Source organism: Pristiophorus japonicus, chromosome 6 (genome assembly GCF_044704955.1).
Source record: "Pristiophorus japonicus isolate sPriJap1 chromosome 6, sPriJap1.hap1, whole genome shotgun sequence".
Lineage (NCBI taxonomy): Eukaryota > Metazoa > Chordata > Chondrichthyes > Pristiophoridae > Pristiophorus > Pristiophorus japonicus.
The window spans coordinates 17,485,040-17,557,128 of record NC_091982.1 but is presented as its reverse complement, the minus strand read 5'-3'; the positions used below and the strand labels follow the sequence as shown (position 1 = coordinate 17,557,128).

The following is a 72,089-nucleotide window of genomic DNA, read 5'->3' as shown; positions in this document are numbered from 1 at the left end:
TGCATCTTGAAGCCTGTCCAAGGCAGAAAAAGCCTACGGCATGGTAGAGAAAGAGGCTTTAGCATGTGTTTATGGGGTAAAAAAAATGTACCAGTACCTGTTTGGGCTTCGCTTCGAGCTGGAAACCGATCACAAGCCGCTTATATCGTTGTTCTCGGAACATAAAGATACCAATACCAACGAGTCGTCCCGCATCCAGAGGTGGGCGCTGACATTACCTGCCTAGGATTATGTCATTCGCCATAGACCAGACATCAACAACTGCGCTGATGCATTGAGCCGGTTACCGTTGCCCACACCGGAGGTGGAAACGCCAATGCCCGCAGAGATTACTCATGGTCATGGATGCCTTTGAGAATGAAGGGTCACCTGTCACTGCTCATCACAAAGATGAGCTTTCCATCCAGTCCGACTGTTTACTGTGGGGTAATCGTGTTATAATGCCCAAGAAAAGCAGGGCGAGGTTTGTACGGGAGTTACATAGTTCGCATCCCGGTATTGTCATGATGAAGGCCATCGCCAGGTCCCACATTTGATGGCTCGGCATTGACTCGGACTTAGAGTCATGCGTACATCAGTGCAGCACTTGTATGCAGTTAAGCAATGCCCCAAAGGAAGCTCCGCTCAGTCTGTGGTCATGGCCATCCAAACCGTGGTCTAGAATCCACATCGACTTTGTGGGCCCCTTCCTCGGTAAAATATTTTTTGTGGTGGTGGATGCATACTCCAAATGGATAGAATGTGTGATCATATCATCCAGCACTTCCACTGCCACCATTGAGAACCTGAGAGCCATGTTTGCCACACATGGTCTGCCAGACATCGTTGTCAGTGACAACGGACCGTGTTTCATGAGCCTGGAGTTTCAAGAGTTCATGAAACGCAACAGCATAAAACACATGAGGTCTGCCCCGTTCAAACCCGCGTCTAATGGTCAAGCGGAGCGGGCAGTTCAAACCATCCAGCAGAGCCTGAAATGCGTAACTCACGGTTCCTTGCAGACACGCCTGTCACGTATACTGCTCAGTTACAGGACAAGGCCACACACGCTCACCGGGGCCCCGCCTGTGGAACTATTGATGAAAAGAGGCCTCAAAACCAGGCTCTCTATAGTCCATCCTGACCTTAACGATCATGTTGAAACCCGACGTCAACGCCAGCAATGGTATCACGGCTGTGCCGCTGTGTCAAGCGACATATCTGTAAATGACCCAGTGTATGTACTTAACCATGGTCAAAGGCCCAAGTGGCTCCCGGGCAATGTTACGGATAAGGAGGGTAACTGGGTGTATATGGTTAAGCTCAAGATTATGCAGATGTGCAGGAAACACATTGATCAAATCAAATTAAGACACACTGACGAACCGGAACAGTTGGAAGAAGACACCTCGAGCTTAGACGACCAACCAACTCACGTCCAGCCATCAGAAGAACCCACTGTGGTCAACGCCCAGCCCAAGTCGTGAGAGACTTGGAAAGCACTGGGATTGTACTGAGACGGTCAACCAGGGAGCGAAGGGCTCCGGACCGTCTGAACTTGTAATATGGACTTGTGCCAAGAACTGCGGGGGGAATCATGTAATGTCTGTCTGCCCACCACCAGGGGGCACTACCGTTGGAGCTCCTAGGGTCATAGGTACACTCGTGCTGGGCCCGGTATATAACCTGAACTTCACCTTTGTAGCTTCACTTCTGGAAGCCATTAAAGACTGACCAGGTTACACCTTGTCACTGGCTCACAATACAGAGTTCATTGTATCATTTCATACACCACAGAGGGACTACCTATGATGATGGAGACCCATTCAGGCGAGTACTGTAATGCGCCACCAGAGCAGTCCAGGCAACGGAACCTTTGTTTCAGCATGCCAATGCAGTGCTCAATGATGCACCTGGTCCCAGAGTGAGCGTTGTTATAGGCATGCTCGACCGCAGTCCTGGGGTTGCAAAATGGAGTGAGCAGCCAAGTGGACAGGGGATATCCCTTATCCCTAAGCAGCCACCCACAATCCTGGTTGGGGCTGGTGAAAAGGGCGGGCACACTGTTCTGGCGCAGGATGGAGGCATCATGTCTGCTGCCTGGATATCTGGCATTGATTGCCAGGATCCCTCGCTGGTGATTGCACACCGACTGAACACTCAGGGAGTGGTATCCCTTTCTGTTGATAAAAATTTCAGGATGGTGTTATGGCGCCCTCAGGCCAATGTATGTGTAGTCGATGGCCCTCTGCACCCTGGGGAATCTGCAATCCGGACAAATCCGGCTTGCTTCTCCCTGGTCACGGGGAAGGAGATATATTGGAGTCTTCTCTTGTAAAGCGCATTGGTGACCTGCCGGATGGAGCGATGTACGGAGAATTAGGAGATGTTAGAGATGTCTACACTTGCAGAGTGGAAGGAACCCGTGGCATAAAAGTTCAGAGCTATCGTCACTTTGGTCTCCACGCTGAGCACTGTTCCCAGCCTTGTGTGAGGCTCTAAATCTGGCCACAGGACATTGCAGAGCTCGGTCAGGATGTCCTTCGGAAATCACAGCCCCTGTAATGTCTGTAAGCTTGTAATGTTTGTAGCTCCACACTGTGGATGTGGACGTATTGTGTACTGCAATTGCAAAGTTAATCATTAAACAGAACTAGGCAGTTTCTGGAGACTTCCGAGAGAGCTGCCTGCCATGTTAGGAAGCTGTATGTGCTGTGCTCTGTGAATATATCACATTTGGCGGCGAGATGGGCTTTTTAAAAATGGGTTTGGGGTGGAGCTGCAGCTGTGCGCACTTTGATCGCGTTATCACTGCCGCAAGCCCCATACCGCCAAGAAAGTCAGCCAATCGTGGCAGAAGTTGACACCGCTGCAAAACCTCCCGCGCTAAATTTCCAGCGCGATGGCCAGTTGATGGTAAAGTGGTGGCCATTAGATTCCACCGTATGACCACCGTAAACGGGCGGTAATGGGCCTTATCGACACCCTGAATTTCGGCCCCTATGTCTTGAGAGGAGGAAAGGGGAAAATATTAGAATAAAAAAACATTACCATGTGGAAAAGATGTGATCTATGCCTGCTGCCCAGGGCATTTTAACCAGGTGGTCTGATCCATTTATCTAAATATATAAATTATCAGCCATTTTAAAATTTTTCCTCAATTTTCTTTTCATTTCTTATTTGAACAACACCAAATGCAGCAACATCTAAAGTAGCCTATCTCAGAGAATATCCAGACAGATGTTTGATTGGTGGTACATAGGCAGGCTAATGATGACCATGTTAACTATTCACTGAAGATTCACATGCGTGAAACCCATCAGCAGTTCCACAATCAGGAAATCCATTTGAGCAATTTCACGATAAATAAGACGTAAAACAGTTTAATTTCCTCATGTTGAACATTGGTTATCATGTTCATGCAAAATCTTTTTGTGTGTGATTTAAAATATGCTAAATGAGTTATCAGCTGTGGTAAAAAAGTGCAGAAAATAATTTTGCTTGAACACATTTACCAGTGTGTGACCAGAGGAAAACCGCATAGTCTGAATGATCTAAACTCATACACTGATAATAGGGAACTCTCTCCCAGTGGTAAATTTATAGGGGGAAATTTTAACTCCAAGGTTGGGTAGATTGGAGGCGAGCGGGTGAGAAAAAAATGTGTAAACTCTCAAACCCTACCTCGACCTGCCTCGAGCCCAGCCACCCACTTCCAGTTTTAACCGAGGCGGGTCGGGGGCGGGTGACCAATCTGCTCAGAAGGTGGGTCGGTCAGTAAAATCTTTTTAAGGAGGCTGAATGCCTCCATTTTAATTGCATTTTTATTTTTAACCCATGGAGGCCAGGTTTCCCAGGGCTCAGGAATCTCGACAAGTAAAAGGAGGCGAGAGGGGCCTGGATCCACGAGTCAAGTGCATTTACAGCACTTTGTGGGCCAGGAGGAGCAGGAGTGTTCCCCCGGCCCCCAAAGCAAACTTCTTTACAGAGCCCACGATTGGACCCCGTGATGTCCGACTCCCCACTGCAATCTCCGGCTCCCACCACACCACATCTACTTACCTAGCAGTTGCTCCCCGCAGGCTTTCCCGTCCAACAGGCAGCCAGCCTATGAAATTCTACCCCCCGCTCTCTTCATTGACCAGAGTAAATATCGGGGCCATAGGCACAGCTTTTTATGGATCTATGACTCTGTCGTTGAGATAAGTGAATTAGATTTAGCAGTGTAAATACCAGAATCTGAACTAAAACAGCGAGAACAAAATTGACTGTAATGAGAAGTGCATTGGTGTCACCCAGTGGCTAAAATTTGTAATAAATTGATATACAAAAAAACAGCCCTCCAATTCAGCTTTACCTCTTATGTTAACCTGCTAGCATGAACTGAAAGAAAGTGGAGAACATTTTGATCATGAACTGAGGAAGGGTGTTGAAAGGTGCCAACATGAACTGAGGGAGAGAAGAATGTCAACATTTACTGAGGGGGAGAGAAGCGCGTGCTGCTGTGAATTTGAGGGAGGAAGTTAGATGGATTTAGCTCTCCTGGTGGCCTACTCGGTAAATAATATGGTAGTGAGCCTTCCAGAATTGGAGGGGGCTAAATTCGATAATGCCTGAAAATGAGTGCGGGGATCACGATGCGCGATCTACTCGTGCCCATTGAAAGTAATGCAGGCAGCATGCGAAATTCCTGCTGCCTGCTAATTAACATGATTGAAGCGCTGAGCCCAGCGCTGAACATGCTACTAGTTGTCTCAGCGCTCAGCAGGGGGTCCAATTTTGTGGGAAGTGTGATCTCTATTTAACGGTTGCCTACAGAGTGAGACACTGCCTGCACTTCTTAAAGGGGGGTGCTTTCTGAAAGAAGCACCTCAGTGTTAGTGGAGCTAAAGAAAGGGGAAGGTACCAATGGCGCAACAGGGCAGTCAAATGACACCTTGGTTCTCGGACGCCGTATAAAAGGCCTTAGCGCAGGGGGTCGAAAGGCGGAGACAGGTCCTCTACCCATAGAAGGCCAGGAGGCCCCCCAGACACACTGTTTGAAGACAGTGGGAGCAGACTGCAGAAGCGGTCAGTGCCACCAGTCTCTCCCCCCAGACCATGGATCCAGTGCCAAAAGAAGTTAATGACCTCACATGAGTGGTCAAGGTCAGTGAATGCATCTTCAAATACCATATCTCACCAACTGCACCACTAGCCTCACACACTGCTCAATGCACCATACCCCCATCGCTCACCTACCAACAATCTCTAGCAATTACCATTCATACCTCACAATCATAGGTTCACCTTACCCTCACACACTTAACACAGTTGCAAGCCTCACACCCACATCGAGGTCACAGTTCTTGACAGCTGTGGCTCAGTGGGTAGCACACTCGCCTCTGAGTCAGAAGATTGTGGGCTCAAGTCCCACTCCAGGGACCTGAACACAGAAATGTAGGCTGACACTCCGGTGCAGTGCTGAGGGAGTGCTGCGCTGTCAGAGGTGCCATCTTTCGGATGAGACGTTAAATCAAGGGCCCGTCTGCTCTCTCAGGTGGACGTAAAAGATCCCATGGCACTATTTCGAAGAAGAGCAGGGGAGTTATCCCTGTGTCCTGGCCAATATTTATCCCTCAATCAACATAAGGAAAACAGATTATCTGGTCATTATCACATTGCTGTTTGTGGGAGTTGCTGACACAAATTCGCTGCTGCATTTCCTACATTACAACAGTGACTACACTCCAAAAGTAATTCAATCTCTATAAAGCACTTTGAGACATCCAGTGGTCGTCACCCAAACACATTGCACCAGACTCACTTACGCACTTCCCTTTCTCTTGCAGGCCAAGGTGACGCATAACTGACGCCGGCATCAGCTAACAGACCGGGAGGCAGGCAGAACCTGACTCAGCTGGAGGAGACAGTTCTGGATATCATTGGAAACATAGAAACATAGAAAATAGGTGCAGGAGTAGGCCATTCGGCCCTTCTAGCCTGCACCGCCATTCAATGAGTTCATGGCTGAACATGCAACTTCAGTACCCCATTCCTGCTTTCTCGCCATACCCCTTGATCCCTCTAGTAGTAAGGACTACATCTAACTCCTTTTTGAATATATTTAGTGAATTGGCCTCAACAACTTTCTGTGGTAGAGAATTCCACAGGTTCACCACTCTCTGGGTGAAGAAGTTTCTCCTCATCTCGGTCCTAAATGGCTTACCCCTTATCCTAAGACTGTGACCCCTGGTTCTGGACTTTCCCAACATTGGGAACATTTTTCCTGCATCTAACCTGTCGAAACCCGTCAGAATTTTAAACGTTTCTATGAGATCACCTCTCATTCTTCTGAACTCCAGTGAATACAAGCCCAGTTGACCCAATCTTTCTTGATATGTCAGTCCTGCCATCCCGGGAATTAGTCTGGTGAACCTTCGCTGCACTTCCTCAATAGCAAGAATGTCCTTCCTCAAGTTAGGAGACCAAAACTGTACACAATACTCCAGGTGTGGCCTCACCAAGGCCCTGTACAACTGTAGTAACACCTCCCTGCCCCTGTACTCAAATCCCCTCGCTATGAAGACCAACATGCCATTTGCTTTCTTAAGCGCCTGCTGTACCTGCATGCCAACCTTCAATGACTGATGTACCATGACACCCAGGTCTCGTTGCACCTCCCCTTTTCCTAATCTGTCACCATTCAGATAATAGTCTGTCTCTCTGTTTTTACCACCAAAGTGGATAACCTCACATTTATCCACATTATACTTCATCTGCCATGCATTTTCCCACTCACCTAACCTATCCAAGTCACTCTGCAGCTTCATAGCATCCTCCTCGCAACTCACACTGCCACCCAACTTAGTGTCATCCGCAAATTTGGAGATACTACATTTAATCCCCTCATCTAAATCATTAATGTACAATGTAAACAGCTGGGGCCCCAGCACAGAACCTTGCGGTACCCCATTGCCTGCCATTCTGAAAAGTACCCATTTACTCCTACTCTTTGTTTCCTGTCTGCTAACCAGTTCTCAATCCACGTCAGCACACTACCCCCAATCCCATGTGCTTTAACTTTGCACATTAATCTCTTGTGTGGGACCTTGTCGAAAGCCTTCTGAAAGTCCAAATACACCACATCAACTGGTTCTCCCTTGTCCACTCTACTCGAAACATCCTCAAAAAATTCCAGAAGATTTGTCAAGCATGATTTCCCTTTCTCAAATCCATGTTGACTTGGACCTATCATGTCACCTCTTTCCAAATGCGCTGCTATGACATTCTTAATAATTGGTTCCATCATTTTACCCACTACCGATGTCGGGCTGACCAGTCTATAATTCCCTGTTCTCTCTCTCCCTCCTTTTTTAAAAAGTGGGGTTACATTGGCTACCCTCCACTCCATAGGAACTGATCCAGAGTCAATGGAATGTTGGAAAATGACTGTCAATGCATCCGCTATTTCCAAGGCCACCTCCTTAAGTACTCTGGGATGCAGTCCATCAGGCCCTGGGGATTTATCGGTCTTCAATCCCGTCAATTTCCCCAACACAATTTCCCCACTAATAAGGATTTCCCTCAGTTCCTCCTTCTTACTAGACCCACTGACTCCTTTTATATCCGGAAGGTTGTTTGTGTCCTCCTTAGTGAATACCAAAGTACTTGTTCAATTGGTCTGCCATTTCTTTGTTCCCTGTTATGACTTCCCCTGATTCTGACTGCAAGTAAGCTATGTTTGTCTTTACTAACCTTTTTCTCTTTACATATCTATAGAAGCTTTTGCAATCCGTCTTAATTTTCCCTGCAAGCTTCCTCTCGTACTCTATTTTCCCTGCCCTAATGAAACCCTTTGTCCTCCTCTGCTGAGCTCTAAATTTCTCCCAGTCCCCGGGTTCGCTGCTATTTCTGGCCAATTTGTATGCCACTTCCTTGGCTTTAATACTATCCCTGATTTCCCTTGATAGCCACGGTTGAGCCACCTTCCCTTTTTTATTTTTACGCCAGACAGGGATGTACAATTGTTGTAGTTCATCCATGCGGTCTCTAAATGTTTGCCATTGCCCATCCACTGTCAATCCCTTAAGTATCATTCGCCAATCTAACCTAGCCAATTCACGCATCATACCTTCAAAGTTACCCTTCTTTAAGTTCTGGACCATGGTCTCTGAATTAACTGTTTCATTCTCCATCCTAATGTAGAATTCCACCATATTATGGTCACTCTTCCCCAAGGGGCCTCGCATAATGAGATTGCTAATTAATCCTCTCTCATTACACAACACTCAGTCTAAGATGGCCTCCCCCCTAGTTGGTTCCTCGACATATTGGTCGAGAAAACTAACCCTTATGCACTCCAGAAAATCCTCCTCCACCGTGTTGCTTCCAGTTTGGTTAGCCCAATCTATATGCATATTAAAGTCACCCATGATAACTGCTGCACCTTTATTGCATGCACCCCTAATTTCCTGTTTGATGCCTTCCCCAACATCACTACTACTGTTTGGAGGTCTGTACACAACTCCCACTAACGTTTTTTGCCCTTTGGTGTTCTGCAGCTCTACCCATATAGATTCCACATCATCCAAGCTAATGTCCTTTCTAACTATTGCATTAATCTCTTTAGCCAGCAATGCTACCCCACCTCCTTTTCCTTTTATTCCATCCTTCCTGAATGTTGAATACCCTTGGATGTTGAGTTCCCAGCCCTGATCATCCTGGAGCCACGTCTCTGTAATCCCAATCACATCATATTTGTTAACATCTATTTGCACAGTTAATTCATCCACCTTATTACGGATACTCCTTGCATTAAGACACAAAGCCTTCAAGCTTGTTTTTTTTAACACCCTTTGTCCTTTTAGAATTATGATGTAGTGTGGCCCTTTTTGTTTCTTGCCTTTGTTTACTCGGCCTTCCACTATTGCTTTTGACCTTTCTACCATCTGTTTCTGACTCCATATTACTTCGCCCTGTCTTGCTGCATAGGTTCCCATCCCCCTGCCATATTAGTTTAAACACTCCCGAACTGCATTAGCAAATGTTACCCCCAGGACATCAGTTCCAGTCCTGCCCAAGTGCAAACCGTCCCTTTTGTACAGGCCCCACTTCCCCCAGAACTGGTTCCAATGTTCCAGGAATTTGAATCCCTCCCTCTTGCACCACTGCTCAAGCCACGTATTTATTCTAACTATCCTGCTTCCTCTACTCTGATTAGCACATGGCACTGGTAGCAATCCAGAGATTACTACCTTTGAGGTCCTACTTTTTAATTTAACTCCTAGCTCCCTAAATTCAGCTTGTAGGACCTCTTCCTGCTTCTTACCTATATCGTTGGTACCTACATGTACCACAACAACTGGCTGTTGACCCTCCCTCTCCAGAATGCTCTGCAGCCGCTCCGAGACATCCTTGACCCTTGCACCAGGGAGGCAACAAACCATCCTGGAGTCTCGGTTGCGGCCACAGAAACTCCTAACTATTCCCCTTACAATAGAGTCCCCTATCACTATAGCTCTCCCACACTTTTTCCTGCCCTTCTGTGCAACAGAATCACCCATGGTGCCATGAACCTGGCTGCTGGTGCCTTCCCCTGGTACGTCATCTCTCCCAACAATGTCCAAAACCCGTATATCTGTTTTGAAGGGAGATGACCGCAGGGGACTCCTGTACTACCTTCCTGCTCTTGTCTTGTCTCTTGGTCACCCTTTCACTATCTGTCCTAACCCTTACCTGCGGTGTGACCAACTCACTAAATGTGCTATCCACAATATTCTCAGCATCGCGCATGCTCCAGAGTAAATCCATCCGCAGCTCCAGTGCCATCATGCGGTCTGTCAGGAGCTGCAGCTGGACACACTTCCCGCACACATAGTAGTCAGGGACACTGGAAGTGTCCCTGATTTCCCACATAGCACAGGAGGAGCATGACACGGGTCCGAGCTCTCCTGCCATGACTTAACCCTTAAATTAATTTACTTACTAAAATTTACTTAAACACCAAACAGCTACTTAGTAGTTCGCTGCCAATTAAACCCATCTAAAAGTCAGTCTAAAAGAGAGTTATACTTACCAGTCGAACAGCCAACCACTTACCAGCTTGGCTGTGACGTCACCTCTCGATTTCGCACCCCTCTATCTTTGTCTGCAGCTAGTTGGGCTGGTCTCTGGGCCTCCATTTCCTACTCTCGCACTCCTTATCAGCTGCTCTAGTGTCAGCACTGGTCAGAAAAACAAGACAAAACAGCACCTGCCACCCCCTCTTGCCCGAACTCACACACTTACCAAACTCACGAATGCCACTCTATGCTGCTGCACTCCGTAACTATACGAGCTGCCTCTTTTTAAACTGTATCTGAGTCAGATGACTCACTACTGGTCAGTCGTTTACAGAACTGGTTTTAACTAGCTGCTAATTGCCTCCTACTGGAGAGTTACCTTGTTTTTCTCTGCCTAAACCTGAAAGAATCCCAACTATTTAACTTTCCCCTTTAAATTAAACTGCTACTTACTTAGAAGCTACTGGCAATTGCCACTAACAATTTACTCCAGCCTCCAAATCATTTAAAGAGAATAACCCTTAAAACTCACCCACTTATCAAACTCATGAATGCCACTCTATGCTACTGCATTGGAGGGGCAGCTTTGCGTGTTTAGGAGAGGGGCTGATTGGAGTGGCAACATCCAAAATAGCAGGGCTTGCGTAAAATTAGCGTTATATGCTGATTGACATCACGATCTCCCTACTCTGCATACTGCCGGCGTAGACACATCCCGCCAGCGCTATCTCCCTCACAAAGATGGTGACCAGCGCGGGCCACGTTGGAAGTGGGTAGAAGCAGGCCTTAACTACCGGCGCTAAGGTGTCAAATTTTGCGGCCGGAGAGACAAGCTTTAGTATCTGCTCTGTGCATAGTTAACTCCTTTCAGCCATGCTAGAGGTAGATGTGCTGCATTTGGCATCAGCTAAGGGTGCTCCTCCTGATCACTAACCAGTGACTCCCCCACTATAAAGTGTAACAAATATGGGTTAATCAATGAAAGCGAACATTTGTTTTGAAAATTGTGTTTGACTAGCTTGGTTGAGTTCTTTGATGAAGTAACGGAAAGGGTGGAAAAGGATATTGCTGTCGATGTTGTGTATCTAGACATTCAAAAAATGTTTGATAAAGTACAAGTTCGACCTCCCGAATCTGGCAACCTCGGGCCTGAGGCCGAGCCAGTTTTCGTATTTTTCCGGACTTCAGAACGTCTTTCTGATGTCACGAATCCGGAAACACCCGAGCCCAGGTTTGGGTATTTCCGGATTTCAGAACGTCAGAAACCGGGGGGGGGGGGGGGGGCGGGGGGAGCTGTCCGGCCCCGTCAATGAGGCAATGAGGTTGTCGGGCGGGGCCCTGCTGCCGAAGACCTGATCGGGTGGACCCTGCCACCGAGGAAGTGTTCGGGTGGGCCCTGCTACTGAGAAAATGTTCGGGCGGGGCCCCGCCGCCGTGGAGGAGTTCCTTATCTGGCCCGAGGTAAGTGGGGTCGGGCAGCCGAGGTTAAGGGGAGAGAGGGGGACCAGAGCAAAGTCAGGCCGGGATGAGGTCAGGCCACGCGAAGTCGGGGCGGGCGAGGTCGTTTCGCCGAGACGGGGGGAGTCTGGATATTGGAACTTTTTCCGGTTTCCGCATGACCCCGCCACGGATCGACCTGGTGTCCGGATTCCGGAACATTCTGGATTCCGGAACTCCGGATTTTGGAGGTCGAACCTGTACCACATAACAGACTTGTTAGTAAAATTGAAGCCCATGGGATTAAAGGTGCAGCTTTGGTGGAGGGGTCTATCACGAGGGGGCATAGTTTTAAGATGGTTGGTGGAAGGTTTAGAGGGGATTTGGGGGAGGGGGGCTTCTTTACGTAGAGAGTTGTCTGGATCTGGAATCTGCTGCCTGGAAGAGTGGTGGATGCAGAAACCTTCACCACTTTTAAGAGATGTTTGGATGGGCACTTAAAGTGCAGTAACCTGCAGGGTTACGGACCTAGAGTTGGTAATTGGGATTAGACTGGATGACCTTTTTGTTGGTCGGTGCAGATATAATGGTAAGTACTGCAGGGAATAGAATACAGCCAGGGTGATCTCCTGGACTAATTTCGATCGCCTGGATGGGTCGGAGAAGAATTTTCCCAGATTTTTTCTCCCTAAATTGGCCTGGGTTTTTATCTGGTTTTTGCCTCTCTCAGGAGATCACATGGCTCCGGTTGGGGTGGAGTTTAGAATGTTTCAGTATAAGGAGTATCGCAGTTGTGTGAGGCGGACTGGTTGGGCTGGGTGCTCTTTGCCTTTCCGTCATTGTTCATAGGTTTATATGTAACCTTTAGGGCTGCTGACCGAGGGCCGTGTGGCTCTTTGTTGGCCGGTGCGGACATGATGTGCTGAAATGGCCTCCTTCTGCGCTGTAAATTTCTATGTTTCTATCTGCGTGGATATGAAATTGACTCTGGGACAGAAAGCAGAGCGTAGTGGTGAACGGTTATTTTTCAGACTGGAGCAAAATGTACAGAGATGTCCTCTAGGGGTCGGTGTTGGGACCACTGATCTTTTTGCTGCATATTCATGACCTGGACTTGGGAATACAGGGCATAATTTGGAAGTTTGTAGATAACACAAAACTCAGCAGTGTAACAAACAGTGAGAAGGATAATAACAGACTTCTTAAGGACATAGACAGACTGCTGAAATGGGCATACAGAAGGCACATGAAGGCAAAGTAATGTGAAGTGATGCATTTTGGTAGGAAGAATGAGGGAAGGCAATATAAACTAAATGGTCTAATTTTAAAGGGGATGCAGGAACAGAGAGACCTGGGGGGCGTACACAAGTCTGAAGGTGACAGGACAAGTTGAGAAGGCTGGTAAAAAGGCAGACAGCATCCTTGGCTTTATAAATAGAGGAATAGAGTACAAAAGCAAGTAAGTCATGCTAATCCTTTATAAAACACTGTTTAGGCCCCAGCTGAAGTATTGTGGCCAATTTTGGATGTCAAGACATTGGAGAGAGTCCAGAGGAAATTTACTAAAATGGTACGAGGCCTGAAAGACTTCAGTTATGTGGAGAGGCTAGAGAAATTGGGGTTGTGCTCCTTCGAGCAGAGACAGTTAATTGGAGATTTGATAGAGAGGTTCAAAATAATGAAGGGTTTTGATAGAGTAAATAAGAAGAAACTGTTTCCAGTGGCAGAAGGGTTGGTAACCAGAGAACACAGATTTAAGGTAATTAGCAAAAGAACCAGTGGCGAATGAGGAAAAAATGCTTTATGCAGCGAGTTGTTATGATCTGGGATGCACTGCCTGAAAGGGTGGTGGAAGCAGATTTAATAATAACTTTCAAAGGGAATTGGATAAATACTTGAAGGGGAAAAATCTGAAGGGCTACGGAGAAAGAGCAGAGAAGTGGGACTAATTGGATTGTTCTTTCAAAGAGCCGGCACAGGAACGATGGGCCAATTGGCCTCCTTATGGACTGGAATTTCGTCATGTTTCCACCCATTTACCACCGAATTCATCACTGATTACCACCGAAATACCACTGACTAATAATTTACCACCAAAATACCGCTGGCGCTAAATTCATCAGTGATTATCTACCGGCGGTAAAAAATGCTGCAGGTCTTATTTTATAACCGTTTTTATGACGTCAATTGGTGTGCAACTCCGAAATACCGCCGAAAATTACGACCATCGAGAAATTCATCATCAATATCTGTACGACCGTTCTTTGCACCGGGCTAAAATACCACCGTGAAAACTGTAGTCTTACCTGCTCAATCCCAGTGGTAATTACGCCAATTTAAAAAACGGAGCTGCAGTTCATTCCATATGTGAGAAGGCTGAGTTTTACACAGTGAGTTTATGACAACTTTATGTGAGTTCAGAGTTCAATTGTAAGGTTATTTGAGGCCTTTTGAGGCTAATTGAGAACATTGGAGGATATTTGAGGATATTTTAGAAAATTTGAGGACATTGCAGGACATTTAAAGGACTGGGGCCTATAATTCTCCCAATATTGCTCACTACTTTTCTTATGCAGAATAGAGCTGGAAGAAAGTTTATTCGAGCATTATGAGCCTAATCAAAGAGCTCACAGACTTATGAAGAGGAGGAGGAGGTCTTACCCCCAATGACTTTTCAGGGAGAAGCACTCATATCTGCACCTATCTGAGCCACAGTCCATTAGAAGGTGGCGCTTTCGAAAAGAGGTGACCACAGAGATATGCTAGCTCATACAGGCAGACCTGCAGCCCACCAGCACCAACAGGACTGCACTGACGGTCGAGGTCAAGGTGACTGCGGCACTTGCCTTTTATGCCTCCGGCTCCTTTCAGGCATCAGCTAGGTGTAGTATATACAAGCACTCTAATAACGACTCCACGAGGTAAGGGTATAGTACTTGAACTGTAGTGACCTTAGTCCTTTATTGCAGTTCCTAGAGTGAGGACACCAAGAGATGAGCTCCCTTTTATACTTCGTTACCTGCAGTGTACAGGTGACCCTTAGGTCTCCAGCAGCAGCACCCTCTGGTGGTACAGGTATAATGTATACAGGGTGAAGGTACATTCAGTGTTACAGTACATACATTAACATGCATACATAACAACACTCCCCCCTAAGCCTTTCCCAAGTCCTTATTGCCATAACATGGGGAGGTGATCAGTAGTGGATGGTGGGAGGTTGTGGTGAGGGTTGTGTGAGTGCCAGGTGTGATCCATGTATTCGTGGCTGCACACATTAATTTCCCCCCCCCCCCCCTTACCTAGACCATGTGGGTGTCACTGTTGGAGGATTCCGCAGTGGTGGAGCAGTACATGTTGTTATGGGTAAGGTACATACATTGTTGAATGGGTAGGTGGTCACATTTAGTGGTGGGCAGGGCCACAGGGTGGTGTGACCTTCTTGTCCTCCATTGGTGGTGGAAGTCTGGTCATCCCAGGTTCCGCCGGGAAAGCTGGAGGGTACTGGCCTCTTGCTCCCGGTGCTGGCCCTGGTGGCCAGTGGGAGTAGGGCCGATCTGGAGCAGGTTGCCAGTGGTGGTGGCTGTGTTGCCCATTGACTGCTGTCCCTGCAGTGGGCATGCTCCCACTGGGTGTGTGTGAACCCTTCATGGGCTATCACATTGGTCCCAGAAGTGCAGGCTACATGATCAGGTAGCCTGCTGGACCTGGGTGTTTCCCACGGGGGGGTTACATTTGGCATTGTCAGTATACATGTAGAACCCGGTATCATTTCTCATTCTATCATTAGCATACATGATACATTGGCTCCGATCACAACTAGCCAACTCGACATTGTTATATCTCTTTACACTTTCACATTTGTCACTTACAACTTTCTTGTGTGCTATCAGTATCTCTGTACAGGGTTACATTTGGATACCTGCCTTTGTTGGTTACATTTAGCACGTTAGCATTACTGGTATCACTGTTCAACTGTACAAGCTTATCACTTACATCACTTTTTGAAGCATTTGTTACATTTCTCCCATTAGCATTGTCAGCATCACCATTCAACAGTACATTTATATACCTACATTCATGAATTACACTTTTATCTTTAATATCACCGGCATCGCTGTGCCAAGAGTGGAACTGTCTCTTTAATTGTTTTGGGTTGCCGGTCTTCTTTAAGAGGGCCTTGCAATCTTTACCCCAATCCGGTTCGCCGCTCGGTAACATGTGTTGCTCCCTCAACGCTGCCCCTCGTGGTCTGGTCGCCATCTTGATTCCAGGTGCTTCGCCTCGTGGTGCGGGCACCATCTTCTTTCTCTCTACGAGGTAGGCTGCGGTGATCCTTCTCTCCCCAGGTTCTGCCACGGATGCCGGGAATCTACCTTCTGCGCCGATCTTCCCTCGGAGTCTCGCCACTGGAGCCCGGAAGGTGAGGTCTGATTGTTCAGGTTAGATCATCTCGCCATTGAGTTGTACAGTCTGTGTTATCGGCGCGCAATCGAGTCGGACGGTAGGATTTTCAGATGGATCCAAGTTTGGGGCCACGTAGGATGTTGATCGCCGGGGCCCGGAGGCCTTCGTCGCTCTGACAGATTTGGACTTGCTTCATCCATCTTCTTCCCAGCAGCGTTGGACCATCACCGGCAATGATCCACATGGGAAGCTTGTGCATCACGCCGCCATGGGACACCTGGACCTCCACGCTGCCAACGATTGGGATGGTGCCTTTTGTGTAGGTGAACAGCTTTGCCTGGATTGGGGACATTTTGGGTCGTTTGGTGGGGTTGTCCCAGAGTTTCTCAAAGACCGTCTGATTCATCAATGACTGGCTCACCCTGTGTCGATCTCTATCGAGACTGGAACCCCGTTGATTTCTACTTCCATTTTCCACGGGGAACTCTCGGTGGAGCAGGTATATATTCCGTACTCCTCTTCCAGGGGCTGAGCAGCTTTGTCTTCATCAGCGCTGGAGCCCAGGTGATCGGCCAACTCTTCAGCAACTTGGTGAGTAAAACTTCTACACATTTGCTGAAGGTGACCTTTAGTATTGCAGCCTTTGCAGGTATGGTGGGCCCTGTGGTTTCCTCCACAGTGCCAGCACGGGGCTAGCCGGTTGGCCCCATGTGGCGGACTCAGGGTTGCGGGACTCGGGGCAGCAGTCTTGCCTCTGAAAGTTGCCATTCGGTTCACTGTACTTGTCGGGTTAGAGTCCTGGGTAAGTCATCATCCGTTTGGAGTCGCAGACCGAAATCATGAATGCTTGGCTCACTTTGATTGCCTTCTGCAGGGTGACCGTAGTGTCCATAGAGAGCAGTTTATGGAGGAGGCCCTCGTGGCCAATTCCAATAACGAAGATGTCCCTTAGTGCTTCGGTGAGGTGGTCGCCAAAATCACATGGTGCAGCCAATCTTCTCAGATCTGCAGCATATTTAACAATTTCTTGGCCTTCGGGCCGCCGGTGGGTATAGAACCGATGTCTGGCTGTGAGGATGCTCTCTTTAGGTTTGAGTTGTTCTTGTATTAAAGTTACAAGCTCCGCATAGGTCTTGGTTGTCGTCTTTGTGGGTGCTAGCAGGTCCCTGACGAGGCCGTGGACATTGGTCCCACAATTGCTGAGCAAGATGGCTCTGCGCTTGTACGCCAGTGAGGTCGACGAGTCCCCAGCCAGGTCGTTCGCGATGAAAAAGCATTCTAGCCTTTCCACAAAGGCATCCCAATCTTCCCCATCAGCGAAGTGTTGGAAGTTGCTTAAGTTAGACATATTGTGCATGGAAATTCGTAACCTCATCGCCAGTTGTAGCATATGCAAGCACTCTAATAACGACTCCACGAGGTAAGGGTATAATACTTGAACTGTAGTGACCTTAGTCCTTTATTGCAGCTCCTAGAGTGAGGACACCAAGAGGTGAGCTCTCTTTTATACTTGGTTACCTGCAGTGTACAGGTGGCCCTTAGGTCTCCAACAGCAGCACCCTCTGGTGGTACAGGTATAGTGTATACAGGGTGAAGGTACATTCAGTCGTCTAGTGTTACAGTACATACAATAACATGCATACATAACACTGGGGACATATGCTGCAGCACGCTACACATCGCTGCATTCGCAAGGCGGCTGCTGCACTGTACCCACTCAGGATGGACTTTATAAACTTCCCAATGTCAAGGGAGGTACAGAGTGAGAGAGCTGTGAGTTTTGCACGAATTGCTGGCTTCCCCAAGGTTCAGGCTGCCATTGACTGTATGCAGATCACCCTGTGAGCAACTTTACAGGAGCCAGAGGTTTACTGAAACCAAAAGGGATTTTACTCACTGAACGTGCAGGTCGTCTGTGACCATACGCAGCGCATCAAGGCAGTCAATGCCCAGTTTCCAGGAAACATCCATGATGCTTTCATCTTGCATGAGAGCACTGTCTCTGACCTGTTTAAGTGTCAGCCACAAATCACAGCTGGATGTTGTGGGACAAAGGTTACAGCCTTGCTATCTGGCTCATGACCCCCCTCTGAAACCCTCAGACAGAAGCCGAGCACCGATACAATAACAGCCATATAGCCACACGCAATATTGTCGAAAAGAAAATTGGAGTGCTCAAGCAGCGATTCCGATGCCTGGACCACTCTGGAGGCTGCCTGCAATACTGCCCTGAGCAGGTTGCTGAGTTCATTGTGGTGTGCTGCATGGTGCACAACTTAGCCACCATGAAGGGACAGAAATTGCCACGGAGACTGCAGGACCACCTGAGGAAAGAGGAGAGGAGGAGGATGAGGAGCCTGGCAGTGAACCCATGCCACCAACCCCCACAAGACCACAGGAGAAGCCTTGTGGAGCTTTCGCAACTGCAAAAGTGTTACATCAGCAGCTCATAAATCAATGCTTTGCTTGAACAGTGAGAGTTACGTTTCATCTTTGCCTGCCCACTCTATCGAACCATGTTGGCTATTACCCCTCATTTTCTAAAAGTGAGACACTGTACAAGAATGGTTAAGTTGAACAAAAAGATTTATAAAAAATGTTAAATTCTGGAAAACTTTGAAAGTAAATAAATAATTTTTTCTCTGCAAATTTCTAAATAGTACCATTTTTGAAAGAACAATAACAATAACAAGTGATAGAGTATTCAAACAGGCTCATTTAGACAGACTGTGAAAATTCACAGACCCCCAAGTCAAGGCTGCTACATGCAATTCGGCATGTTGCATTAACTCATCAATCAACTTGACATTTTCGGACCTTGGGTAGCGAGCCAATTAAAACGTTAAAAGAATATTGATTGAGCCAATAAGGTCAAAGAAGGCGAGTTCTTTTCTGTAAATTGAACCCGGTATAAAATACAGCCATTTTGACCATGTGTCTCAGTAAGAACAAAGACCTGGCTTGAAGCCAAGAAGTTTGTTGCTCTCTGCCAAGATTAAAAAGTTAAAACTACCATCGGAGTTCGTATTTCATTGAAAATTAAGAGATCTAACAACAAGAAAAGTAATGATATAACAACACAACAACAACAGTAGGAACACAGCAAGAGCAACAAGCAACCAACCAACACTCCCCACCCTGCACCAATTTTAACTATGGTCACCACTCCCACCGCCTCTCCCCCCGCCTGATCCTTACCCCCAATTGCTTCCTCCCGTTACCCCTACCTGCATTAGGACCAGGAAGTTGTGCAGCAAGGCATCCAGAGCGCTGCTGTTGTCGGGGGATAGACAATGGCGACGCCAAGTGTGGATCCACTGGAGAAGCTCGGGGTGTGGAAGACCCGGCTTCTGAGTCAGACGGTGCTGCCAGTCTGGGTGGTATGACACTGGGAGGCGCAGTGCCAACAGCCGAGACCATCAATTGCCGCATGGCATTGACAGACTCGGAGCTAGTACCTCCACTTTTGTGCTTATCACTGCCGTGGGCGTTAAAAAAGGGTTTTCAGATCGCCGGCTTCTCGCCCATTCTCAAAACACCTAGTTTACATTTTTGCAAAATGGGTGTTACCGCGAGCGATATCAACTGGGCGGTAGCGTTACATTTTTTTGACCTTCTGCCGTAAAGTGTGGCCGTCCTTAGCACCGGCATGGCAACGCTCGATTCCCGCAATTCAGGAGGTCAAGGGTCATCATGACATGCGCAGAAGAGGAGACAGAGAGAGAGGGAGCTCAGAGGGACTGAAAGCATGTATGGCTGTGGTGTGTGCTTGTCTGGCTGTTGAGGGAGGCACAATGGAGATTCACCAGCAGCTAAAAGCCCACTAAGCACCAAGAACATAGTTGGCACCGAGTTTTTGTCCAACAAATAAGATATAACATGGAAGGGATGGAGGAGGCCCTGGAACTGGTAGCCAGGAACACCGGTGGCAGAGGGTTCCCAGTGGTCCCAGAGCGCCACATTGCACCCCAAGGTGCCGCACTTCTATTGCCAACCACACATGAGAGCCAGCAGCAACATTTTGCTTCTGGCTCGGAGCACGTTACCACCTCGGGACCGTTCTCTCCCGTATCCGTCCAAGCAGTGCCTCGGCCATCACCATCCCCCTCCACCCCCCTCCAATGAAGCATCGTCTGAGGACCTCCTCGGCCAGACGGCTTGGAGTCAGGAGGGGAAGGGGAAGGGGTAGAGGTGGGGAGGAGAAGCGGGGGGTGGGGGGGGGTAGTTGGGGGGAAGAAATACTGATGTTTTCAGACTAATGTTCGGTTTAAATGATTTTTATTTAACAAAACCTTGTAGCGCATTGGCTCGGCTCAGATAGCTGCACCATTACACGCTGGTGATTCCTTTACATCAAAGGGTATGATCACACTTGATTTCAATCAACTTAAACTTTAACTTTCACCAAGGTGATTCCTACCATTGATGTATGACCTGCACACCCAGCAGTGTGTCAGCCTTCTAAGTAACACCAACGTTCTTTCAGGCAAAGTGATCATTGATGAGCTCCTGACGTAAGCTCTTGCAGCTATCATGCCACCATGGGCCCTTTCATGTGTCTACAGGGGGCGGGGGCATGACTTCAGTGTCAGCCTGATTGTGTGGACCGATGTCAGCGTCCGCCTCCTCGTCCGCTCTCTGGTGAGGTGGACTGTCAGACTCATCAGGCAATTCTTGTCCCCTCCTGATAGCCAAGTTGTGCAGCATGGAGCACACCACCACAAATTGAGCTACCTGCTCAGGGTGGTATTGGAGCTCGCCTCCTGAGTGGTCCAGGCATCTAAAGCACTGCTTCAGCACTCCAATGGTTTTCTCCACGATATTGCGAGTTGCCCTGTGGCTCTCGTTGTATCGCCTCTTGGCCTTGGTGTGGGTGTCATGCAGGGGGGTCATCAGCCAGGTGGCGAGGCCATATCCTTTGTTACCAAGCATCCACCTTGTGGCTCATTGTTAAACAAGTCAGATACAGTGTTCTCACGCAGGATGTGAGCATCATGGATGCTGCCCGGAAATTGAGCATTCACTGCCAGTATAATTTGCTGGTGCACGACAATCAGTTGGACATTCAGGGAGTGGAATCCCTTGCGGTTCCTGAAAACCTCAGCATCCTGAAAAGGTGCCTGCATCACTATGTGCGTTGAGTCTATTGCTCCCTGCACCTTGGGGAAGTTTGCAATTTTGGAGAATCCAAGAGCCCTCTCATTCTGTGCCTCCCTGGTCATAGGGAAGTTGATCAAGTCCCTCCTGCATGCATACAGGGCTTCAGTGACCTGTCTATGCAGTGATGTGTGGCATGCTGAGAAAGTCTGCAAATGTCTCCAGCTGTGGCCTGAAAAGAACCCGAGGCATAGAACGACAGTGCTGCGGTGACTTTGACCTCGACGGACAATGCAGTTCTGATGGTGCTGGCAGGCTGCAGATCTGCCCTTATCAGCTGGCATACCTCAGTGATAACCTCTTTGTGGAAGCACTGTCTCTGAAGGCAGGTGGTGTCGGGGAAGTCGAGATAAGAATGCTTCTCCTTGTACTTGCGGTGGGTGTAACGCCTGGTACTCCTCATTTGTCTGTCACTTCGTACATTGGGCACATAATGCAGTGGAGCATTCCTTCAGCGATCTCGAGTCTGCTGCATCTATTTGGTCACCAAGAGAGGGTGAGAAAGGATAGACTCCATTGCAGTAAATCTGTTTTCCACCAATTGGTCACAAACAAAGAATATCCCGATGAAGACACCTCTTCAATTCCAATCGGTCACAGTATGGTCAAGATATTTTTACAGATGTTCACATCAACTCCAATGACCTGCAGAGTACATCCGAACTCAGCTGAGGTTGAAGCACAGCAGTTTTTAAAGGACGTGACATGTGATCTAGAACATGGCGTCCATAACGCTGTGATTAGTTCCGGTTAGTTCCACTTTTTGTGGGCGTTTTTTTGGGCGAGCGACACTGTGGGCGATATGTGTGCGAGGTGGTGAAATTGAGGCTGGGTGATCTCATGGCCGCTAGTTTCGGTAAATATGCTCTTTACGACAAAAAAAAGTGGGCGGGCGTTAATATTGAATCTCGGCGTTAAATCCGTGCAGAAAGCAACGCTGGCCGATATTATGAACATTGAATTCACCCATTCTGCTGATTCCGCCCAAAAAAAGTGGGAGGGCGGTATTATTTTTTCTCGGCGTTAAGCACATGGGGAAAGTAACGCTCGGTGATAAGTTTCCGAAAAATGCCCACTAGTTTCCATTTTGTGCCAAAGTGGGCGATATATGGGCATTATACAGCATTTCAGCGATTAAAATGGGCGTTAAATGGGCGTTAAGCAGGCAAAAAATGTGGAGGTTCTAGCCCTCGGTGTTTTCCCGCACCGTCGCGATCAGCAGTGACATGTTTGTCGATTGTCGGACAGATTGTGCGGCGATGTTAGCGGAAATTCCACCCAGGGCCCGGAGGAGCTCTCGACCTAGGTCGCCGCTCATCCTTGACAGTCCCACCATGTCCAGGTTTACGCCTGCCTGTCTCTGAGCATATCTGCTTTGTCGACTCAACCTCCGTGGAGGCAGCATACGGGGTTGTACACTCGTGGTGCATTGCTTCACACCACTTGAGTCCCGCTGCCTCCGAGGTGGTGAACCCATGAAAGGTGGATCCCTCCGAGGGAGCGATGGCCGCAGGTAAAATATTTGCTGATTCGTCTGACCCCACCATCCCCACCTCTCCCTCCACATCAACTCCTCCTCCACCTCCACCCCCACTGACTCTAACATCGACCCCTCCCCGCAATAGCTGTTTCCATAGGGTCCTCTGGGCACTCCTCTTCCTCTTCCTCCTCATCGTCGTCGTCGACCCATGTATGATGAAATGAGGCAGGGGTGGAGGCTCCCCTGGTGGGATGGTGCACTGGCGACTCCTCAGCTGGAAATAGAAAACAACATATGAGTGGTTAGCAGCAGGGGAGGGGGCAAGGTGACATGAGTACGGTCACATACCGCAGGCTTATTTGAAGGACCACCACTACTGCATTATATGTCTTCGAGAGACGCTACATGAAATTACCCTAACCCGAATCCACAGACACTACATGACATTACATTACATGACCCCAACAATACATTACAAAAACTCCGTCACGATTGCCCACCAAATCTCAGCCATGACCCCTCATCACTCCTCCGCCTACCGATCAGTCGTCGCAAGTCTGCCATGACCTTCCCGCTCTTCTGCTGTACCAGGGCCCTGCCGATGCTCCTGTCCATGCTCCGAACGACGACCTGGGTCCTCGAAGCCATCGCACATTTGTGTCAGCTCGCGCTGGAAGCTGCAGTGGCATGTGGAGGTGCGGCGGGAGATCATGGTGGAGGTGCGGTGAATGTTTTTGTGATGGAGGAGCGGCGAGAGATTGTGGCGGAGGTGCAGCAAATGAGGGTGCGGGGCCCAGAAGAGCCCAGTGGCCAAGGGCAGCACGGGCCTGCCCACACTGCGCTAAGTGTGCACACTAGGTCCATGCAGCAGAGCAGGTCTCCAGTCGTCCTGATTAACCATTGCCACTCGATAAAGGCCTAGCTCTGTCAAGCCCGTGTGGTGGCTGATGTGCAACGGTCACCACACATTAAAAAAACCCACGCACAGGCATCTTCCATCCCCTCAATTGGAGTTCAGGACTGGAACATCGGGTCCCTCATTGAAACATCTGTGAACTCATGTGGAAGCAAGTCATCCTCGTTCGAGGGACCGCCTATGATGGTTACATTATATGACCCCAACATTACATTACATGACCCCAACACAGCCCGAAGATTTTGCAGGACTTACCCTCAGCTGACGTCATCGTATCATCACCACCACGGGTAGCCGTTCTATTGTGGGCACCCACCAGAGCTGCCGCACGTTCCTCTACCTCTGTTAATTGCTGGATTTTGGGTGACCCACATCCCATGCGTCGCTGCTCAGCACGATTGTTTGACAGTTTCCTCTGCAAAAATGACAATAGCAATGCTTAACCGAATTGTGCTTCTGCTCTTGTGGCACACACAGGTAGCCATCAAAGCACTAGTAATATACTGTGTGCATTTAATACAGTCCTTTGTTTAATGTCCCATTAATGTCCCATTAAGCTGCATGTGGTTCACGAGGAAGTCATCGAAGTGCAGAAGGCCATCTTAATAAGATCATTCATGGCAAATAAGGTGCAACACTAAGTCTACCTACATCAACATGTGTCAGATTTACATTGTAAATAATCAAGCAGTGCATGATTAAAAATATTACTTACTCTCGCGGACGCAGCTAGGTCATTCCATCTCTTCCTGCAGTGCTGGGTCCCCCACTGTATGTGATTGACCGAGGACACCCCTCAGATATTGTGCTCCAGATTCAGCAGACAGCTGGGGGGGATTTCACGCCCACCCTGGACAATTGTCCCCAACAAGCCTCCACTTCAACCAGTGCATCTTGGGCATCCAGGCTGAATTTACATGCCCTCTGCCTCCCTAACTCTGGTTGCTGCATTTTTATCCTTTTGTTATATTATTTTATCCTATTATCCGCTTTTATGTGCTTTTATCTCTCTCTTTCTCCATCAGCTATTATATGTCTCCTGTCTCCTTTTGCAAGCTCTCTGTATCCTCTCCGATTCTCTCCTCTCTCTCTCTCTCTCTCATTCTCTCATCTGCGCATGTGCGGGTGATCCCTGACCAGAAATCGCGGGGGAGAAAAATCGCGCATGTGCAGAAGGTCCGTTCATTTTTGGCGCCAAAAACCAGAGTCTTGCACGACTGAAAATACCGATACTGCTACCTCTGGTCAACATTTGACCAAACTAGCAGCCTTCAGTCATAGCGGTATTTTGGTGGTTAAAACAAACTCAATCTGCAAATGCCACCAAAATACTGCCAAAATACCAGTGGTATTTGATGAAATTCCAGCCCTTTGTGTTGTACCATTCTGTGATTCTATGGTCTTCTTCTTCGTAGGCAGTTCCTCAGAGTCGAGGATGACTTGCTTCCACACTAAAAGTGAGTTCTCAGGTGACTGAAGAGTCCAATGCTGGACCTACAGTCTCTGTCACAGGTTGGGCAAACGGTGGTTGAAGGAACGGGTGGGTGGGGAGTCTGGGTTGCTGCACGCTCCTTCCACTGTTGACGCTTGGCTTCAGCTTGCTCTCGGCTCGAGGTGCTCAGCGCCCTCCCGGATACGCTTCCTCCACTTTGGGCGGTCTTGGGCCAGGGATTCCCAGGTGTTGGTGGGGATGTTGCACATTTTCAAGGAGGCTTTGAGGGTGTCCTTAAAACATTTCTTCTGCCCACCTGCTGCTCGCTTTCTGTGTTGATGCTCCAAGTAGAGCACTTGCTTTGGGAGTCTCTTGTCAGGCATGTGGACGATGTGACCTGCCCAACGGAGCTGATCGAGCGTGGTCAATGCTTTGATGCTGGGGATGTTGGCCTGAGTGAGAACACTGACGTTGGTGCGTCTATCCTGCCAATGGATTTGCAGTATCATGCAGAGGCAGCGCCGGTGGTACTTCTCCAGCGTTTTGAGGTGTCTGCTGTATATAGTCCACGTCTCTGAGCCATACAGGATGGCGGGTATCACTACTGCCTTGTAGACCATAAGCTTGGTGCCAGATTTGAGGTCCTGGTCTTCAAACACTCTCTTCCTCAGGTGAACAAAGGCTGCACTGGTGCACTGAAGGTGGTGTTGGACCTCGTCATCGATGTCTGCCTTTGCTGACAGTAGGCTCCCGAGGTACGGAAAATGGTCCACATTGTCCAAGGCCTCATCATGGATTTTGATGACCGGTGGGGCAGTGCTATGTGGCGGAGTCAGGTTGGTAGAGGACCTTTGTCTTACGGATGTTTAATATAAGGCCCATGCTCTCATACGCCTTGGTGAAGGTGCTGACGATGGCTTGGAGTTTGGCCTCCGAGTGTGCGCAGATGCAAGCGTCGTCTGCATACTGTAGTTCAATGACAGAGGATGGGACGACCTTGGAGTTGGCCTGGAGGCAGTGGAGGTTAAACAGATTCCCATTTGTTCTATAATTTAGCTGCACTCCAGCGGGAAGCTTGCTGAGGGTGAGATGGAGCATTGCAACGATGGAAGATTGAGAAGAGCATTGGTGCGATGACGCAGCCCTGCTTGACCCCAGTCCGGATGTGGATTGGGTCTGTGGTGGATCCGTTGGTCAGGATCACGGCTTGCATGTCATCGTGGAACAGGCGGAGGATGGTGACAAACTTTTGAGGGCAGCCGAAACGGACGAGGACGCTCCATAATCCTTCACGGTTGACAGTGTCAAAGGCCTTTGTGAGGTCAAAGAAGGCCATGTACTAGAGTTGGTGCTGTTCCCTGCATTTCTCTTGTAGTAATTGCACGATGAAGATCATGTCCGTGTACCCTTTAGTGGGTGGAATCTGCACCGTGACTCTGGGAGAAGCTCTTCAGCCACAGGTAGAAGATGATTGAGGAGGATTCTTGCAATGACTTTCCCTGTGGTCGACAGCAGGGAAATTCCACTGTAGTTACCGCAGTCGGACTTGTCACCTTTCTTGAAGATGGTCACGATTATTGTCATGTATCTTACATTATTATATATAACTGTATCCTAACATGCTATACATGACTGTAATAAGATATGACCTGTAACCACCAGCATACCTTACCACCAGGGGTGCACTTGCAAGAGACAGATATATAAGGGCAGGGCTCAGGCAAGTGTGGCATTCCAGAGCTGTGAAATAAAGGTGCAGGTCCAGAGTGACCTTGACTTCACTACATGCCTCGTGTGAATCTATACTGAGGGGACAGGACTTTACAGTGGTGACGAGTTACAGGATTACAGAATCCACAGAATGGCGAACAATGGATCAAATGAAAAGTACAATGCTGGAGACAATTGGGAGGACTTTATAGAAAGGCTCCAGCAAAGCTTTGTAACCAAAGACTGGTTAGGAGACGACAAAGCAGACAAGAGAAGAGCCCATATCTTGACCAGCTGAGGCTCGAAAACATACGCTTTAATGAAGGATCTGCTGGCACCCGAGAAACCAGCAAGCAAGTCATTTGAAGAATTGAGCACACTGGTAAGAGACCACCTGAAGCCAGCGAGCAGCCTACACATGGCCAGACACAGGTTCTACAACTACAGATGCTGTGTGGGCCAGAGCATACCCGACTTTGTGGCGGAACTTCGGAGGTTGGCTAGTTCATGTGAGTTCTCCGATGAACTGAGGAGAGAAATGCTGAGAGACTTTTTCATTGAAGGAATAGACCACGCAGGCATATTCCGAAAGCTCATAGAGACCAAGAGGCAGCAGCACTGGTTGCATAGACATTCTTGGCAGGGGAAGAAGAAACGAGGTTGATTTACAATGCAGGTACGACAACTAATGAATAAGGGGTTCACAGCGTGAAACAAGCTGCTACCCCCACACACAGACAAAAGCGGGAGAGCAGGCCCTCGACAGCAGGCAGTGGCGCCAGAAGCCATCAAGGGCCATAGGAACGGCCGTTCACACCTAATCAACCCACAATGCGAGCAATCAACTACAAACTGAGAGAAGCTCAAGAGAGATCAGCCAGACGCAGTTCATTCTTTGGAAACAATGGAAGCGGTCTGTGCTGGAAGTGTGGGGGTAGGCACTCGTCACGGGGATGTCGATTTCAGCAGTCTGTTTGCAGGAACTGTGAATATATAGGGCATCTGGCCCGCATGTGCAAAAAAACGGCAGCTCGGCTGGCATACGAATCGGATGGGTCGGAAAGCGGACCAGAAGATGGTGGGGACAGTACCCGGGACACCGATATACAGTGGGTCAAAATGATCAATGGCAGCTGCTCCTACAGCAAGATGCCTCCTATAATGATGAGGGTCCTACTCAACGGGATACCTGTCAACATGGAGCTGGATACGGGAGCGAGTCAATCTCTCATGGGCACTCAACAATTTGAACAACTGTGGCCGCATAAAAGAGACAGACCAAAACTCACAAGGGTCGACACCAAACTAAGGACCTATACCAAAGAAATCGTACCAGTCCTCAGCAGCGCCATGCTCTCTGTCACACACAAAGGGACAGTGAACCGACTTTCCCTATGGATTGTCCCCGGAGACCCCCCCAGCACTGCTGGTGGGAAGCTGGCTGGCAAAACTAAACTGGAAATGGGATGATGTTCATGCCATGTTGTCAGAGGAACGGACCTCCTACTCAACAGTTATAAAGTGATTTGAACATCCCTTTATGCCAGGTGTGGGCACTTTCAAAGGGACCAAAGTCAAAATCTACATCACACAGGATGCTAGACCGGTCCATCACAAGGCCAGAGCTGTACCCTATGTGATGACGGAAAAGATTGAACACGAACTAGACAGGCTTCTGCGGTAAGGCATTATCTCACCCGTGGAATTTAGCGACTGGGCAAGTCTCATCGCCTGATGGATCCGTACAAATCTGTGGAGACTACAAATCTACCATAAACAGAGTCTCCCTACAGGACCACTACCCGCTGCCCAGAGCGGAGGACTTATTTGCCACATTGGCTGGAGGTAAACTTTTCTCAAAACTAGATCGCACATCTGCGTATATGACGCAAGAATTGACCGAGGAATCCAAACTACTCACCACCATCAACACACATCGAGCCTTTTCATGTACAATCGATGCCCATTCGGCATCAGGTCGGCAGCTGCCATATTCCAGCGCAACATGGAGAGTCTGCTCAAGTCCATCCCGGGGACGGTTGTATTTCAAGACGACATACTTATCACGGGCAGGGACACCGACTCCCATCTCCGTAATTTGGAGGAAGTACTAAAGCGGTTGGATCGGGTAGGCCTACGAGTTAAGAAATCCAAGTGCCTGTTTCTCGCACCCGAGGTTGAATTTTTGGGCAGAAGGATTGCCGCTGATGGAATCCGCCCAACAGAGTCCAAAACAGAAGCAATTCGCCTAGCACCAGGCCCCGGAATGTCTCAGAACTGCGCGCCTTTCTCGGGCTATTCAATTACTTTGGGAATTTTATGCAGAACTTAAGCACGCTGCTGGAGCCTCTCCACGTGCTACTCAGGAAGGGGTGCGATTGGTTTTGGGGGGACGCCCAGGAACGCGCCTTCAATAAGGCACGCAACCTTCTGTGTTCCAACAGTGTTTTGACTTTCTTTGATCCAGGTAAAAAGCTAGTTCTTACATGTGATGCATTAGCGTATGGGGTCGGGTGCGTTTCACAGCATGTCAATGGTGCGGGCAAATTACAACCCATAGCTTATGCCTCCAGGTCACTTTCGCGGGCGGAGTGCGGGTACGGAATGGTAGAGAAGGCGGCGCTCGCATGCGTGTACGGTGTACAAAAGATGCACCAATACCTTTTCGGGGCCAAGTTCGCGTTAGAAACCGACCACAAGCCCCTCACGTCCCTCCTATCCGAGAGAAAGGCAATAAACGCCAACGCCTCGGCGCAAATTCAACGGTGGGCACTCATGCTGGCGTCCTACGACTATACCATAAGGCACAGACCAGGCACAGACAACTGTGCCGACGCGCTCAGCAGGCTACCCCTGGCAACCACGGAAGGGTCTGACGAACAGGACTGTGAGATAGTTATGGCAATCGATGCCTTTGAGTCCACAGGTTCGCCCATGACGGCTCGCCAAATCAGAGCCTGGACGGCCAGCGACCCCATGTTGTCCTTAGTAAAATGCTATGTCCTAACCGGTGACTGGGCAGAGGCTCGCGATGCCTACCCCGAGGAAATCAAACCCTTTCACAGGCGCATGCATGAGCTATCACTACAAGCAGACTGCCTGATGTGGGGCAGCCGAGTAGTCATGCCTCTGCGAGGCAGAGAGGCATTTGTCCGGGAGCTCCACCGCGAGCACCCAGGGATCGTTCTCATGAACGCCATAGCCAGATCCCACGTCTGGTGGCCTGGCATTGACGCGGACTTGGAGCTCTGCGTCCGAAGGTGCACCATTTGTGCCCAACTCAGCAGTGCCCCCAGGGAGGCTCCACTGAGCCCCTGGCCCTGGCCTACCAAATCGTGTTCGCGGGTGCACGTAGACTATGCGGGCCCATTCATGGGCAAAATGTTCCTTGTAGTTGTAAATGCATTTTCAAAGTGGATCGAATGCACCATTTTAAACTCGAGCACAACCTCCACCACTGTGGAGAGCCTCGCAACCATGTTTGCGACACATGGAATTCCTGACATATTGGTCAGTGACAATGGTCCGTGCTTCACCAGCGCAGAATTCCAAGATTTTATAATTGACCACGGCATAAATTACGTCAAGACGGCACCGTTCAAGCCGGCCTCCAACGGCCAGGCAGAGAGAGCAATACAAATCATTAAACAAGGCATGCTTAAAATCCAAGGTCCCATGCTGCAGGGTCGCCTGTCGCAACTGCTGCTGGCATACAGATCTCGTCCGCACTCATTGACCGGGATTCCCCCCACGCAACTGTTGATGAAAAGGACTTTAAAAACAAGGCTCTCATTAATCCTCCCAGACACGCACAAAATCGTTGAGGCAAAGCGCCGTAAGCTGACTGAGCACCATGCAGAAATTCGAGGGGGAGATGGAATGAGATAGGGGACAAAGTGTTTGTATTAAACTATGGCAGGGGTCCCAAATGGCTTGCAGCGACAGTAACAGGCAAGGAAGGCAACAGGCTACTGGTAGTACAAATGGACAATGGCCAAACCTGCCGGAGGCATGTAGACCAAGTCAAAAGCAGATTTACCAACACTGCGGAACCAGAGGCAGACTACAATGTGGAACTCGCACCACACCTGGTGGACAGACAGAGGGAACAACCTGAGGAAAGGGCAATCTCAACAGACAGCCCAGGCGAGTTAACAACAATCACATCAATCGAAATTCATAGCCCAGGTGAGATACCAGCAGCCACACCGAAAGAAAAACAGACACCAAGGCAAACAACTGAACCACAACTCAGACGCTCCACACGAGAGCATAGACCACCTGAGAGACTGAACCTATAAAGACAATAAGGCGTTGAGGGAGGGTGATGTCATGTATATTACATTATTATATATAACTGTATCCCAACATGCTATACATGACTGTAATAAGATATGACCTGTAACCACCAGCATACCTTACCACCAGGGGTGCACTTGCAAGAGACAGGTATATAAGGACAGGTCTCAGGCAAGTGCAGCATTCCAGAGCTGTGAAATAAAGGTGCAGGTCCAGAGTGACCTTGACTTCACTACATGCCTCGTGTGAATCTGTACTGAGGGGACAGGACTTTATAATGACAGCATCTCTGAGATCTCCTGTCATGATCTCCTCCTTCCAGATAAGAGAAATGAGCTAATTCGATCCCGTCAGCGATTCGGCCTCTCATCGGCTGCTGGTCCCGCTCAACTACGGAGGCGAAAGCAGCTGGAAGGAGCCTGTTTAGGCAACCAGTGCATGTAATGGCGCTGGGTGCATGCTGCATTCCAGATTTTATGGTATTTGACACAGTTTTGAGTGTTAAGACTAAGCTGCTGAATAATTCAAAGTGAACATATTAATTGGCACTGAGTACTCAAAATATATTAAAAGTCCAAATTAAAAGAAAAAAATTGCAAACATTAGAATTTTGAAACAGAAACAGAGACAAAAAATGCTGAAAATACACAGGTTTATCAGCGTCTGTAAAGAGAAAAGACAGATAAATGTTTTGACTAACACTTCTTTGGTATGGATCAAAAACCTAATTGGCTAAAGGGAAAATATACCGCATTTCAGTTCTTTAGCTGGAGAGTTCGGTGATTCTTTTCTGATATTTGTTGCTGAAGAACTGAATTTGATATATTTCTTTTTCTGAGAAACCAGGTAAAAAGGCAAAGACAACACAAGATTGAAAAGAGCAGGAGAGAAATCAAGGAGTAGTAGTTAGATAGTGCTAATTTTGGAACAAACAAATCTGTCGGATCTAGATGAGACTGGGGGAGGAATGTTGTTGCATACCCCTAACTTCTCTTCATCTTTGGTTCCTCCAACAATCTACAGACCACAGCAGTGTTTCATCCTGGGAGTGGCAGGAATGGAGTGGTGCAGAAAGTGCAGGGCAAGTGTAGTGGCACAGGGACTGAGGGAAGATGAAAGCTACCAGGATGATCTTGGGAGGATTGAAAGATGTCAACAGGAACTGAAGGATCTGCATGAACTGTGGGAAGGGCATGGAAAGGACCTAAGTTGCAGCACGAACTGAGGGAGAGATGGGGAGGAAAATTAAAGGTGCCAGCAGGAACTGAGAAATGGAGAGGCAAGATCCAACATGTTCTAAGGAAGGGGTAAGAAAGTGGTAGAATGTCCTGAGGAAGGGAGACGAATATGCCAGCATGAACTGAGGGAGGGAAGTGAAAGGTGTCAACATCGACCGAGGGAGAGAAGAGTGTCGATGTATACTGAGTGTGCGAGGGAGAAGTGTGCTGATATGAACTGAGGAGAAGAAGTTAGATGGAGATAGTGGGACCAAAATTCAGGTCCGCCCGAAAAGGAGGTCAACTACTGCCTTTTGGGCTCCATTACCGCCACAATCTTTGAGTGGGGAATCGACCTAAATTCATTGATTTTCAAAAAAAATGGCACCCAGCGGTATTGGCCGACAGGAATCGGGACTTTGCAGTGATTTTGGTGAGTTGATTGGAGCGGTGTTTCCATGGACATTGATTTATCTTCTCTTGATGAGCTCTTAACCAGCCGGCTGCTCCCTGACCTTCTTAAAGACCAGGGTTTGCAGCTAGGCCCTGCGGAGGGAAGGCGTTTGACTGGAGGATATGGCCGCTGGACCTGCTGGAGGTGTCGCGAGGAGGGCAACCCGTTTTTCTGACAGAGAATTGGAGACACTGATGCAGGCTGTGGAGGGAAGGAGGCAAGTGTTGTGCGCCGATGCAGGCAGGCCGACTAGGGAGATTTTTGCCAACGCCTCAGGGTCCTCCATCCATGACCGGACCGTCACCCAGTGCAGAAAAAGGCTGAATGGCATCATTTGTCTGATGAAAGTGAGTACCTGTTCCATCAACTCCTTATCTTCCATCTGCGAGCCTCTTATTTCCCACCTTCACTGAGTCACTGAAGCAGCATTTAACTGTTGAGGCCTGTATATATAATATATATATATATATATTTTATGTATATATATATATATATATATATATGTGTGTGTGTTCTCGCAATGAAGGTTCCCTTTCATGTCACAGTTACAGCTGCATGTCAGGGACACACACTTGTGCATTCATTTCTGAGGCCTCATCACACTGCTACGCAGCGACCATTCTTTGGGCCCAAGTTTTCACAAGAAAAAAAACGGGCGCCCCTCCAAGCTGGGCGCCCGTTTTTCGTGCCTAAAAGGGCGCCTAAAAAAAGCCTCGGTATTCTCCACCGACTTACAGGTCCTGTGGCACTCGGCGCAGCCAGCAGGAGCTGTGGGGGGGGGGGGGCGGAGTCAGGTCCCGGCGCTGAAAACAGTGCCGGGACCTCTGCACATGCGCGCTACAGTCGGCACGCAAGTGCAGTAGCTCCAGTCGCCGAACTGTGTGGGAGGGGTCCGAAGCACGCAGCCCCTAGCCCTGGCTGAATGGCCTCACTGGGGCTGCGTGAATGAGGCTCCTCCCACGGCCAGCTCCTGCTCCCCGCCCGACCAGACCCGACACTTGCCCCCCCCCCCCCGCCCCGACCCGAGACCCGCTCCCCCCCGACCCGACACCCGCTCCCTCCCCCCCCCGACCCGACACCCGCTCCCTCCCCCCCCCCGACCCGACACCCGCTCCCCCCCCACCCCCGACCCGACACCCGCTCTCCCCCCCCGCCCCGACCCGAGACCCGCTCTCCCCCGACCCGACACCCGCTCCCCCCCCCGCCCCGACACGACACCCGCTCCCCCCCCGCCCCGACCCGACACCTGCTCCCCCACCCCCGCCCCGACCCGAGACCCGCTCCCCCCCGACCCGACACCCGCTCCCTCCCCCCCCCCCGACCCGACACCCGCTCCCCCCCCACCCCCGACCCGACACCCGCTCCCCCCCCACCCCCGACCCGACACCCGCTCCCCCCCCGACCCGACACCCCCCCCGACCCGACACCCGCTCCTGTTCCCCGACCCCCCCCTCCTCTCTTCCCTCCCCCCCTTTTCCCCCCCTCTCTCCCCTCCCCTTTCCCGCCCTCTCTCCCCTCCCCTTTCCCCCCCTCTCCCCTCCCCCCCCCTCTCCCCTCCCCCCCTTCTCCCCCCCTCTCTCTTCCCCCTCTCCCCTCCCTCCCCTCCCTCTCTCCCCTCCCTCTCTCCCCTCCCTCCCCTCCCTCTCTCCCCTCCCTCTCTCCCTCTCTCCCCTCCCCTCCCTCTCTCACCTCCCTCCCCTCCCTCTCTCCCCCCTCTCCCCTCCCTCCCCTCCCTCTCCCCTCCCTCCCCTCCCTCTCTCCCCTCCCTCTCCCTCCCTCTCCCCTCCCTCCCCTCCCTCCCTCTCTCTCCTCCCTCCTCCCTCCCTCTCTCTCCCCTCCCTCCCTCCCTCTCTCTCCTCCCTCCCTCCCTCTCTCTCCTCCCTCCCTCCCTCTCCCCTCCCCCCCCTCCCCTCCCCCCCCTCCCCTCCCTCCTCCCTCCCTCTCCCCTCCCCCCCTCCCCTCCCTCCTCCCTCCCTCTCCCCTCCCTCCCTCCCTCTCTCTCCCCTCCCTCCCTCCCTCCCTCCCTCCCTCCCTCTCTCTCCCCTCCCTCCCTCCCTCCCTCCCTCCCTCTCTCTCCCCTCCCTCTCTCTTCCCTCCCTCCCTCTCTCACTCTCTCACTCTCTCTCTCTCTCTCTCTCTCTCTCTCCCTCCCTCTCTCGCTCAGCGGCACAATTCTCCCTGGCTGAAGCACTTTCACACAGGTAGGAAGATGGTTTATTTAATCTTTTCTTGGCTTATAAATGTTTATTCAGGTTGGATTTATTTGTATAATATTTGTAGAAGTATAAATAAGGATTTATTGTCGAATTTAATGAGTTCCCTCCCCCCCCCCTCCCCCCCCCCACCTCGTTCTGGACGCCTAATTTGTAACCTGCGCCTGATTTTTTAATGTGTAGAACAGGTTTTTTCAGTTCTACAAAAATCTTCACTGGCTCCATTCTAAGTTAGTTTGGAGTACATTTTCACTGTGGAAACTTTCAAATCAGGCGTCAGTGGCCAGACACGCCCCCTTTTGAAGAAAAAATTCTGTTCTAATCTAGAACTGTTCTACCTGACTAGAACTGCAGAAAAAAAAATGTGGAGAATTGCGATTTCTAAAATAGTCCGTTCTCCATCAGTTGCTCCTAAAAATCAGGCGCGAATCATGTGGAAACTTGGGCCCTTTGTTTTGCAGGCCAAGGTTGCTTACAACTGCATGGGACAGAGGAGGACTGCTGTTGGCGAGACCAAGCTTCAACTCCTCACACCAGTGGAGGAGAGGATAGAGGCGCTAGTGGGCAGACATGCTGCATTCCCTGTGGTCCCTGGTACTGGCGATGCTGATCCCCCTGCAGGCAGCATGGGTAAGTGAGGCCCTCCTTTAATGCTATTTCTTCCTGAAAGTGGGTAAGTGAGACCCTCCTTTAATGCTATTTCTCCGTGAAAGCACCAGCACCTACTGTGCCTTTCCTTCTGAAAGTGTGCTAGTTGCAGCCTCCATGCGTCAATCCCCTACCTCCCCCTCACGGCATCCCTTAGTGTGCCATTTATGTTTGCAGATGAGAGGTCCATTAACAGCCAGCGAGCGGGTCCTAGAACTGGTGCGCATGGGAGGGAAATGTCCGACGACAGTCTTGATAGCAGTGAAAGCCGAGACCAGGGAGGAGATAATGAGATGGCGAGGCGAGGCCTGGACCACAGCCTTGAGGGGACAGAAAGCTGAGACCAGGGAGGAGATGATGAGATAGAGAGTGCGAGGCAAAGCCTGGATGGCAGCCTTGAGGTGCCAGACAGCCATGGGGATCCGGACACCATAGAGAACATTGTGGCCTCGAGCTTACATTACATGCTGGAGCCCCCTCCATCCGGTGGTGATAACTCTGATGAGGCAGAGGACGAGGGGGACACTGCCGGCTCCGATGAGACAGAGGACGAGGGGCTCACTGTTGGCAGCACTGCATCACTGCTTCCACTCACACGCGCCAGCTCAGATACTGGGAGCACGTGTTCGGATTTAGTCGATATAGTAGAGGGGTCTGCACTGGGTGCTGCACCGGGACCTAGCGGGCTACAACATGGTGACAGGCAGAGGGAACCTTAGGTGCGAGCTCTCCTGGTGGGAGGGGGGGGGGTGTGCGAGTCCGCACTGGAATTCTGTTGAGGAGGACGCAGACAAGCCCATCGATGTTGGGGCTTATGAAAGAAGGATGGAGGCCATGCATTCCCAGATGTTGGGGGCAGTGACAAGGGTGCCGGACAGGCTGTCGGAAGTGGTGAGGAGTGTGGAGGAGTCCGCCTCCCGCATTGTCGACAGCTCTGCGCACTCCATGGAGCCCATCATTGCCAGTGTGCAGACGATGGTGGACTCCCAGAGAGACCGTGCAGATCCAGCTGTGATGCCGCAACTCGTAGATGATGTGGCAGCTGCCATTGCAGCACAGGCGTGAGGGAACAAGCATATCGGTGCTGCTTTGGAGAGGATGGCCGTAGCCCTGGAAGCTCAGAATGCTCTTATGCACTCTGGGCAACAGGTCACGGAGTGTCTTACTGCTGTCATCTTTGGTGGCTTTGAGACTGTGGCTGCTCTCAGGCAGTCTCAGCTGGATGTCACCCGATACCTCAGTATTGCCTTCGCGGCTGGGTCCACCACGGGTCACGGGGGACCTTCCGGTGCGCCACCGTGGCACCGATCTGACCACCCCCCAGGGAGTGACGCAGGCTACTTGGACCAGGATCCTGATGATGTAGTCTCTCAGGATCACAACATTCCTGACCCCAGAACTGTCACTCCGCCATTGCCTCCAAGCATGGAGTCGCCCGAGCCAAGGCCGACTGAACCCTCCCAGGAGGGTGCTGACCAGTCTCCAGCAGGCCCTTCCAGGGCCAGAGTTGGTCGAGGGACATCTGCAGCTTCCACACAGGAAACACAGCAGCCTTCCTGGATCCATGAGGCAGCCACAGGGGACACACTGCGGAGTAGTAGTAGGATAAGCACTCGTAAGAGGGATTGTAAGGAAATACACAAGGGTGAGAAATGATGTGTTATTTTTATGCACCATTTTTAATGATTTAATAAATCTTTATTTTGTGATCCTATATCTGGGCAGGCGTATCATTTCACGGTGGGCTATGATGTATGAAGGGTTTCATTGGGATGCTATGGAAAAGCGAAGCTGAAGGGTCATGTGAGCTCTAAATTATTTGAACGGAGCAGCAATTAGATGGGTTTGCACTTCCCTTACAGGGTTGGGATGGCGACGATGCATATGCTGGCCCCTCTTCCTCCTCTACCTCCTCATCCTGCTGCTGTGCCTCCTCCTGAGGTGGTGCTGCTGGATCGACCTCCAGCGGCTGGCCCCCCCATGAGGGCTAGGGTGTGAAGCATGCAGCAGGCGACTCGGAAAATGGAGACTTGTTCAGGCGAGTACTGCAATGCTCCACCAGAGTGATCCAGGCAACGGAACCTCTGTTTGAGGATCCCGATGCAGTGCTCAATTATGCACCCGGTGGCGGAATAAGCGTCGTTGCAGGAATGTTCGCCAGCAGTCCTGGGGTTCCAAAAGGGAGTCAGCAGCCAAGTGGACAGGGATATCCCTTGTCCCCAAGCAGCCATCCACAATCCTGGTTTGGGCCCGAGAAGATGGCGGACACACTGCTCTGACGCAGGATAAAGAACTCGTGGCTGCTGCCTGGATACCGGGCATCAACTACCATGATCTTGCACTGGTGGTCGCACACCAGCCGGACATTCAGGGAGTGGAATCCTTTTCTGTTCATGAAAATCTCTGGATGGGTTTGTGGCACCCTCAATCCAACATGTGTGCAGTCGATGGCCCCCTGCACCCCGCAATGCGGACAAATCTGGCCTGCCGCTCCACCTGCTTCTCCCTGATCATCGGGAACGATATGTATTGGACTCTTCTCTTATAGAGAACATCGGTCACTTGCCGGTTGGAGCGATGGGCAGAAAACTGAAATATTAGTAAAGTCTGCAGTTGCAGACTGGAAAGAGCCAGTTGTGTAGGAGCGTCGAGAGAGGCGGGAGTCGGCGAGAGGCAGCGGCCTATAAAGGCTCAGCAGTCGGGCAGTCCGGGGAGCGTCGAGAGAGGCGGGAGCTTGTACCGCTCCAGCTGGGAGAGAAAGCAAAAAAGAAGTAGAAAGAAATCAAAAGGTGACGTCACAGCCAAGGGGGTAAGTGATTGGCTGGTGATTGGTGAGTAGCTTTTCTTTTTCTTTCTTTTTTATATCAGTCAGTAACTTTTAACATTGTTGTTGCCAATTTAAGTGTATCTAAGGGTTAAGTCATGGCAGGAGAGCTCGGTCACATGATATGCTCCTCCTGTGCCATGTGGGAACTCAGGGACACTTCCGGTGTCCCTGACGACTACGTGTGCGGGAAGTGTATCCGACTCCAGCTCCTGACGGACCGCGTTGCGGAATTGGAGCTGAGGGTGGATTCACTCTGGAGCATCCACGATGCTGAGAATGACGTGAGTAGCACATGTAGTGAGTTGGTCTTACCACAGGTGAAGGGTCCACAGCCAGCTAGGGAATGGAAGACCAACAGGAAGAGTAGTGCAAGGAGGGTAGTGCAGGGGTCCCCTGTGGTCATCCCCCTGCAAAACAGATACACTGCTTTGAGTACTGTTGAGAGGGATGACTCATCAGGGGAGGGCAGCAGCAGCCAAGTTCATGGCACCGTGGCTGGCTCTGTTGCACAGGAGGGCAGGAAAAAGAGTGGGAGAGCAATAGTGATAGGGAATTCAATTGTAAGGGGAATAGAAAGGCGTTTCTGCGGCCGCAACCGAGACTCCAGGATGGTATGTTGCCTCCCTGGTGCGAGGGTCAAGGATGTCTCGGAGCGGGTGCAGGACATTCTAAAAAGGGAGAGAGAACAGCCAGTTGTTGTGGTGCACATTGGTACCAACGACATAGGTAAAAAAAGGGATGAGGTCCTACGAAACGAATTTAAGGAGCTAGGAGCTAAATTAAAAAGTAGGACCTCAAAAGTAGTAATCTTGGGATTGCTCCCGGTGCCATGTGCTAGTCAGAGTAGGAATCGCAGGATAGCGCAGATGAATACGTGGCTTGAGCAGTGGTGCAGCAGGGAGGGATTCAAATTCCTGGGGCATTGGAACCGGTTCTGGGGGAGGTGGGACCAGTACAAACCGGACGGGCTGCACCTGGGCAGGACCGGAACCAATGTCCTAGGGGGAGTGTTTGCTAGTGCTGTTGGGGAGGAGTTAAACTAATATGGCAAGGGGATGGGAACCAATCCAGGGAGACAGAGGGAAACAAAAAGGAGACAAAAGCAAAAGACAGAAAGGAGATGAGGAAAAGTGAAGGTCAGAGAAACCCAAGGCAAAGAACAAAAAGGGCCACTGTACACAAAATTCTAAAAGGACAAAGGGTGTTAAAAAAACAAGCCTGAAGGCTTTGTGTCTTAATGCAAGGAGTATCCGTAATAAGGTGGATGAATTAACTGTGCAAATAGATGTTAACAGATATGATGTGATTGGGATTACAGAGACGTGGCTCCAGGATGATCAGGGCTGGGAACTCAACATCCAGGGGTATTCAACATTCAGGAAGGATAGAATAAAAGGAAAAGGAGGTGGGGTAGCATTGCTGGTTAAAGAGGAGATTAATGCAATAGTTCGGAAGGACATTAGCTTGGATGATGTGGAATCTATATGGGTAGAGCTGCAGAAGACCAAAGGGCAAAAAACATTAGTGGGAGTTGTGCACAGACCTCCAAACATAGTAGTGATGTTGGGGAGGGCATCAAACAGGAAATTAGGGGTGCATGCAATAAAGGTGCAGCAGTTATAATGGGTGACTTTAATATGCATATAGATTGGGCTAACCAAACTGGAAGCAATACAATGGAGGAGGATTTCCTGGAGTGCATAAGGGATGGTTTTCTAGACCAATATGTTGAGGAACCAACTAGGGGGGAGGCCATCTTAGACTGGGTGTTGTGTAATGAGAGAGGATTAATTAGCAATCTCGTTGTGCGAGGCCCCTTGGGGAAGAGTGACCATAATATGGAGGAATTCTGCATTAGGATGGAGAATGAAACAGTTAATTCAGAGACCATGATCCAGAACTTAAAGAAGGCTAACTTTGAAGTTATGAGGCGTGAATTGGCTAGGATAGATTGGCGAATGATACTGAAGGGGTTGACTGTGGATGGGCAATGGCAGACATTTAGAGACCGCATGGATGAACTACAACAATTGTACATTCCTGTCTGGCGTAAAAATAAAAAAGGGAAGGTGGCTCAACCGTGGCTATCAAGGGAAATCAGGGATAGCATTAAAGCCAAGGAAGTGGCATACAAATTGGCCAGAAATAGCAGCGAACCCGGGGACTGGGAGAAATTTAGAACTCAGCAGAGGAGGACAAAGGGTTTGATTAGGGCAGGGAAAATGGAGTACGAGAGGAAGCTTGCAGGGAACATTAAGACGGATTGCAAAAGTTTCTATAGATATGTAAAGAGAAAAAGGTTAGCAAAGACAAACGTAGGTCCCCTGCAGTCAGAATCAGGGGAAGTCATAACGGGGAACAAAGAAATGGCGGACCAATTGAACAAGTACTTTGGTTCGGTATTCACTGAGGAGGACACAAACAACCTTCCGGATATAAAAGGGGTCGGAAGGTCTAGTAAGGAGGAGGAACTGAGGGAAATCCTTAATAGTCGGGAAATTGTGTTGGGGAAATTGATGGGATTGAAGGCCGATAAATCCCCAGGGCCAGATGGACTGCATCCCAGAGTATTTAAGGAGGTGGCCTTGGAAATAGTGGATGCATTGACAGTCATTTTCCAACATTCCATTGACTCTGGATCAGTTCCTATGGAGTGGAGGGTAGCCAATGTAACCCCACTTTTTAAAAAAGGAGGGAGAGAGAAAACAGGGAATTATAGACCGGTCAGCCTGACATCAATAGTGGGTAAAATGATGGAATCAATTATTAAGGATGTCATAGCAGTGCATTTGGAAAGAGGTGACGTGATAGGTCCAAGTCAGCATGGATTTGTGAAAGGGAAATCATGCTTGACAAATCTTCTGGAATTTTTTGAGGATGTTTCCAGTAGAGTGGACAAGGGAGAACCAGTTGATGTGGTATATTTGGACTTTCAGAAGGCTTTCGACAAGGTCCCACACAAGAGATTAATGTGCAAAGTTAAAGCACATGGGATTGGGGGTAGTGTGCTGACATGGATTGAGAACTGGTTGTCAGACAGGAAGCAAAGAGTAGGAGTAAATGGGGACTTTTCAGAATGGCAGGCAGTGACTAGTGGGGTACCGCAGCCTAGCAAAGTGCTCCAACACAAAAACTATCGGGGTACACCGTCAGGAAGCAGGTAGGTTTTTTTCTGCTGAGTTTCGGCGGTGGGGTGGAGCGGCAGCGGTGCGCGTTGCGATTGTGTCATCACTGCTGCAACCACAGTACTGCAGCGGAAGGCGGGCGATCGGGGCAGAAGTCGGCACCATTGGGAAAAAAAGCCGAGCCATTGCACCGGAAGTCGATGGCCGCTCAACTCCACCGCTTGGCTGCCGCAATCGGGCAGTAACGGGCCTTACTGGGGTCCTGAATTTCAGCCCCACTAGTGACTTTATGAATTTGAGGAGAAGGTTAGAGGGAAGGTGTGCCCTGTGAATTGGGGGGAATGCCGTTGTGAATTGATTTGGCAGTTGCTTAAAGAGAGGAGAGTGCGTCTCTAAAGGAGGAGGGTTGTTGGGCAAGTCATGGTATGATTGGTCTGTAGATCAGGGAGCAAGTCATATGCTACTTATTTTTCCTATTTTTTTAGATTTAAGGGAGAGTAATTTTTTTCAGAATGAACCAGATAAAAACATTTGGTGGGCATGGGAAGGGGGACATTTGGAAGACATGTGTACAGTTTTAAATTTGCTACCTGGACAACTGTCTAAGTAGGTATTCAATATTGTGCGCTATCATATTAGGACAACACAATTGTCCTAATGGTATTCCTAAATCTTTGACTGGATAGAGTGGAGCTTCATACTCAGCAAACTCAAGCAGACAGCGTTGCATATATGTTCATATGATGGATCAAAATCCTTTACTGCCATTCATCACTCTCAGGGAAAACTAATGGCTATGCCTTTCTATCCATTAAGTCAAAATATAGGGCTCAATTTTCCCTAATGCTGTTTTTTGGCGTACTGCAAGAGTTAGGCCTGTTTTTTTTGGGCCCCGACTACTCCAAAAAAATAACTAGAAAGTTTCCCCATTATATTTTTTGAATTTGGCACCATGCAGCCTGTCCTTTAGCTTTGGGTGGTGGAACCTAATGTCTGCAGCGAAAAAAATGATGCCCCCCCTTTCTGCGCATGCGCGAAAAAAAAAGGACATTTTTGACGTGATTGCTATGGGCATGCATGCCATTAGCTTCCGGTCTGCATTTGGCCATTAGTTGTGTGTGAGCACTTTCATTCTCATTGGAAAAATCAGAGCTGCAATACAAAATGTGGCTCAAGGACCAAGAATTTCTTACAGGATGAAGTGGAGGCACTAGTTACTGTAATTGAGACCAGATAGCACGAGCTCGACACCAGCAGAGGTCACATAAAAGTTTCACCAGAAGAAAAGAAGAAACATTGGAAACTACTTGAAGAAGATTACTGTGCAATGGTGATCACCCCGAGGTCTGGAAGCCAGTGCAAAAAGAAGTGGCAGGACCTTGGTCAAGTAGTTAGTGTAAGTAATATTTTCATTTATTCACTGGAATTGCAATTGTAAATGTGACCATCTGTATATATGTCCCGCCCAGCAGAAAGACACCCTCTCTAAAAAGTTATATTTTCATCTTTGCAGAGGAAAGTGGCACACAACAAAAGGGAAAGAACTCGAACAGGAGGAGGCCCGGCAAATCTGCAGCCACTGACATCCTTGGAAGAGAGGGTCGCTGCTTTGATGGGTCCTGCCTGGAGAAAAGCAACCACCACTGCACAAGCTGGGCCCACACTCGAGGGAGAGGGTAACTCCTGCAAATTCTACAGTCTAAATGTTAAGTACTGCGCGGGCTAGCCATGCTCCAGTTCATGGGGATGTCTCCGTCAGCTACGCTTTGGTTGATGCAGTGTGCTATCATTCATTGTGGTCCTTCAAAGGAGCCTGCAGTTTGCGCTGTGAGCCTACGCATGCCACCCACCCTGCCCCCTCCTCTGCTGCTAACCATTGGTCTGTTCTGTTAGATTTTGCAGAACTTGAGGCCAACCCTGACAAGGCTGAAGCCGATGCAGAAGAAGATTCAGACGCGGATGAGCCAGAAGAGGAAAGCATCTTCCAATCGCACCTTCCAGACCAAGCGCATAGGGGTGAGGGGGAGGAGCAGGTGATGGATGAAGCCCCCACTGTTGTACTCACTCTGGAGGAGGTGCAGGTGATGACCATTGAGGTTCCAGGCCCTTTCCTGAGTGGTACGAGTGTTGGTGGGACATCCCATGGTTTCTCACAGTCCGAGGCTGGGGATTCCAGTGGGGTGCAGCAAGGCACACCCAGGACCCCACTGTCGAGGCTGCGGGTCCCACTGGGATGCAGCGAGCCACACCCAGAGTGAGGCGGGGATGGAGAGCTCGACAGCGCTCTCCTGAGGTGCAGGATCTAACAGTTGTGGTTCAGATGATGGCAATGAATGTGGGGAGCATTGACCTTACACAATCATTCCTGGACACCATCAGTGGGGTGGGTGATGAGGTAGTGGGACTGTCAGGAGAAGTAACAACTCACGAGAAATGGGAATACTGTCTGGGAAAATGAGGGAGGGAATGTCGCCGGCAGCTGATGCGCTGTCAGTGAACATGAGGGAGGAAATGTTGCAGATAGTTGAAACACTGTTGGTGAACAGGAGGGAGGGAATGATGCAGATAATTGACACACTATTGGTGAACATGAGGGAGGGACTGTCACAGGTAGCTAATACACTGTCGGCGAACGTGATGGAGGGAATGCTGGAGGTAGTTGAGACAGTCAGGGCATATGAGGGAGGGAATGTTGGAGTTAGTTGCTGCAATAAATGAACATGCCCAGACCCTGCGCCCATTGACAGAATCAACTGCCACTCCCACTTCGATCCCCAGACCAGCTAACGAAGAGGCCCAAGCTGGGTCTTCCACATTACCGCCTGCCCCTCCCCTGCCCCCCCCCCCACCCCGCCCACCACTATCAAGAAGTGCGCATTACCCGAGATGTTTGAAAGTATAAGCTTGGTACCAACCCGAGAAAAGCTGCACCATCGCCTACGGGCAGGGGTGGAGTCAACAAGACCAAGTGCAGCGGGCGGTCTTAGATTAAGGTGGAGGAGAGATGGGTGCAACCTTTCTTTGCTGCTGTTGTTGTTATTATTGTTGTGGTTACTGTTGTAACCATTCTCAAATTAAAAGTTTTTTGTCAGATATGTAAATTTACAAGTTTAAAAGTTTGTAAGTGATGTACAAACAAGTGTTTGTTAAATTCTTCTTCTCCTCCTCCTTCTCCTCCTCCTCCTTCTCATCCTCCTTCCTCATCCACCTCCTCCTCCTCCTCTTCCTCATCATCCTCATCCTCCTCATCCAGATCCTCCTCCTCCACATCCTCCTCCTCATCCTCCACATCCTCCTCCTCCTCCTCATCCTCCTCCTTCTCCGCTTCCTCCACCTCCTCCTCCGCATCCTCCTCCTTCTCCACCTCTTCCTCCTTCTCCTCCTCCTATGCATCCTCCTCCTCTGCATCCTTCTCCTCCTCCTCATCCTCTGCTTCCTCCTCATCATCTGCACCTTCCTCCTCCTCATCATCTGCATCTTCCTCCTCCTCCCTCTCCTCCTCCTCCTCGTCATCTGCATCTTCCTCATCATCATCAGCCACCCTCACTTCAGTTGGGTCTTCTACTACCAGCTCCTGCTGCCTTATGATGGCTAAGTTATGCAGCATGCAGCACACAACAGTGAATGACCGACAATCTCAGGGGAGTATTGCAAATAGCCTCCTGAATGGTCCAGGCATCGGAAACGCTGTTTCAAGATACCAATGGTCCTCTCTATTATGCTGCGCGTTGCAATGTGGGACATGTTGTATTCCTGGTAAGCTTCCATCCGGGTTATGCGCAGGGGCATCATGGGCCAGGTGGCAAAGCTGTACCCTTTGTCTCCCAACAGCCAGCTCTGCCCTTCTGGCTGCTGCTGAATCATGGCAGATTTAACACTCTCGCGAAGGGTGAATGCATCATGGGTGCTCCCAGCATATGTTGCATCAACTGACATGATGCAATGCATGTCGTCACACAAGAACTGCACATTAATGGAGTGGAAGCCTTTTCTGTTCCTGTATATCTCGGAATCCCCCAAAGGTGCTCGCAAGGCAATGTGGGTACAATCAATGCAGCCCAGTGCCTTTATGAAGACAGCAATCCTGGAGAAGCCCACAGCCCTTTCAAACATTGCCTGGCGGTCATGGAGAACTTTATGTAGTCATTCCTCCAGGCATATAGTGCAGCAGTCACCTGCCAAATGCAGATATGTGTTGCATGTTGAGAAATGGCACACACATGCCCAGTTGTGGCCTGGAATGATCCAGATGCATAGAATTAAAGTGCAGCTGTAACCTTCACTTCAAATGACAAAGCAGTTCTCCTGACGCTTCTAGGTTGCAGGTCTGTTTTTACTAACTCACAAATCTCGGTTACAACTTCTTTGCAGAAACACAACCTTCTCACACAGTCTGCATCACTCAGGTGTAGGTACGAATGCCTGTCCTGATATACCAGACATGGGTAAGGCCTCCTGCCCATCATCCTACGGGCTCTGAGGTTCCTCATGCGATGATGTCGAATCAATTGTCTCCTCCGCAGCACCATCATGCAGAAGGCTTGCACGAGGTATGGCATCGTCAGTATTGCCCCCATGATTAAATTGTACCTTTGCAAGAAGCTCAAAATAGCAGGACGAGCTTCTTTGTTGTCTCTCTCCACAAGATCGAGGCCCTACTATGGACCACATCCAGGTCTGGGCATGCGTAATAGGCTTGCTTAGAAAGGGAAGCTAGGCATTCAAATGAGGACATTTGGGGCAATGAAGTCTAATGCAATTCTTTAATTTTAGGGCTCGGCAAACACCCACATCCCCTCCCACCCTCCGCCCCCCACGGGCTTCATTTGATGCTGCTGCATAGTGTAAGGGTTCTCATCCCTTCAGTTCGGCTTCCACACACTACCACGCCCCCCCCCCGGGCTTCTTTTGACGTCGAGCCCCTGTGTCCGGGCAAGGGACCGATTCTGCCGGCTGTGCGCCGACCCTTGAGCCTGGTGAGGAGACGTTCGGTTGTGGCGTGGCACTTTGAAAAAAATCCAAAATCAAAGAATTGCATTAAACTTCCATTTTCTACATTTTAAGTTTGAAAAAAATTAAACTTCATGATGCATATTTAATGTGTTCTTCACTCACTCCAAAATTTCGCCTAAAAACAATGGTGTCATTTTGCGCCGATTTTTTTGATGTGTACTGGTTTTCCTTAAGCGCCCAGAAGGTTTTTTGGGAGTGATCACACACGCTGTCCGAGGAGAAATGTAAGTTGGCCAAACTTGCATAAATGTGAAAAACTGGCACAGACATCAGGCTATGACGCAACAATAAACTAACCTAAAAAAAACATAACTAACTGAGTTACGTTGGCACAATCTTTGGGGAAATTTGGATATTTCAATTTAAGCCAAAAAAAGTGGTGTCACCAAAAAAACGGTGCAGATCACGGGAAAATTGAGCCCATAAATTCTACCAGAGAAATATGGGCAGTATAGCATATTTTATTTTTTAATCAAAATTGGCAAATAATCTATTATAAAATAACACAGTACTAAAAATGTATTGCAAAAATGGAACAAATAACCCCAGAAAACCCTATTTTCCTTGAATAGCTTCATTGCATGTGAAGCTTACCGTTTTTTTGGCTTGAGCTGAGCATGCACAGCAAACATCAACCTCAGGGGAAAAGTCAATAAATCACCTCGACATACAATTAGACATTTTAACATAATTTTGGGGCCTTTATGAGGTTCTCGCACATTTTGTATTAATGGCCTCTGTGCATGAAAAACATTCTGGCTAGAAAATAGCAGGAGGCAAGTGCCAGGTGTGTGAGGAACAGGCCCAAAGTTTGACCTCCCAGTCCCTGTATGGACGGATCTAGTTTGCTCTACCAGCATAGGTCATTGGGAAATCTACCCTACAATTACTAATGCATGGTGTTTCAGCAATCTTGTCATCAGTAACTCATTTAGGGCAGTTTCCACAATTATGCCATGAGCTCTGTTTACACAGAAGTAGTTCAAAAATGATATTAAAATATTAAAACTAATCACAATTCTTTGTCATGGTTTGATATTTTATTTTGTAAAGGGGCCCCGATAAAAAAACATACCCTTTAACTATGCCTTGTGACTTGAATAATAGCTGGACACTGATACAGAAAATTCTAACCTGTAACTGTATCAGGTTTGAATTGAAGCCCATGTAAATAAAAATGTTCTTGCCTGTTTTATTGGTCTAGGCAGCAACATTATTTTACTCATATCATAGGAGCAAGCAGACTTTTGTTCTGGCAGACTAAAGATCGAGGGGGTGAACTTCCCCTGTAGTGCGCCACCCATTAGCACCTCCAGGGGGCGCTAACGGGGCGCGATAGTGTTTTTTGTCCGGGGGCACTAGCGGCTCCCGTGAAATTGTGTGGGTTTTAGAGGAGGCGCGAATGCAATAGCGCGCCCCCCGCTGGTCACCCCACCGGGCCGCTAATGATGTCATTGTCGTGTGCAGCGACCCCTTTTTGCTCCACGGTGGCCCCTTTCCGCCCCGCGACGTAAATTGGGTAGCGCCCCGTAAAGGCTGCCATGGGCAATGCCTGCGCCAGCCTCAACGGTCGCGAGCAGGGCTGCACATCGAATGCGGGGCGCTGCGCCGCAATCTTTGTTTTTAACCCACTTGCAGGTTGGGCTGTTGTCTGATGCTTTCGCTGGGACCGGGCTGCGATTGTGCAGCCCGGCACTCTTTTTCGGTGCCGAGCTATGGCCACGGCAACCCGTATCACCGGTGGCCCACTGGAGGCCATCAAAGGGCCTGCAGAGCTCGCAGCGTCCCTCCCCATTAATGGAAGGGGAGGGGCAGAGAGGCGGCGTAGCGCTCCACAATGCACCCGCGTCGTGCCCTCAGTCTCGCCCCAAAAGGAAGTGGAGTGCGCGACATTGAGCTCCACTTCCTGTGAGGGGTGGTAAACCCAATTTCGCTTCCGGTGTGAGATTTCTGCACCGGGCGCAGAATGTTTGGCTTCGTAAAGGTTACTGACCCCAGCTGGGGCAATATCCAACTTTGGCCCTTTAATTTCTTGCACTACAACTGTCATGTATCTTACATTATTATATATAACTGTATTCTAACATGCTATACATGACTGTAATAAGATATGACCTGTAACCACCAGCATACCTTACCACCAGGGGTGCACTTGCAAGAGACAGATATACAAGGGCAGGGCTCAGGCAAGTGCGGCATTCCAGAGCTGTGAAATAAAGGTGCAGGTCCAGAGTGACCTTGACTTCACTACATGCCTCGTGTGAATCTGTACTGAGGGGACAGGACTTTACAGTGGCGACGGGTTACGGGATTACAGAATCCACAGAATGGCGAACAATTGGTCAGATGAAAAGTACAATGCGGGAGACAATTGGGAGGACTTTATAGAAAGACTCCAGCAAAGCTTTGTAACCAAAGACTGGTTAGGCGACGATAAGGCAGACAAGAGAAGAGCCCATCTTTTGACCAGCTGTGGCTCGAAAACATACGCTTTAATGAAGGATCTGTTGGCACCTGTGAAACCAGCAAGCAAGTCGTTTGAAGAATTGAGCACACTGGTAAGAGACCACCTGAAGCCAGCGAGCAGCCTACACATGGCCAGACACAGGTTCGACAACTACAGACGCTGTGTGGGCCAGAGCATACCCGACTTTGTGGCGGAACTTCGGAGGTTGGCTAGTTTATGTGAGTTCTCCAATGAACTAAGGAGAGAAATGCTGAGAGATTTTTTCATTGAAGGAATAGGCCACGCAGGCATATTCTGAAAGCTCATAGAGAGCAAGAACCTGACCTTAGAGGCAGCAGCACTGGTTGCACAGACATTCTTGGTAGGGGAAGAAGAAACGAGGTTGATTTACAATGCAGGTACGACATCTAACGAAATATTGGAACAAGAAGTTCACAGCACTAAACAAGCTGCAACCCCCACACACAGACAAAACTGGGAGAACAGGTTCTCGACAGCAGGCAGAAGCCATCAAGGGCCACAGGAACGGCCGTTCACACCTCATCAACCGACAATGCGAGCAATCAACTACAAACTGAGAGAAGCTCAAGAGAGATCAGCCAGACGCAGCACATTCTTTGGAAACTCTTTGAACAATGGAACAGGTCTGTGCTGGAGGTGTAGGGGTGGGCACTCGGCAAGGGGATGTTGATTTCAGCAGGCTGTTTGCAGAAATTGTGAATATACAGGGCTTTTTGCCCGCATGTGCAAAAATACAGCAGCTCGGCTGGTATACGAATCGGATGGGTCAGAAAGCGGACTAGAAGATGGTGGGGACAGTACTCGGGACACCGGTGTACAGCGGGTCAACACGATCAATGGCCGCTGCTCCTATAACAGGATGCCTCCTATAATGATGACGGTCCTACTCAACGGGATATCTGTCAACATGGAGCTGGATACGGGAGTGAGTCAATTTCTCATGGGCGCTCAACAATTTGAACAACTGTGGCCGCATAAAAGAGACAGACCAAAACTCACAAGGGTCGACACCACATTAAGGACATATACCAAAGAAATCGTACCAGTCCTCGGCAGCGCCATGCTCTCTGTCACACACAAAGGGACAGTGAACCGACTTCCCCTGTGGATTGTCCGCGGAGACCCCCCCAGCACTGCTGGTGGGAAGCTGGCTGGCAAAACTAAACTGGAAATGGGATGATGTCCATGCCATGTCATTAGAGGAACGGACCTCCTGCTCAACAGTTATAAAGCGATCTGAACATCTCTTTCAGCAAGGTGTGGGCACTTTCAAAGGGGCCAAAGTCAAAATTTACATCACACAGGATGCTAGACCAGAGCTGTACCCTACGTGATGAGGGAAAAGATTGAACACGAACTAGACAGGCATCTGCGGGAAGGCATTATATCACCTGTGGAATTTAGTGACTGGGCAAGTCCCATTGTCCCAGTCATGAAGCCTGATGGATCCGTACGAATCTGTGGGGACTACAAATCTACCATAAACAGAGTCTCCCTACAGGACCAATACCCGCTGCCCAGAGCGGAGGACTTATTTGCCACATTGGCTGGAGATAAACTTTTCTCAAAATTAGACCTCACATCTGCGTATATGACGCAAGAATTGACCGAGGAATCCAAGCTACTCACCACCATCAACACACATCGAGGCCTTTTCATGTACAATCGATGCCCATTCAGCATCAGGTCGGCAGCTGCCATATTCCAGCGCAACATGGAGAGTCTGCTCAAGTCCATCCCGGGACGGTTGTATTTCAAGACAACATACTTATCACAGGCAGGGACACCGACTCCCATCTCCGTAATTTGGAGGAAGTACTAAAGCGGTTGGATCGGGTAGGCCTACGAGTCAAGAAATCCAAGTGCCTGTTTCTCGCACCCGAGGTTGAATTTTTGGGCAGAAGGATTGCCGCTGATGGAATACGCCCAACAGAGTCCAAAACAGAAGCAATTCACCTGGCACCCAGGCCCCGGAATGTCTCAGAACTGCGCGCCTTTCTCGGGCTACTCAATTACTTTGGGAACTTTATGCAAAACTTAAGCCCGCTGCTGGAGCCTCTCCACGTGCTACTCAGAAAGGGATGCGATTGGTTTTGGGGGGACGCCCAGGAACGCGCCTTCAATAAGGCACGCAACCTTCTGTGTTCCAACAGTGTTTTGACTTTCTTTGACCCAGGTAAAAAGCGATGCGTCAGCGTATGGGGTCGGGTGCGTTTTGCAACATGTCAATAGTACGGGCAAATTACAACCCATAGCTTATGCCTCCAGATCACTTTCGCGGGCAGAGCGCGGGTACGGAATGTAGCAAAGGAGGCGCTCGCGTGCGTGTACGGTGTCAAAAAGATGCACCAATACCTTTTCGGGGCCAAGTTCGCATTAGAAACCGACCACAAGCCCCTCACGTCCCTCCTATCCGAGAGCAAGGCAATAAACGCCAACGCCTCGGCACGAATTCAACGGTGGGCACTCATGCTGGCGTCCTACGACTATACCATAAGGCACAGATCAGGCACAGACAACTGTGCCGACGCGCTCAGCAGGCTACCCCTGGTGACCACGGAAGGGTCTGACGAACAGGACTGTGAGATAGTCATGGCAATCAATGCCTTTGAGTCCACAGGTTCGCCCATGATGGCTCGCCAACTCAGAGCCTGGACGGCCAGCGACCCCACGTTATCCTTAGTAAAAAGATGTGTCCTAACCGGTGACTGGGCAGAGGCTCGCGATGCCTGCCCCGAGGAATTAAAACCCTTTCACAGGCGCATGCATGAGCTATCATTACAAGCAGACTGCCTGATGTGGGGCAGCCGAGTAGTCATGCCTCTGCGAGGCAGAGAGGCATTTGTCCGGGAGCTCCACCGCGAGCACCCGGGGATCGTTCTCATGAAGGCCATAGCCAGATCCCACGTCTGGTGGCCTGGTATTGACGCAGACTTGGAGCTCTGCGTCCGAAGGTGCACCATTTGAGCCCAACTCAGCAATGCCCCCAGGGAGGCTCCACTGAGCCTCTGGCCCTGGCCAACCAAACTGTGGTCACGGGTGCACGTAGACTATGTGGGCCCATTCATGGGCAAAATGTTCCTCGTAGTTGTGGATGCATTTTCAAAGTGAATCGAATGCACCATTTTAAACTCGAGCACAACCTCCACCACTGTGGAGAGCCTCGCAACCATGTTTGCAATGCACGGAATCCCTGACATGTTGGTCAGTGACAATGGTCCGTGCTTCACCAGCGCAGAATTCCAAGACTTTATAATTGACCACGGCATAAATCACATCAAGACGGCACCGTTCAAGACGGCCTCCAATGACCAGGTGGAGAGAGCAGTGCAAATCATTAAACAAGGCATGCTTAAAATCCAAGGTCCCACGCTGCAGTGTCGCCTGTCGCGACTGCTGCTGGCATACAGATCTCGTCCGCACTCATTGACTGGGATCCCCCCCGTGCAACTGTTGATGAAAAGGACTTTAAAAACAAGGCTCTCATTAATTCTCCCAGACATGCACGAAATCGTTGAGGCAATGCGCCGTAAGCTGACTGAGTACCATGACAGAAATTCGAGGGGGAGATGGAATGAGATAGGGGACAAAGTGTTTGTACTAAACTATGGCAGGGGTCCCAAATGGCTTGCAGGGACAGTAATGGGCAAGGAAGGAAACAGGCTACTGGTAGTACAAATGGACAATGGCAAAACCTGCCGGAGGCATGTAGACCAAGTCAAAAGCAGATTTACCAACGCTGCGGAACCAGAGGCAGACTACAATGTGGAACTCGCACCACACCTGGTGGACAGACAGAGGGAACAACCTGAGGAATGGGCAATCCCAACAGACAGCCCAGGCAACTCAACAACAATCACACCAATCGAAACAGACAGCCCAGGCGAGATACCAGCAACCATACCCAAAGAAAAACAGACACCAAGGCAAACAACTGAACCACAACTCAGACGCTCGACGTGAGAGCATAGACCACCTGAGAGACTGAACCTATAAAGACAATAAGACCTGGGGGAGGGTGATGTCATGTATCTTACATTATTATATATAACTGTTTCCTAACATGCTATACATGACTGTAATAAGATATGACCTGTAACCACCAGCATACCTTACCACCAGGGGTGCACTTGCAAGAGACAGGTATAAAAGGGCAGGGCTCAGGCAAGTGCAGCATTCCAGAGCTGTGAAATAAAGGTGCAGGTCCAGAGTGACCTTGACTTCACTACATGCCTCGTGTGAATCTGTACTGAGGGGACAGGACTTTACAACAACTTTGGCAGAAAAAAAATCAAAGAGCAAGTTATTATTTAATGGAGAAAGATTGCAAAGTGCTGCAGTACAGCGGGACTTGGGGGTACTTGTGCCTCAAACACAAAAGGATAGTCTGCAGGTACAGCAAGTGATCAGGAAGGCCAATGGTATCTTGGCCTTTATTGCAAAGGGGATGGAGTATAAAAGCAGGGAAGTCTTGCTACAGTTGTACAGGGTATTGGTGAGGCCACACCTGGAATACTGCGTGCAGTTTTGGTTTCCATATTTACGAAACGATATCCTTGCTTTGGAGGCAGTTCAGAGAAGGTTCACTCGGTTGATTCCGGGGATGAGAGGGTTGACTTATGAGGAACGGTTGAGTAGGTTGGGCCTCTACTCGTTGGAATTCAGAAGAATGAGAGGTGATCTTATCGAAATGTATAAGATTATAAGGGAGCTTGACAAGGTGGATGCAGAGAGGATGTTTCCACTGATGGGGGAAACTAGAACTAGAGGGCATGATCTTCGAATAAGGGGCCGCCCATTTAAAACAGAGATGAGGAGAAATTTCTTCTCTCAGATGGTTGTAAATCTATGGAATTTGCTGCCTCAAAGAGTTGTGGAACCTGAGATATTGAATAAATTTAAGACAGAAATACATAGTTTCTTAAATGATAAGGGGATAAGGGATTATGGGGAGCGGGCGGGGAAGTGGAGCTGAGTCCATGATCAGATCAGGCATGATCGTATTGAATGGCGGAGCAGGCTCGAGGGGCCGTATGGCCGACTCCTGTTCGTATTTCTTATGTTCTTATTATGTTCTTATAGTTAACTGTACATATTAGACTAATGTCAACCAATGAAAAATCCTGATAGCCATTGATGGAATGTTTAGCCAATGCAAACATGCTGCAGAATATATCAAGCACAAATGCAACATATTTAGTTCAGTATTTTGATTAGAACTACTCTTTTCAGGGTAAACTGATCACTCAGCAATTTCCTCCCAGATAGAATGGTATGAGCCTATTTTATTATAAGTTGTCTTGCCAATTCTGACCTCAAATTACATTTTGGCTCCTTTTCTATCCCGGATCCAACACCATCTGTGCACTAAATCTCATTGTTTCCACTCTAAGAAGATATTTCTCTACTTTTCATGCATTTATTTTGGCTCACATGCTTTTGCATATGTTCTCTCCTTAGTCTATGAACATAATAACTCAACCCAAATTTTCCACTTGCTGTGCCTATTATTAAGGACAAGAACTAACAAAACAATCTTAAAATGCCACAGAGCCAATTACGCTGAATCTGTGTCATTGAGCCAGAACTTGCATCCATTTTGTAAGATTTCTAAATCTCTGGCACTAAATTGACAGCAAGACGAATTCTTTTAAAACAATTTGGAATAAGTTTATTACACACACACACAGGCAAATAGCCTATCGAACACAACTGCAGTCTATTCGTATCCTATGGGCTTTACTTAATTACAACAGATACAATGATGTTACAGCAAAGAATGACTAAGAAAGCAATAAAGAAAGGAAAGATAGATTACGAAAATAAACTTGCGCAAAACATAAAAACAGATAGGAAAAGATTTTACCGATATATAAAACGGAAGAGAGTGACTAAAGTAAATGTTGGTCCCTTAGAAGATGAGAAGGGGAATTTAATAATGGGAAATGTGGAAATGGCTGAGACCTTAAACAATTATTTTGCTTCGGTTTTCACAGTGGAAGACACAAAAACCATACCAAAAATTGCTGGTCACGGGAATGTGGGAAGGGAGGACCTTGAGACAATCACTATCACTAGGGAGGTAGTGTTGGACAGGCTAATGGGACACAAGGTAGACAAGTCCCCTGGTCCTGATGAAATGCAGCCCAGGGTATTAAAAGAGATGGCGGAAGTTATAGCAGATGCATTCGTTATAATCTACCAAAATTGACTGGACTCTGGGGAGGTACCAGCGGATTGGAAAGCAGCTAATGTAATGCCTCTGTTTAAAAAAGGGGGCAGACAAAAGGCAGGTAACTATAGGCTGGTTAGTTTAACATCTGTAGTGGGGAAAATGCTTGAAGCTATCATTAAGGAAGAAATAGCGGGACATCTAGATAGGAATAGTGCAATCAAGCAGACGCAACATGGATTCATGAAGGGGAAATCATGTTTAACTAATTTACTGGAATTCTTTGAGGATATAACGAGCATGGTGGATAGAGGTGTACCGATGGATGTGGTGTATTTAGATTTCCAAAAGGCATTCGATAAGGTACCACACGAAAGGTTACTGCAGAAGATAAAGGTACGCGGAGTCAGAGGAAATGTATTAGCATGGATCGAGAATTGGTTGGCTAACAGAAAGCAGAGAGTCGGGATAAATGGGTTTTTTCGGGTTGGAAATCGGTGGTTAGTGGTGTGCCACAAGGATCGGTGCTGGGACCACAACTGTTTACAATATACATAGATGACCTGGAAGAGGGGACAGAGTGTAGTGTAACAAAATTTGCAGATGACACAAAGATTAGTGGGAAAGCGGGTTATGTAGAGGACACAGAGAGGCTGCAAAGAGATTTAGATAGGTTAAGTGAATGGGCTAAGGTTTGGCAGATGGAATACAATGTCGGAAAATGTGAGGTCATCCACCTTGGAAAAAAAAAACAGTAAAAGGGAATATTATTTGAATGGGGAGAAATTACAACATGCTGCGATGCAGAGGGACCTGGGGGTCCTTGTGCATGAATCCCAAAAAGTTAGTTTGCAGGTACAGCAGGTAATCAGGAAGGCGAATGGAATGTTGGCCTTCATTGCGAGAGAGATGGAGTACAAAAGAAGGGAGGTCCTGCTGCAACTGTACAGGGTATTGGTGAGGCCCCACCTGGAGTACTGCGTGCAGTTTTGGTCACCTTACTTAAGGAAGGATATACTAGCCTTGGAGGGGGTACAGAGACGATTCACTAGGCTGATTCCGGAGATGAGGGGGTTACCTTATGATGATAGATTGAGTAGACTGGGTCTTTACTCGTTGGAGTTCAGAAGGATGAGGGGTGATCTTATAGAAACATTTAAAATCATGAAAGGGATAGACAAGATAGAGGCAGAGAGGTTGTTTCCACTGGTCTGGGAGACTAGAACTAGGGGGCACAGCCTCAAAATACGGGGGAGCCAATTTAAAACCGAGTTGAGAAGAAATTTCTTCTCCCAGAGGGTTGTGAATCTGTGGAATTCTCTGCCCAAGGAAGCAGTTGAGGCTAGCTCATTGAATGTATTCAAATCACAGATAGATAGATTTTTAACCAACAAGGGAATTAAGGGTTATGGGGAGCGGGCGGGTAAATGGAGCTGAGTCCACGGCCAGATCAGCCATGATCTTTTTGAATGGCGGAGCAGGCTCGAGATGCTAGCTGGCCTACTCCTGTTCCTAATTCTTATGTTCTTATGTTCTTATGTAATAAAAAAGGTATAAAAAGGTATACTTTACTTCCCTCTGGCAAAGCACACAGCCTGCTCCTTTGTCTGTAGAGGAAGGTCCTGCTTTTTGCTGTGTGTTTAAGAAAAGAGACAGCAATCTTTGGCTTGAGTTGTTATACCTCTTAAGGCCATAGTTTCTCAGAAAGCCTCAGGATTAGGCCTTGATTCCAGGGCTGCTCCTGATTGGCTTCTCCTCTTACATGTGTCTGTCTGGAGGGCCGGTGCCATTCCTTGATTACGTTAATGGCTTTCCAATTAATATCTTTTCTAGTTTGGTGAGTTTCAAAACCATGGAGACCATGAACTTGGGGAAGTCATCCATTTTGTTCCAGGGGCTAGATTTTACACTTTTTTTGCATGCACTTAATATAACGTCCATTTTACCGCTGAAATGACGTATAACGCCCAGATATCACCCCTTTAGCCACAAAATGGAAACTGATGCCCATTTTTTGGACACTTATCGGCGAGCGTTACTTTCCCCATGTGCGTAACGCCGGGAAAAAAATAATGCTGCCCGCCCACTTTTTTGGGGCGGAATCATCAGAATGGGTGAAACCAACACCCATAATATCGCCCAGCATTACTTTACGCATGTAATTAACGCCAAGATTCAATAATACCGACCAGCCACTTCATTTTGTCGTAAAGATCACATTTGCCAAAACGAACGCCTAGGAGATCGCACAGCATCACTTTCACCACCTCGCACACACCTCGCCCACAATATCGCTTGTCAAAAAAAACGCCGGGAAAAAGTGGAACTGACCGGAACTACTCAGCGTTATAGATTCCATGTTCTAAATCACATGTCGCATCATTTAAAAGGCTGCTCTGCTTCAACCTCGGGGTAGTTCGGATGTACTCTGGAGTTGTTTGGAGGTGATGTGAATATCTGAACAAACATCTTTATCATACTGTGAACGATTGGAATTTAATAGGTGTCTTCGTCGGGACATTCATTGTTTGTGACCAATCGATGGAAAACAGATAGCTATTGGAATGAGGCCTGTCCTTTCTCACCCTCTCTTGATGACCAATTACATGCTGCAGACTCGAGACGGCCGAAGGTACGCTCCACAGCATTATGTGCCCAATGTAAGACGTGCCAGACTGATGAGGACAACCAGACATTCCACCTCCCGCAAGTACAGGGAGAAGCGGTCTTACCTCAAATTGCCTGACACCACCTGCCTTCAGAGACTGCGCTTCCACAAAGCATTATCACTGAGGTATGCCAGCTCACAAGGTGAGATCTGCAGCCTGCCAGCACCATCAGTACTGCACTGTCCGTCAAGGTCAAAGTCACCGCGGCATTGTCGTTCTAAGCGTCGGGTTCTTTTCAGGCCTCAGCTGGCGACATTTGCAGTCTGTCTCAGCATGCCACAGATTGCTGCATTAGACACGATTAAGGTGCAGTCACAGTTAACTAACAGGTCGGTCTCTTCACATCAAAATTGCATTCCACAGAGAAGCTGGAGATCTTTACACGTGGTGGTAGGATCGCTTAAAACCTAAAATTTAGCACTTTCTAGACATTCTTGACATTCTGTACACAGGCTGGAGGGACTTGATCAGCTTCCCTATGACCAGCGAGGTTCAGACTGAGAGGGCTCTAGGATTCTCCAGAATTGCAAACTTCCCCAAGGTGCAGGGAGCAATAGACTGTACGCACATCGCGATGCGGGCACCTTTTCAAGATGCAGAGGTTTTCAGGAACCGCAAGGGATTCCACTCCCTGAATGTCCAACTCGTTGTCGACCACCAGCAAATTATTATGGCAGTGAATGCTAAATTTCCGGGCAGCATCCATGATGCTCACATCCTGCATGAGAGCACTGTATCTGACTTGTTTAACAATCAGCCATAAGGTCAATGCTGGATGCTTGGTGACAAAGGATATGGCTCGCCACCTGGCTGATGACCCCCCTGCGTGACACCCACACCAAAGCCGAGAGGCAATACAATGACAGCCACAGAGCCACTCGCAATATCATGGAGAAAACCATTGGAGTGCTTAAGCAGCACTTTAGATGCCTGAACCACTCAGGAGGTGAGCTCCAATACCACCCTGAGCAGGTAGCTCAATTCGAGGTGGTGTGCTCCATGCTGCACAACTTGTCTATCAGGAGGGGACAAGAATTGCCAGAAGGGTCTAACAGTCCACCTCAACAGGGAGGGGAAGAGGAGGATGAGGAGGCGGACGCTGACATCAGGCCAGTTGACATCAGACAATCACTCTGATGCTGAAGCCATGCCCCTGCCCCGCTGTAGACCGCATGAAAGGGCCCGTGGTGGCATGATAGCTGCAAGACTCTTATGTCAGGAGCTTATAAATGAGTGCTTTGCCTGAAAGAACGTTGGTGTTATTTACAAGGCTGACACACTGCTGGGTGTGCAGGTCATACATTAATGGTGGGCATCACCTTGATGACAGACAAAGTTTAAGTTGATTTAAGCTAAGTGTAATTATATCCTTTGATGTTAAGGAAACATCAGTGTGTAACGATGCAGCTATCTGAGCCAATGCACAACAAGGTTTTGTTAAATAAAAAACATTTAAACCGAACATTTGTCTGAAATCATAAGTATTTCTGTAAAAAACAACCCTTCCTCCCCCCTCCCCCCCCCCCCCCCCCCACCGCTTCTCATCCCCACCTCTACCACTTCATTGCGAGAGGGATGGAGTACAAAAGCAGGGAGGGCCTGCTGCAACTGTATAGGGTATTGGTGAGGCCCCACCTGGAGTACTGCGTGCAGTTTTGGTCACCTTACTTAAGGAAGGATATACTAGCTTTGGAGAGGGTACAGAGATGATTCACTAGGCTGATTCCGGAGATGAGGGGGTTACCTTATGATGAGTAGACTGGGTCTTTACTCGTTGGAGTTCAGAAGGATGAGGGGTGATCTTATAGAAACATTTAAAATCATGAAAGGGATAGACAAGATAGAGGCAGAGAGGTTGTTTCCACTGGTCGGGGAGACTAGAACTAGGGGGCACAGCCTCAAAATACGGGGAGCCAATTTAAAACCGAGTTGAGAAGGAATTTCTTCTCCCAGAGGGTTGTGAATCTGTGGAATTCTCTGCCCAAGGAAGCAGTTGAGGCTAGCTCATTGAATGTATTCAAGTCACAGATAGATAAATTTTTAACCAATAAGGGAATTAAGGGTTATGGGGAGCGGGCGGGTAAGTGGAGCTGAGTCCACGGCCAGATCAGCCATGATCTTGTTGAATGGCGGAGCAGGCTCGAGGGGCTAGATGGCCTACTCCTGTTCCTAATTCTTATGTTCTTATGTTCTTATGTACCCCTTCACCTTCCCCTCCTGACTCTAAGCCGCCTGGCCGAGGAGTTCTTCAGGCGCTGCTTCATTGGGGGGGGGAATGACGGTTGAACCGTTGCTTGGACGGATACTGGAGAGGACAGTCCCAAGGTGGGAATGTGCTCCGAGCCAGAAGCAAGATGTTGCCAATGGGGGTGCGGCACTTTGGGTTGCAGTGCCATGCTCCGGGACCACTGGGAGCCCTCTGCCACCAGTGTTCCTGGCTACCAGCTCCAGGTCCTCCTCCATCCCTTCCATGTTATATATTATTTATTGGACAAAAACTCGGTGCCAACTATGTTCTTGGTGCTTAGTGGGCTTTTTGCTGCTGGTGAATCTCCCTCGTGCCTCCCAAAACAGCCAAACAAGCACACACCACAGCCACACACGCTTTCAGTCCCTCTCTGCTCCCTCTCTCTGTGTCTCCTCTTCTGCGCATGTAATGATGATCCCTCACCTCCTGAATCGTGGGAAACGAGCGTTGCCATGCCGTTGCTAAGGACGGCGACACTTTACGGCAGAAGGTCAGAGAGATTTAACGCTAACGCCCATTTCATATCACTCATGGTAACGCACAATTTCAAAAATGGAGACTAGTGTCTTTGAGAATGGACCACAAGCCGGCGATCTGAAAACCATTTTTACCGCCCATGCCGGAAATACCGCCCATTTTTGGGCGATCTGCACAAAAGTGTAAATTCTAGCCCCATATAATCTACACTTTTAACATTTAAATATATGTATATATATATATACACAGAATCAATTTTATCATTACTAAACACTTTTATTCTTACAACTGATACTCTACAGCATTGACCCTGCCATAATTTACAGGGTTGAACATTTTGAGTATCCCAGGTGGTTCTGTAGATTAAATCCAGTGTAAAATGGGAGTACTGTACATGGAAATAGAGTGCAGCCTTTATAAAGCCAAATCTGGCTGAAGATTCCAACAGCAGCAAACAGGTAGGAAAGTGCTTGTCTCTTTAAGTTAACGTATTCAGTAGTTGGAGTGGATGGCTCATGTGTGATTTTCTCCCACTTTTAAAGAATAGCTTCCACTGAAGGAACTGGCAGGTGCAATCAAAGAAGGGAGGCAGGCATTGCATGGAGGCAGAAAAGAAGCGAACACAATTTCAGTGAGATGGACTCCAAACCCTCATGAATGAGATTGAGCAAAGGAGCGAGAAACTGCTGGGTCACCATGAGAGGAAGCCACAACAAAGTGTGTCTTGTGCCATGTGGATGGAGATTGTAGTTGTTAAGTATGAAGAAAGAGTCAGACTGAATACTGAGAGCTCAAAGTAAAGTGTGACCTTAGTCTTTTACTGCAGGTCTCCAGAGTGCCTCTCCAACATGTGAGGCCTCTGTAACAACACTCCCCCCCAAAGTCAACAGTGTAACTATTTACAAGGTGAGTCGATCTGGGGCCCTTCTTATCCTGGTTGATCGTCTTGGGGCAAATGCTCGTATTGGTGAATCGTCTTTTGGGCCCTTGCTGGGCTACTGTGCAGCTGGCCTTGCTGGGCTGCTTGGTGTGGTGAGTCCTGCTGTGTGGATGATGGATTCTGTTTCGTGGTCCACCGCTGTGTTGGTTGCCACTGGTTTGTGTCTGTTGGGGGGGTCAGAGAAGGTAGGGTCCAAAGTGGGTTGCTCAGGATAGTCCGTGAATCTGAGTTTGATTTGGTCCAAGTGTTTCCTGTGAATGAGTCCATTTGAAAGTTTGATCCTAAACACCCTGCTCCCCTCTTTGACCACAACCATGCCGGGAAGCCACTTGGGACCTTGTCCATAATTCAATACAAATACAGGATCATTGATTTCAATCTCGCGTGACACATTTGTGCTATCATGATATTGACTTTGTTGAAGCCGCCTGCGCTCTACCTGTTCATGTAGATCAGAGTGAACTAACGAGAGCCTTGTCTTAAATGCTCTTTTCATGAGCAGTTCAGAGGTGGGATCGCAGTGAGCGAATGGGGTCTCATGCATTAGCTAAGCAGGACTCGGGATAGGCAAGTCTGCAGTGAGCCTTCCGCTACCCTCTTCAAGCCCTGCTTGATGGTTTGCACTGCTCTCTCTGCCTGACCATTGGATGCAGGTTTAAACGAGGCAGATGTAACATGTTGCGGGTCATGAATTCTTTGAACTCAGCACTGGTAAAACATGGCCCGTTGTCGCTCATCTGGTCATCGGGCAGGCCGTGCGTGGCAAACATGGCCCGCAGGCTTTCAGTGGTGGCAGCGGATGTGCTTGCCAACATTATCCCACATTCAATTCATTTGGAGTATGCAACTACAACCACAAGGAACATTTTACCCAAGAATGGGCCTGCATAGTCGACATGGACCCTAGACCACGGTTTGGAGGGCCAAAACCATAAACTTAGTGGTGCCTCCCTGGGTGCATTGCTCAGCTGCGAGCATGTGTTACATCTGTGCATGCAGGACTCTAAGTCCGTATTGATACCGGGCCACCACACGTGGGATCTGGCTATTGCTTTCATCATTGCGATGCCTGGGTGGATACTGTGGAGGTCACTGATGAAGGTGTCTCTGCCCTTCTTGGGAACTACTACCCGATTACCCCACAGAAGGCAGTCTGCCTGTATAGACATTTCATCTTTGTGCTGTTGGAACGGCTTTATCTCTTCCTGCATTTCCACTGGGACACTGGACCAGCTCCTGTGAAGCACACAGTTTTTAACTAAGGACAATAAGGGGTCCTGGCTTGTCCAGGTTTTAATCTGTTGGGCTGTGACGGGTGATTGCTCACTCTCAAATGCTTCCACAACCATGACTAAATCTGCGGGCTGTGCCATTTCCACCCCCGTGGTGGGCAATGGCAGCCTACTGAGAGCATCAGCACAGTTTTCTGTGCCTGGCCTGTGGCGGATGGTGTAGTTGTATGTGGACAACATGAGCGCCCATCTCTGGATGCGGGCTGATACATTAGTATTTATCCCCTTACTCTCGGAAAACAGGGATATAAGTGGCATATGGTTTCCAAATCAAATTTTAGCCCAAATAGATATTGATGCATTTTCTTTACCCCATAGCCACACGCTAATGCTTCTTTTTCAATCATGCTGTAGGCTCTCTCAGTCTTAGACAGACTCCTGGATGCATAAGCAACCGGTTGCAATTTCCCGAAATCATTAGCTTGTTGCAATACACATCCGACGCCATATGACGACGCATCACATGCTAGTACCAAACGCTTACATGGATCATACAACACAAGCAATTTGTTTGAGCATAACAATTTTCTAGCTTTTACAAAGGCATTTTCTTGGCTTTTGCCCCATACCCATTCATCCTCTTTATGCAGTAAGGCGTGCAGTGGTTCTAACAGTGTGCTGAGACCCGGTAAGAAGTTACCAAAGTAGTTCAGGAGTCCTAGAAACAACCGCAGCTCTGTTACATTCTGTGGCCTCGGTGCATTCTCGATTGCCTCAGTCTTCGAATTGGTGGGCCTGATGCCGTCCTCCACGATCCTCCTCCCCAGGAACTCCACTTCAGGCACCAGGAAAACACACTTCGAGCATTTTAACCTGAGCCTCACGCGGTTGAGTCGACTAAGAACCTCCTCCAGGTTCTGCAGATGCTCGACTGTGTCCAGACCTGTAACCAAGATGTCATCCTGGAAGACCACCATGTGCGGGTCCGACCTCAGTAAGCTTTCCATGTTTCTCTGGAATATCGCCGCCACTGATCGAATTTCAAACGGGCATCTGTTGTAAATTAAGAGACCTTTGTGCGTGTTGATGCAGGTGAGGTTCTTCGATGATTCCTCCAGCTCATGCGTCATGTAGGCGGAAGTCAAATCCAGCTTCGTGAACGTCTTTCCTCCCGCCGCTGTTGCAAAGAGGTTGTTGGCCTTTGGTAGTGGGTATTGGTCCTGCAGGGAGAAACGATTGATCGTTACTTTGTAATCGCCACAGATTCTGACTGTGCCGTCTCCTTTGAGGACTGGGGTGATCGGGCTGGCCCACCCGTTGAATTCGATCGGTGAAATTATGCCCTCTCTTTGCAGCCGATCTAGCTCGATCTCTACCCTTTCATCATGTACGGTACTGCTCTTGCCTTGTGATGAATGGGTCGCGCCCCCGGAATTAGGTGGATCTGCACTTTTGCTCCTTGGAATTTCCCGATGCCTGGTTTGAACAGCGAAGGGAACTTGTTTAAGATCTGGGCACACGAAGTGTCGTAAGCGGGCGATAGCGCTCGGATGCCGTCCCAGTTCCAGCGTATCTTTCCCAGCCAGCTCCTGCCGAGCAGCGTGGGACCATTGCCCGGTACCACCCAGAGTGGTAGCTTGTGCACCGCTCCATCGTAGGAGACCTTTACAGTAGCACTGCTGATACAGGAATCAGTTCCTTTGTATAAGTTCTTAGTTTCGTGCGAATTGGAGTTAAGACTGGCCTTGAGGCCTTGCTGCACTACAATTTTTCGAAAGTCTTTTTGCTCATGATAGACTGGCTCGTGCCCGTGACCAGCTCCATTGACACCGGGAGTCCATTTAGTTCAACATTCAGCATTATCGGGGGACACTTTGTGGTAAATGTGTGCACTCCATGTACCTCTGCCTCCTTGGTCTGAGGCTCTGGTTTGTCGTGATCCGCCGTGGATCTGTCCTCCTCTGCAACATGGTGGTTTGCAGGATTAACAGGATTTGCAGCTTGCCTGCACATACATTGGAGGTGTTCCATTGTTCCACAGCTCCTGCAAACGTACCCTTTGAAGTAGCATGAATGGAAATGATGATCACCCCCGCAATGCCAACAAGGTGTTAATGGCCTTGCAATCATCACCCTTGATGGTGGACTCTGAGACATCTGTGGACGTGCAGCTGCAGGCATGTATGACCTGCCCTGTACATTGCAATTTGGAAACAACATCACTTTGTTCACAGTACTTGTAGCAGCACTTGTGTGCTGAGAGATTTGCTTAGTATTGTCACTGGTGGTAATGAACGCCTGGGCTATCGCTATGGCCTTACTCAAGGTTGGGGTCTCTACAGTCAAAAGTTTGCGAAGTATTGTTTCATGGCCAATGCCAAATACGAAAAAGTCTCTGAGCATGCGCTCCAAATGTCCTTCAAATGTTCTGCAAGGCATCTTAGCTCGGCGACGTAACTCGCCACTTCCTGGCCTTCAGACCTTTTGTAGGTGTCGAACCGGTACCTCGCCATCAAAACGCTTTCCTTCGGGTTCAAATGCTCCCGGATCAGTGTGCACAAATCATCGTATGATTTCTCTGTGGGTTTTGCTAGAACAGGCAGATTTTTCATGAGGCCATACGTTGGTGCCCTGCAGACGGTGAGGAGAATCACCCTTCGTTTGGAAGCGTTCGCTTCTGCATCCAGTTTCTAAGAACATAAGAACATAAGAATTAGGAACAGGAGTAGGCCATCTAGCCCCTCGAGCCTGCTCCACCACTCAACAAGATCATGGCTGATCTGGCCATGGACTCAGCTCCACTTACCCGCCCGCTCCCCGTAACCCTTAATTCCCTTATTGGTTAAAAATCTATCTATCTGTGACTTGAATACATTCAATGAGCTCGCCTCAGCTGCTTCCCTGGGCAGAGAATTCCACAGATTCACAACCCTCTGGGAGAAGAAATTCCTTCTCAACTCGGTTTTAAATTGGCTCCCCCGTATTTTGAGGCTGTGCCCCCTAGTTCTAGTCTCCCCGACCAGTGGAAACAACCTCTCTGCCTCTATCTTGTCTATCCCTTTCATGATTTTAAATGTTTCTATAAGATCACCTCTCATCCTTCTGAACTCCAACGAGTAAAGACCCAGTCTACTCAATCTATCATCATAAGGTAACCCCCTCATCTCCAGAATCAGCCTAGTGAATCGTCTCTCTACCCCCTCCAAGGCTAGTATATCCTTCCTTACGTAAGGTGACCAAAACTGCACGCAGTACTCCAGGTGGGGCCTCACCAATACCCTGTACAGTTGCAGCAGGACCTCCCTGCTTTTGTACTCCATCCCTCTCACAATGAAGGCAAACATTCCATTCGCCTTCCTGATTACCTGCTGCACCTGCAAACTAACTTTTTGGGATTCATGCACAAGGACCCCCAGGTCCCTCTGCACCACATCATGTTGTAATTTCTCCCCATTCAAATAATATTCCCTTTTACTGTTTTTTTTTCCAAGGTGGATGACCTCACATTTTCCGACATTGTATTCCATCTGCCAAACCTTAGCCCATTCGCTTAACCTATCTAAATCTCTTTGCAGCCTCTCTGTGTCCTCTACACAACCCACTTTCCCACTAATCTTTGTGTCATCTGCAAATTTTGTTACACTACACTCTGTCCCCTCTTCCAGGTCATCTATGTATATTGTAAACAGTTGTGGTCCCAGCACCGATCCCTGTGGCACACCACTAACCACCGATTTCCAACCCGAAAAGGATCCATTTATCCCGACTCTCCGCTTTCTGTTAGCCAGCCAATTCTCGATCCATGCTAATATATTTCCTCTGACTCTGCGTACCTTTATCTTCTGCAGTAACCTTTTGTGTGGCACCTTATCGAATGCCTTTTGGAAATCTAAATACACCACATCCATCGGTATACCTCTATCCACCATGCTCGTTATATCCTCAAAGAATTCCAGTAAATTAGTTAAACATGATTTCCCCTTCATGAATCCATGTTGCGTCTAATTGATTGCACTATTCCTATCTAGATGTCCCGCTATTTCTTCCTTAATGATAGCTTCAAGCATTTTCCCCACTACAGATGTTAAACTAACCGGCTACAAAGTTTTGGTTGAGTCACTCCACAAAGGTTTCCCAATCATCTCCCTCCGAGAATTTCTCCAGGATTCCCACTATTCTCTGCATCGTTGGGTTTGCTATCTGTATCTCATCGCCAGTTGTTGTGTATGAAGAAAGATTCAGACTGAATACTGTGAACTCAAAGTAAAGTGTGACCTTAGTCTTTTATTGCAGGTCTCCAGAGTGCCACTCTAACCTGTGAGGCCTCCTTAATAACCTGTGCTCCCAAGGGATTATGGGATCCCTTGGGACTCCAGGGGTGGAGCCCTCTGGTGGCTGTACAGAGTATATACAAGTTTACATACCGTATATACTCGCGTATCCTGCGATCTCGCGTATCATGCGACCCCTAAATTTTCGTCCCCAAAACATGATTTTACCGTATATCTCATGTATCATGCGAGTCACTTTTTTGAGATCGAATACAGACCTTAACATGAAACATCGAGTGGATTCTGCTGTGAAAGCTGTTCGCGAATCGAACACCGATACAGCAATCGTTCCAGCTGGCTTGACTAGCATCGTTCAGCCACAGCCTCTACTGTGTTTGCGGGTAAAAGGAGCATGGGCTGAGATAGATGGAGCCTCTAATAATGCAGCAAACTTCAGAGGGAGTTGTGGGTGGCGGAGGTCGGGTCGCCGGGGGGGTGGGGGGGGTGAAGAGGAGGTCGGGTTGGGTCACCGGGGGGAAGCGGAGGTCGGGTTGCCGGGTGGGGGGGGGGAGTTGGGGGAGTAGAGGTCGGGTCGCCGGGGTAGGGAGAGCGGGGGTCAGGTCGGATCCGGTCCGGTCTCTTTCCTCCCCCCCCCCGATCTCCGCGACTCTCTCTCCCCCCCCGACCTCCGCGACTCTCTCTCATCCCCCCCATACAGTACAAGCGACAATAGAGGCTGCAATCCAGCCCAGGAGATACCTGCCGTGATTCAGCGTGGATACGGTCTGCCTAACAGACTAACAGCCTAATCTTGGCCAGCACTTCACACCCGCAAATTTTGTATCTCGCGTATCATGTGACCCCCCAAATTTAGGTTACAATTTAGGTCTTCAAAAGTCGCATGATACGCGAGTATATACGGTATATAACAGTAGTCATACCACCTCTCACACCCAGACCAGTGCCACAAGAAGTTCACTGAGCTGTTGAGGGAAGACAAGGTAAAATATAGGCCACTCCTTTTTCTTTCTTGGTTATCGGCACATTTTTCACCCTCTAAAATTAATAACTCCACTACTAATCCTTCACACTACACTCTGGTTAAGAGGGGCACCAACTCGCGATCTTACAGTATGTGTCACCATCTCCATGGACAGCAATCACATACATACTGAACCTTAAAAACCCTTCGTCCAATTTATATAAGGATGATACCAGCAAATCTTTTACATTAGCAGTCTGATGCCACTTGACAGACATCCAAAAATTGCTAGCCTTCACCTAATTCACTCAATCTTGTTGCAGAAGAAACTTGTGCACAATGTCCACAAGAGGCAGGGGACTAGAGAGAGAATCCCAGACATTGAAGATCTGACCCCCGATGAGCTGCAGGACATGGAGTTCCTTTGGAGTCATTCGGCTCTTGTCATAGAAGATGGTGAGATTGGTGACAGTGCCAATGCCTAGTTAATGGATGGTTATCTATACAGTTGCTGTGGCATCCCTGTGAAGCACCACATAGTCACAAGCAATATTCCCGCTAAGCTGTGTGGCTGCGCAGGCTGCTCACCAGCTTTTATATGGGAGAAACCGCAAAGGCTTGAAAATTTGAATGGGCCGCGCAGCCACTTAAAGGGACCGTGCACCAATAAAAATAAGAGGGAACATCGGTCACAAGCCTCTGCATCCTTCTTTCTCCCCCTTATCTCAAAGCAATATGCTCATCCATTCTTAGCTTGTATTCTCCTTTCCTGCAGATCCATTGCAACAAAAGGTGGAAGGCAATGATGAGGAGGATGATGAATAGGAGAGTTGCAGAATCAACCTTGTAGACTATGATATTTAATCCAAAGAAATTAATGGAGATGATGAGGGAAAGGATGTAAAAGTGAAGCCGATCCTTGAGTTCCTGGACCAAGATCCTGCCAAGATCTCTGCCACCTCCTCCTCGATCTCATTCCCTGTATTCACCTTAGCTACTTTAACCCTGAAAAATTAAATAGTGTTAATGAGGATGTGGCACCAAGTAATTCACAGAATAGTGGAGGTGAAAGGATGGTGAATGGGTGACGATGTGCCTACAGACATCATTTGTGGCAAATTCAGGGAAGCTTTTTCGTTGTTGCAGCCCCAAATTCCAGGTCAGAAAAAAATTTGCCTTGAGTTTAGATCCTGGAATGACCAAAAATAGCATGAAATTTGGGGGTCAATATATTTTCCTCCAATTGCTTAATGGGTAAAAGCACTACCTTATGTGTGATACTAAGCTATACAGACCAAATGGTCTCAGATCCAGTTTCCCCGTTCCCCCATTTTATCAGTGGAAGAGCCTTCATCTATCTTACCCCGCACTCCTTCCCTAATCCCCTTTGGCTTGCTGCATCTCTCCCTACCTTCAAAATCATAATTATAACCTGACTGTACATTTGGTCACCTTTGTAAACCCCTCCTACTCCTGCATGGTTCTGCGTGTGCCAAACACTGGAGCACCTTGGGACATTTTGCTATGTTAAAGTTGCTATATAAATGTAGATCAACACTGTCATGTATCCTACATGGTTACTGCTTGCACTATTACAAGGTGTGCCACCAGAGAACACAGCAGTGGGAGACTTGAAGGTTACCTGTACAGGTGTGCCTGGCCTATTATAAAAGGCAGGCCACCAGGTGTGATCCTCACTCTGGAGTTATCAATAAAGAACTAAGGTCACTACAGTTCAAGTACAAAACATTGCCTCGTGGAGTCATTATCAGAACATCTAAAGACATAACAATTGGCGACGAGCTTATGGACCTTCACGTGAAAATGGCTACCCTTGGTACATTGCAGCAGTTCGCTGATGGTGATGATTGGGACTCCTTTGTGGAGAGGCGCGACCATTTCTTCACAGCAAACGACCTGGCAGGAAACAACCCAGCCACACTGGCTGATAAGTGCAGAGCTATCCTGCTAACCAGTTGTGGGCCCAATGTCTATGGCCTCGTCAGGGACTTGCTGGCACCAGCGAAGACAACAACCAAGACGTACGAGGAGCTCGTAACGCTGATCCGAGAGCAACTCAATCCCAAGGAGAATATCCTCACAGCCAGACACCGGTTCTATACCCACCGACGGCCCGAAGGCCAAGAAATCGCGAAATATGCTGCAGACCTCAGGAGGCTGGCAGCATCGTGTGATTTCGGCAACCACCTCACCGAAGTGTTGCGGGACATTTTTGTCATTGGAATTGGCCACGAGGGCCTTCTTCATAAGCTACTGTCTACAGATACCACAGTAACACTGCAGAAGGCTATCTTTGTGAGCCAGGCATTCATGACCTCGACCTGCGGCTTTAGGCAGATGACTCATCCTCAGGACTCAAACCCGGCAAGTACTGTGCACAAAGTGGCGCCTTTTAGAGGCTGTTGCAGAACGCGAACCTTCTCAGGGAAGAGAGAACAGGACCTCGAGTCCCTTAACTCAGAGTCCGCTGAGGGGGTCTAACCTAGTAGCTCTATGCTAGCATTGTGGAGGGAATCATAGGGCTCACCAGTGCTGTTTTAAAGACTGTGTGTAAAGGCTGCAGCACAAAGGGCCACCTCCAGTGAATGTATAAGAGAAATATGACTCATTGTGTCAATGAAGGGTCCAGCGCAGATTATGAAACGATAGGCTGAGAGGAAGCTCAGCCCCACGATGAGGTATATAGCATGTTTACCTGCACCACTGAGTGTTCCCCGTTGAAGATGGAAGTCGAGATAGATGACGTTCCAGTCTTCATGGGAGAGCCAGTCAGTAATTAATCGAGAAGCCTTTGAGGCTATGGGACAATCAGGCTGAACGACCCAAGTTGGTCCCGGTTCAGGCAAAGTTGCGCACCTACACCGATGAACTTATCCCAGTCGTTGGTCGTGCGGATGTAAAGGTACTCCATGATGGCGCGGTGCACAAGTTACCTCTGTGAATTGTTGCAGGTGATGGACCAATGCTACTCGGAAGAAGATGGATGGAGAAACATAGAAACATAGAAACATAGAAAAATAGGTGCAGGAGTAGGCCATTCGGCCCTTCTAGCCTGCACCGCCATTCAATGAGTTCATGGCTGAACATGCAACTTCAGTACCCCCTTCCTGAAGATCCATTGTAAGTGGGAAGACTTCATTCCTCCAGCGATCGACGTCCTCCGCGCTCGGAGGCAAAGCCAGCCCTCACCTGAGGTTAGATCCGGCACCAGACAGCAGACCAGCACAGCACCCGAGGCACAGACCGCTCAGCACGACTGCGTGGAGATGATCCAGCTGGGATGACCCGAACGCACTTTCCAGGCTCCAGTGGCAGGACTCCGGAGGAAGAAAATCGGATCCAAAGGTGACTTCCCAGCTTCGGTGGCAGAACCCGGGGAGAAGAGGATCACAGCAGTTGACATTGTGGATGGAGGAAAGATGGCGCCCAAACCACAAGGTGATGCGCTGAAGAAAAAAATGGCCGCAGCCAGACCACGAGGTGCAGCGCTGATGGAGCAACACGTGGCACCAAACAGAGAAGAGGATTGGGGTAAAGAAAGCAAGGCTCTCTGAAAGGAGGCCTGCAACCCACCACTCTTAAAGGGGCAGTTCCACATTCTCACTCAATGTAAAAGCAACTGTGAGTTAGAGATAAAATGTGCAATTGATGATCAGAATTGTGTACATGCAATAAGCAGAGAAGAGTCTCAATGTAATAGCGACTGTGAGCCAGATGTAAGGTGTGAAATTAATGATCAGCGTTATATACATGCAATAAGCAAAGAAAAGGCGCGCGACCATGATTGGAGCTACAGGTTATTTACAATGAGTAATGAAACATTGTGCGATGTAGGATTTCAACTGCACTCAGTCAAACCCATCGGGAGCACACAGGTCCAGCAAGCTACCCAATGTAGTAGCCTGCGTCCCTGGGACCAGAGTTATGGATTATGGCCATAAGCAGCCAATATACACAAGCTGCAGAGCAAGTGATCTCAGGAGGGCAACGGCACCAGTATCAATATCCTGCCCCTGATCGGCTCCGCCTCTCAGGCATCCGATGGCACCAACCGCCATGAGCCTGAAAGAGCAAACTGTGCTAAGGCGCAGCCCGCAGACCCCATCGCCACCAAGGCCATACCCGGGAATGAAGGGTCACCCACAACAGTCCTCCCAAAGGGGACCGGGACCAGCCAGGATCCCAAACCAAACAACGCCCAGGCCAGCGAGTCAGCAGTTCCCTGTGCACTGCTA

At 48.9% G+C, this 72,089-nt stretch overlaps 1 long non-coding RNA gene across 2 annotated transcripts; it reads left to right on the top strand.

The window, feature by feature from the left end:
* Positions 1-34,674: 34,674 nt before the first annotated feature.
* Positions 34,675-57,533, top strand: LOC139265093 (uncharacterized). 2 transcript variants are annotated; one of them, XR_011593468.1, is made up of 3 exons: positions 34,675-34,729; positions 35,203-35,371; positions 57,518-57,533. It is a non-coding gene; the product is annotated as an uncharacterized lncRNA (long non-coding RNA). The 2 variants fall into 2 exon arrangements; XR_011593467.1 differs by lacking the exon at positions 57,518-57,533 and adding an exon at positions 43,235-43,339.
* Positions 57,534-72,089: the final 14,556 nt, after the last annotated feature.